General features: G+C 39.8%; 2 protein-coding genes across 3 annotated transcripts in view; both read right to left on the bottom strand.

Annotated features, from left to right (window-relative positions):
* The window catches only part of LOC127634044 (uncharacterized), a 9,628-nt gene extending 3,794 nt beyond the window's left edge, over positions 1–5,834 (bottom strand). For both annotated transcript variants that reach the window (XM_052113441.1, XM_052113442.1), the window contains exons 1-3: positions 5,783–5,834; positions 4,920–5,017; positions 1,041–1,187 (exon numbers count right to left, since the gene is read on the bottom strand). In XM_052113441.1, the coding sequence (XP_051969401.1) occupies positions 1,041–1,187; positions 4,920–5,017 (245 nt within the window). In that variant the 5' untranslated portion in view covers positions 5,783–5,834. The remainder of the gene's footprint in view (positions 1–1,040; positions 1,188–4,919; positions 5,018–5,782) is intronic.
* A 29,477-nt stretch (positions 5,835–35,311) lies between these two features.
* Positions 35,312–50,417, bottom strand: LOC127634043 (annexin A13-like). Its single transcript, XM_052113440.1, has 11 exons — positions 50,276–50,417; positions 48,677–48,752; positions 43,926–44,020; positions 43,649–43,819; positions 43,459–43,492; positions 43,248–43,327; positions 42,888–42,956; positions 40,359–40,460; positions 40,167–40,242; positions 39,568–39,680; positions 35,312–37,763 (listed from the first exon to the last, which is right to left on the bottom strand). The coding sequence occupies exons 1-11, from the start codon at positions 50,288–50,290 to the stop codon at positions 37,644–37,646; spliced, it is 951 nt and encodes a 316-aa protein (XP_051969400.1). The 5' UTR covers positions 50,291–50,417; the 3' UTR covers positions 35,312–37,643.
* Positions 50,418–72,089: the final 21,672 nt, after the last annotated feature.

Genomic DNA, 72,089 nt, shown 5'->3' with positions numbered 1-72,089 from the left:
ATGTCACTCAATGACAGTGTACGTCACCTTTAAAAATAGGTTTCTATGGATTTTCAAACCACTAATATGGCTGAGCTTGGTACTATATGAGTTTCCTTTTTAACCCTTGCAGAGTATGTTGCTGTCAGGAGTTTGTGCAGGGAAGAGATGAGAGAAATTGTAGAACTTTAATAATAAACAAAAGAAGACGATTCAATGAAGGTGGTAAACATACGAAGGCAACTCAAACTCTACAGCGTTGTGCTGTCTAATCACACTACATACATATTAACAAGAACCAACAACGGACAAGAGAAACATGAGGGTATAAATACACACGGACGAATGGGCTTAACTAGATACAGCTAAAAACAATTAAGGAAACCAGATGAAGGTAAAAATACATTTCAAAATAAGAGTCCACTGAGAATGTCAACATAAAAGTCTTTATAAACATAAGGACGAGGACGACAAGGGTGATGTGACAGTTGCCAACAAAAAACATTGACATTTACTTCATTTAAAGCTGATATGTGAAAATGATGCACCACTAGCACCACAAAACGGAATTGCAAATTGTTTACAAAACAGCTTTCTGAATACACCCCCCCTTCTGTCATTGATCGGACCAACAGATAGTCCTGCCCCAACCCACGCCATTGGTCGAGTCAATGCTATTGTCTCTCAAAACAGAGGAATTTTCATAGCACCACAGAGACACAGTGTTTACAGTTGTCAAGAAAATTAATCGATGAATGGCTTACTTACTGTACAGTTGTCTCTGCATATTAGGCTGGGATACAAGTATTTTAACACTGAATAAATACACACTTCAGCTTTAACCCATACACAATATATAAGACAAATGTTATATGAAATAAATGCAGTACATGACAGTAACATTAGCTTAGGTGTTCTTAACAGCACTGAGAAACATGTTTGACTGAAAAATGCCATTATGGAAAGTCATTAAGTAAAAGGGTGTCCAACATTGAAAGGTAAAACCTGCTATCATTAAGTGACGTGCCGATAGCTGGAACCCTGAAATGCAGAACACTTACCAGAATTGCGGTGTTGAATTACGCATCTTCTCTCTGTGATTTCTCTGGTACTGTCTCCATTTCTGCCTCAATTGCTGCTGTCTTGCTGTAGAGAGTTCAGCTACTGGAGGAGTTTTTGTCTTTCCCTCTCTTTTTCTTTGTTGATAACTAAGAACATTAAACAAACAGATTTTTAATGAATATCACGCTTTCTATGTGCACCTTCCCCACTCATTTATAGTAGCATGACATTTTGAGAACAGTTGAATGTAATTAAATATAATAATCAAATATTTGTGTAATAACGAGGGTTGCGTACCAACCAGATCTTGTTCAGAACCGGTTCTATTCTTTAAAAAATACCAGAACGGTATGATATTGATGACTTTTGGTTCTGTAAACAGTTCCTCTATGTGTGATTTTCCGCCGATGCAGATAGCAGTTGTACTAAAATACACTGACAGTGTATCCAGCAGCACATTTCAGCAACAGCGCTGCCTTCTACTGGATCTACAGTAGGGCTGGGCAATATGTAAAAACTATTTTAGCAATAATTGCCTTAAAAATTATCGCAATATCAGATTACATCGTCAGCCCCCCTGCCAAGAGTCGGTGAATTTTTTTACTATATTGATTTTGTTTTAAAATGTAATTCATTGAAACACGAAATACACAAAGTTTGTTTCTTCAAGTGTGTGTCTTTTTGTCTAACCGTATTTCTTGTCATGTGTCACTCGAGACGTCTTACAGGTCACTCACCTGTTGTGGGTAGATGAGCAACATTAATCGCGCATGAAATACATTTGGACAAGGAGCTCGAACTGGATTCAGCCTTGTCTCATTTTGAAGGTGGCGTGTGCTAGTTTCACACCCTGGTCACTGTTTAATATACATTTGGTGACTTCCCAGATATTGTCATGATCTGTTCGCAATCGGCATCTTTCTAAGACATCATCGTTATCAGATTAAATTGTGCTATCACCCAGCCCTCATCTACAGCGTAAAATCCACAGTGCTACCAGAGTTTTTTGATTCACAAATGAATGACTCTAATGAACCGGTTCTTTTGAATCTACAGCGCAAAACATACGGCGCTTCCGGTGTAGTCTGATTTTAGTGAATCAAAAACACTTAAATATATCAATCAGAGTAGCTACTGAATTAATCTTATACTGATGCGCAAGTTATGAATATCCAACTTAAAATGAAATTAGAACTGTTGAAATCTCACAAGTCTGAACTACAACATTAGACAACATAACACAGTCTAAACTGTCTCTGGAACTGTTACTGTACATTTAATGTTGTACTTCAGACCTGTGAGACTTTAATCAAGCAGTGCATTTACCTACTGTTATTTATATGGCAATGTGTAGTTAAAGATACACAACTTTAATTTATATATATATATAAACTAATGTATATATATATATATATATATATATATATATATATATAAAATTTGGATCAATTATTGGATTGCACTTATGCCTCAAAGCTTTTACAAGAATAATATTTATTATCATTTGTTTCTGATTTGTTATATCTGCTTTGTGGAAATCTGAAATTATCTTATCATTTGGCAGCAGGCAGCTGGGGGCATTAAATGCATATTTCCAAATAACTCTCTCAAAAGTACTTAAAGATTTAATACTGGAACCGTTAAGGAACCAGAATAGTTTAATTCCTTATGATTCCTGTCCCTAGTAATAGAGGTTGACCGATATTGGTTTTTTCAGGCCGATGCCGATCTTTTGAAATTCGGGTCGGCCGATGGCCGATTAATGCTGCCGATTTATTTTGGCCGATATGTGCTTGTTTTTAACCTCTTATTTGAAAGATAAAATGTAACACAAATAATTACTTAAGATAGACAACATTTCTCAACAAATACATTTATTGAACACTTGACCAATCCGCACTTGTACACTTAAAATTAAAAATGTATAATGTAAAAACATATTGTATAAATAATTAAATAATTTTTTTTGTTTATTATAATATATAACAAATATATTAAATAAACAAAGCAGGTGTTACAAACTGCTCCGAGACACGAAGGTTGAGATCCAAATGCAGCTTTAATTAAGAGGCAATCCAGACACGTAATCCAATATTCAGAGCATCCAAGAGAAGCACAGGCATAACTAGGGGTGGGTATCGTTAAGGTTTTAATGGTATTACTACTCTTACCGATACTACTTATCGATCCGGTACTTTAGCGGTATTCTTAACAGTTCTTTTTGTTATATATATATAAACACAAAGATAAACGTTATATAGGCACAGTGATTTAATTTCAGGAAGGTCTACTAACATTACTGTTCAGGTGTGGTCTAAAAAGAAATCTAATAAAGTAATCAATTGTAAAATAACACTGCATAGTTTATCATAGATAGATTAATGCTTATTAATGCAGAAGTTATTCATTCAAGAGCTGTAAGTGATTTTCTCTTTGCCTTTTGTTGTTTGATTCGCAGTAATGGCTCAATCGTCAGCATGTTTATTAGGATGCTTCCCCTTTAAGACCGAGTGCAGATCTAATAGCATATGGAACCGTTAGGATGCAGCATATTTTCTCCCCTACTATTTCCATAACTACATCCATTTAAGACATAAACTGTGTTTAAGTGAATCTCCAAGCCAGTCGTTTTGACATATTTTTGTGTATATTTGATCGTTTAGATGCACATGAAACCCAAAGTAGCCTATACTTTGCTTGTCTCGTTGCGGTGTGTTTCGGAGCGCGCGCCACCTTGGGAACGGAATCTCTTGCGCTCTTTTTATTATTAAACGCGTCCCGCAATTTAGCAACAGTAGCTAGACTGCATTTTACAACAATCACCGATCGTGCTGATTCTGACGTTAAGTTTGAGTTTTAGGGAGAAATGTCAGTGCACCGCTGTGAAGGGAAGGAAGTTGTGCTAGACAGAATGCGGCTTATGTATAAATATTCTTTTTATAATCTTTGGAAGGCGAAATCTAAAATAAAATCAGACTAATATCACAGATCTAAACCAGGCTACGTTTGAATGTTTGGTTCTGTCACTCATTAAGCAGGGCTCGTTTTGTGCTCGCTGTAGCACCGCGTGAGCGAGTTCTCTCTCTCTCTCTCTCTGACTGCGAATAGCTAAATTGCATCACAGACAAATGGTTTCATATTATTATACGTAGAAATGGCTGGCGATATAAAATAACTTTCTCTTTATAGCAATAAAGAATGTATTTTCTTAATTTCTCCAGTACCGACAGCAGAAGATAACGTCCAAGCTTACCAAAGCCAGTCCTTCACTAGCCTATAGCGCGTTAGGATCTTTTTTATTACTTATTTCTCTGCATTGAGTGACAACCCTCTCAAATATAAGACACACAAACAGAACAAATAAAAGTCTCAGATTCACTGTCTGTAATTGCAAAATTCTTGCTTACTTATTGTGACATGATAGCGACCCTTCTGCTGTGATAATGCAACTTCAACTACGCTATCAATATCCAAAGTAGCCGAAAGTCATGTCAACTATCGCGTTTGTCACGTTTTTTTCTTGAAGTTGGCAGTAACATATCAAAAGTTTTTAATTAATTCTAAAGAAGTTATACAAATTGTACCCTTACTGTTTTCTCCAAGGAACTTAGCTCCTTCCTTAGGCACTGGATGTGATCTGCTCACTCTATGGAAAATGACTCTAGGGGCAGTGTGCGTCGAACACGTGTTCCACAACAACACTAGGCTGCCCACAGATGCGCCTGCCAAATAATCGGCTTGATATGTGTGGATACTTAAAAAAATCGGCCGGCCGATTAATCGGTCGACCTCTACCTAGTAATAACAGTTGTTTCGAGTAATATTTAAAATAGTCATTCTAAAAGTTAATTATTTGAAATAGATCTCAAGAATCTTACCTCTCTCTTCTTTTTGCAAGATATTTGGCCCTTGCAAGAGGATCGGCGTTCACCTTAGCTCTGTGTCGGGCTGATTTTTCATTGTTTGACAGTGGCATCTATGAATGAAAACATTAATCTTTATTAAAATCAGTTATATGTAACACTACAATAATCATTTTGAGTAAAGAATAATTTACATTGTCACAAAGGGCACCTTGTATCTTTTTCTTAATTGTTAACATCTGTAATGGTCACATCTGTTACTAAACTATTATACTAAACATTACTTATGACTGAAGTCTAGTATAAATATATCTGTGTCAAGTGAGTTCTCTAATCAGAGTTGATAATTGACTGTAACAGTATGAGGATGCAGTTAAACCTCACTGCGCAGTACAACGGTAATTTACAGTCAATTATAAACTTGCTAAAATCATTCTTGTTCAATAGAGTTGCACCTCCAATCTAAGCTAACAAGCTAATAACTCCAATCTCAGAACAACTAGACTACAAACATACTGAAGTCATGCTCACCACATTGGATGACTATACAGAATCTATTATATGCAGTAAAGAGAGTTTTTGATAGAAATGTCATATATAACAAAGCATAAGGTATGATTATATGTAAAACAGTATGAATAAAATTCCTTAAATAGTATTATGCTTTATGAAATCAACATAGTTTAATAAATTCTATCTCGCAACGAGTGTCAAATTGAGTGACTGGTTACACTGCCTGACATTTCACTCTCCTTATTTTTCCTATTTCATTTATTTTTTTAACAAATATTAAAACATTTCTTTTTTACACGCGAACCTTAAGTAACCCTGCATTTTAATAAAAAAGCTCAAATGATCTGATATTTTAAAACACCAACCTTCTAACACAGCCATGACAGTTTGCTTTTTTCTTTTGTGACGTAATTTCCTGTTTCGCGGTTTTCTGTCACATGATAACAGAACGGCTACTCTTTCTTTTTCTTTTCTTTCTTTTTTCTTTTTTGTTTGAATTGTTTTATTTAAACAATGTTTATAGCTTAGGTTAATAGCATGGTCAAAATACAGAGCATAAAATAATAAATTACATTGTTCAACATTTCAGAAAGTGCGGAATACAATAAATAAAATAATAATAAAAATAATAATAAAGAACACATAAATAAAAATGTATGTTTGGGCAGTTACATGAATTTGAAAAGCTTTAGAATTTGTATTGCTTTCATACGTTTCTGGTTTTGTGTTCTCATGTTTGAAAGTGTTTCTAAATACATCTGTGGATCAGTGTTACAGAGGTAATGTATGAGGGAGTTACTCTTGTCTTGTGAATGTAAAACTCTGCTAAAATAATTAAAAGATTAATGATGTAATTTAGATTTTCAAAAAACAAAAACGCGTTTAAAATTAAGTAAAATATCATATGGTTTTAAATTTAAAGACTTGTTCAGGTTTTTTGTTAGGATGTCCATTTTAAAGTCAATCCGAAACGAAATAGATAAACAGTAAATTCTTCACATACAGCATGGATATATACTAATAGCTGCATTTACGGGATAACATAGATTAATAATTGTATAAATCTTTTCTTTATTTTGTTAGAAATAACATACATACTTTTTTATTCTAAATGTGAATTCAATGAAAATCAGAGTTTATAATCAGTGTGTTAGTGCATTATTTGTCCAGCTGGAGTCGTCAGCGCGCACACACACACACACACTAAAACAGTGCGTACGTACATTCCAATGCCAATTGTGTGCGTACGTAAAGTTTAAACATCAGCCCCCCGGAGAGAGCTATCAGTTAGTATCCTCATCCATCTCTAGGACTGTGCTCAGCTAGCGCAAGATTCCCAGAAAGCGAGTGAATGGAGGCTGACATCTTTGCCCGTGCGCGCTCTGTTCCGGGATCAGGTGTCACGTGACTGATCACTTGTCAACGGGAATAGATAAGGAAAAATATAAATACATTTTACCCTAAGAGCCCATCAAAAATAATCCATCACCGGATAAATATGTTCTAAAATGTAATGAAATAATTGGAATTGAAATGCTTCTTGTAAAAAAAAAATATATTCGTCATAAAACAAGGATACTTGTGATTGGCTGTCTAAAGAGAAACGTCTCGGGTTACATGTGTAACCCTTGTTCCCTGAAAAAAGTGGAACGAGATGCTGCGCTTTGCTAAGCGCTTTTGGGAACATTCCTGCATTGTGACCAGCTGTGAATATGTGTGTAACACTTCAATGAACATTGACCGGAATTTATAGCCTCGGCTGTTGAGATCATTAGATGCCTGAGGCCAGGCTATAAATAGACGCGTCACCAGCGTGTCATCATATCTTTTTCTGAAGAGCAGTCCTGGGATGTCCCAGTGCGGAAAGCATCTCGTTCCTCTTTTTTCAGGGAACATGTAACCCGAGACATTCCCTTTACAAAAAGCTTCACTATGATGCTGCGATTTGCTAAGCACTTTTGGGAACGCAATACCCACGCCGCCACACCACCCCTACGGTTGTGAAGTGTGCTCACAAGAACGCGAGAGGTTTCAGACATGAGCTTGAGATGTCGACTCGAGGACGTAAGAGCCCAGAGTAGCATAAACATCTAAACCATAAAATTTGACAAATGTGTGCGGAGAGGACCAGCCTGCCGCATCACAAACTTGTTCAGACGTGAGCTTGAGATGTCGACTCAAGAACGTTGGAGTCCTGAGTAACAAAAACATCTAACCCATAAAGTTCGATGTACGTAAGCGGAGAGGACCAGCCTGCTGCATCACGAACTTCTTCAGGCATGAGCCTGCCATAAAAACTGATGACTGTGCGCTGAGAGGACCAGCCTGCCGCGTCACAAACTTGTTCAGGCATGAGTTTGAGATTTCGACTCAAGGACGTAAGAGCCCGGAATAGCATGAACATCCAAACTATAAAATCTGATGAATGTGTGCGGAGAGGACCAGCCAGCCGCATCACAAACCTGCTGCAGAGGGAGACCTCTAGCCAAGGCTTTAGAGGAGGCAATAATATATATATATAGAAAGAGGGAAAGGAGAAAAGGTTCACTGCGCACTGCCAAACAAATTCTAAATCCTAGCAGAGGAAAGAAAGTTTCTGACAGGCTTGTGAAACACACAGCACAGTATGCTCTGAAGAAAACGGATCTGACGACACACTGGTGATGCATATATTTATAGCCTGGCCACAGGTGCATCTAATGATCTCACCAGCCGAGGCTATAATTTCCGGTCAATGTCCATTGACGTGTTACACACATTATTCACAGCTGGTCACAATGCAGGATTGTTCCCAAAAGCGCTTAGCAAAGCGCAGCATCATAGTGAAGCTTTTTGTAAAGGGAACATTCTTTTTGCCGTCGGGTGGTGTAGTTCCAGCATCTACCAGCAGGTGCTAACAGGGACTGTTTAGAAGGGATCCCTCTCTTGTCAACCTCGTGAGATTCTTACACGGCTTTCATTCGAAGTCACACAGCAATGAGGAGCACTCGTAAAATATTATTTTAAATGGTCTGTTTTGATGAACAGTCAGTTCTGATCAATTCAAGCTCTAAAATAAATATTTCACATTATAAATTTGATAACTTTAGCTCTACGTCTGCTACATTCGGTCATGAGATATTGTTGGTCACTGGAGAAGTTTATTTTTTATATTTTAATTTTTTTATTGCTTGAATGAAAATACAAAGAAGCCACAGTAAACATAAAACTTAATACATAACGTCAAAGCTAAATAGCAGCACAAACAAAAAATACACATAATAAACAGAGGTAAATGACCAAGGGATAACAACAATAAATACATAATAAAACAAAATAACTAAATAAAAATTAAAAAGACTAAAAGAATATTGTACAAAGGGGTTAATTATCAAAGTATGTCTCCAAAAGTTTACACAATTTAAAGGCTTTTTTATTATGCATACATTTTAAGGATTTGAGGAAGATCGCCAATTCCTTCTGAAAATTCATGAGGATGGGAGGATTCTTAAAAAATCTAGATTTATGTACAAATTAATTGGCCAAAACCACAATATTATTAACCAAAACTTCAACATCACCATTGAGAAAAAAGACCCCATATTTTATAGATTTAAAATCAAAGTCAGGTATTACATATTTCAAAATTAACCAAACATGAAGGTCATCCCAGAATGTTTTTGAATATTTGCACCAGTAAAATAAATGTTCCAATGCTGACTCTTCCTCTGTCTTTTGTGTGGCCTGGACTCTGACAACAGCAATGCGCTAGCTGTAGGAACTGAGCATAGAGGTAAACGAGCAATGAGCATGTACCAATGTAAAGGTATATTATATATAAATCAGACTTTTGCTAACTATATGAAAAAACCTTGTGATATTCTGGTCCCTACTTTAACTTCAGATAAAACATTTATAGATCTTATAATAAAGGAAACGGCACCATTTGGGACATGAATCACACAAGCTCTGGTGAGGTTCTCGATATGTGTGCGGAGGAACTTGCGATCCTCCTGTAGATGCTGCACCTGTTTCTCCAGAGCTTCAATCCTCTCTTGTTTGCTCTCCAGCAGACACTGAAGTCTGGTGATGGTCTGCATCACGCTATATGATACACCTTCATTAGGAATCATATCTGCTGAAAAAAGAGAGACAGTCAATGAATCCATATTTGTTTGTATATTTGGTAAAATAAATATTGAGCTTCCTTTAATCAAATATCCAAACAATCTACAGCTCACCATTCAAAAAAAATTAAATAATTGTATCCCCTTTTCTCCCAATTTCCACTACCTAGTAGGTCATCCTGGTGGCGCAGTTACTTACCTCAATCCGGGTGGCGGAGGACAAGTCTCAGATGCCTCCACTTCTGAGACAATCAATCCACACACTTTTTGTGCATGACACCGCAGAGACTCACAGCATGTGGAGGTTCATGCTACTCTCTGTGATCCACACACAACTCACCACACGCCCCATTGAGAGCGAGAACCCCTAATCGCAACCATGAGGAGGTTTCCCCATGTGACTCTACCCTCCCTAGCAAGCGGACCAATTTGGTTGCTTAGGAGACCTGGCTGGCTCAGCACACCCTGGATTCAAACTTGCAACTAATGTGGAGATGCTAATGAGCTCATTTACACTGAATATCAGTAAATTAGGCAAGGCAAGGCAAGTTTATTTATATAGCACATTTCATACACAATGGTAATTCAAAGTGCTTTACATAGAAGAGATTAAAATAAGAATAAAAAAAATAAAAATAAAAATAAGAATAATTGAAACAGTTTAGAATAAAATAAAATAAAATACAGTACAAACAGTCGGACACACAGTGGCACAGTGCTCATTCAGTAAATGCACAGCTAAACAGATGTGTTTTGAGTCTGGATTTGAATGTGACTACTGTAGGAGCACATCTGATCTCTTCTGGAAGCTGGTTCCAGCTGCGGCTGGCATAATAGCTAAAAGCAGACTCTCCTTGCTTAGAGTGAACCCTTGGTATTTCTAGCTGATGTGATACTAATGATCTGAGTGATCTGTTGGGTTTATATTTAGTGAGCATATCTGCAATATATTGAGGTCCTAGCCCATTGAGTGATTTATATACCAGTAATAATACTTTAAAATCAATCCTAAATGTAACTGGGAGCCAGTGTAAAGACCTGAGGACTGGTGTGATATGTTCATATTTTCTGGTTCTGCTCAGAATCCTGGCAGCAGCGTTCTGTATGAGCTGCAACTGTCTTATGGTCTTTTTGGGAAGGCCAGTGAGGAGTCCATTACAATAATCCACCCTGCTGGTGATGAAAGCATGCACAAGTTTCTCTAGGTCTTGACTGGAAACAAAGCATCTAATTCTTGCAATATTTTTCAGATGATAGTATGCTGATTTAGTTATTGCTTTGACATGACTACTGAAATTGAGGTCTGACTCTAGAGACACACCAAGATTCCTGACTTGATTTTTAGTTGTTTGACCCCTAGCGTCAAGGTATGCATTCACCTTGAGAACGTCATCTTTGTTTCCAAACACAATGACTTCAGTTTTGTCTTTGTTTAACTGAAGAAAGTTTTGGCACATCCAACTGTTAACTTCATCAATGCATTGGCACTGGGGCTGTAATCGTTAGGTGATAGGGCTAAGTAGATCTGTGTGTCATCTGCATAGCTGTGGTAAGCAATTTGGTTCTTTTTCATTATTTGGCTCATTGGGAGCATATACAGGTTGAACAGGAGTGGCGCAAGAATTGAGCCTTGAGGGACTCTGCATGTCATGGACGTCCACTCAGACTTATGGTCTCCTGTACTCACATAATAACCTCTCCCTTCTAAGTATGACCTGAACCATTTTAGGACATCCCAGAAAGCCCCACCCAGTTTTACAGCCTGTCAAGAAGTATGTTGTGATCGACAGTGTCAAATGCAGCACTGAGGTCGAGTAGTACCAGTACTGATAATTTGCCTGTATCAGTATTTAAGCGAATATCGTTTATTATCTTTGAGCGCTGTCTCTGTGCTGTGATGCGATCGGAAACCAGATTGAAAATTGTCAAAGTATCCATTTGAGTTCAAGAATTTGTTCAGCTGATTGAAGACAACTTTTTCAATGATCTTGACTATGAAAGGAAGATTTGAGATCGGTCTATAGTTGCTTAATATGGTCTTATCCAGATTGCTCTTTTTCAAGAGGGGCTTGACAACTGCAGTTTTCAGGGAGTTTGGAAACCTCCCAGAGAGAAGTGAAGAGTTTATCACTTCTAGGAGATCTGCTTCTAAACAGTTGAACACACTTTTGAAAAAAGATGTGGGAAGTGCATCAAGGGCGCAGGTTGATGTTTTAATGTGCTGTACGGTTTCTTCCAGAATTTTGCCATCAATTTCTTTGAAATCAGACATAGTAACTACTTTCTCAGGTTGTGGTTTGATTTGTCTGACCCCAGCACAACTCAAGGATGTGCTGATCACCTTTCTGATATTATTGATTTTTTCAGAGAAGAAAGAAGCAAACTCACTGCACTTGCTGTCTGAGAGCAATTCACTGGGAATCTGGCTTGGTGGGTCTGTCAGTCTCTCTACAGTCGCAAAAAGAGTGCGTGTGTTGTTTAAGTTGCTGTTTATAATATTCGAGAAGTCTGTCTAGCTTTGCCTAGTTCCATATTAAAAGCATGGATGTTGTCTTTGTAGATGTTATAATGGACTACAAGTTTTGTCTTCCGCCACATGCACTCTGCTTTTCTGCATTGTCTTTTCAAATTTTGCACTACTGTTGAGTTTCTCCAAGGTGCTTTTTGTCTTCCACTCTTCTTCCTGACTTTCACAGGAGCAATATCATCAATTACACTTTTAACTTTTGAGTTAAAAGAATCAAGGAGAAAATCAACAGAGTCAGCAGATATACTTGGTGTTAAAGATATAGACTTCATAAATAGTACACTAGTGTTCTCATTTATGAATCTCTTCTTGACAGACACAGATCTAGCTTCAATGGCAGGAGAGATCAATATATCAAAGAAAATACATAAATGATCAGACAGTGCTACATCCTTAATAATAACAGTCGATGAAATGTTTAGACCCTTACTGATAAGTAAATCTAGAGTGTGTCCATGATTGTGTGTGGGTCCATGTACATGCTGAGTCAGATCAAAAGTTTTTAAAACAGTTATGATTTCTTTTGTTATATTGGTTTCTGCATTATCTATGTGAATGTTAAAGTCTCCAGCAATGGCAAAACAGTCAAACTCTGAGGTAATTGTTGATAACAGTTCTGTAAAGTCCTCAGCAAAGGCTGGAGAGTATTTTGGAGGCCTGTAAATAATGATAAGTAAAATGCGTGGAGCACCTTTCAACACACTACCCAGATATTCGAAAGACGGGTAATTCCCAAATGATATTTGCTTACATTGATAGACATCTTTAAAAAGAGCAGCTAAACCCCCACCTCTCCTACCTTCTCTGCAGACACTCAAATAAGTAAAGTTAGGAGGGGATGTTTCATTAAGGACTGTTGCACTACAGCTGTCTTCTAGCCAAGTTTCATTTAGAAACATAAAATCCAGGTTGTATGTGCTTATTAAGTCATTGACTAGAAGTGATTTATTTTTAAGTGAGCGGGTGTTTAAAAGTGCTAACTTAACAGTCTTTGTCCCCACAGCAATCTTAGGTTGGCGTGTAATAGGCACCAGATTAGATGGGTTTGCTGAATGGCTTTTGAAGGCCTTAGACTTTCTATGATGTAATCAAAAAGCAATAGAGAAAGATACAGGCACACTGGGTTCCCGCTTGTTTTGTAAACATTTGAGAAAGTTACTGTTATCATAGCGGGGACCCGACACATATCACTGAGAGCTGGTATCAGTTGTTTTTGGTTCACCTCGAGCAGATGGAGGAGGGTGTGAGCCCTGGCATTGTGGCAGAGGTCGAAGAGCTCTCACAGGAGGAGGGGGAGGGCGAGCTGGGCCCGCAGGTGGTTGAGGGGCCTGACGTTTTTTGCTTGATATCTGGGGGCTTGCAGCAAAAGAGTGGGATAGTTTGGTTCCAGCATACACCAGATCTTCCATTTTCTCTGAGAAACACAGATGTGGAGATTCTGGAGAGAGGGATAACGTGTCTGGTGAGAGGGGCTGTTGCTCTGGTGTTATCGGAGGCTGTAATATGCTGTCCTGGTTTCCCTGGATGTTTTCCAGAAAGTCGTCCTTGGGTGCTGAATCTTGGAGCAGTTCTAATATGTCACAGTCTGTCTGTGGTGAACTTTGTGGGCAGGGCTCAGATGAGATTGTGTCCATGAGCAGAAATTGTTGTGGCTGAGTGGTGTTATCATTGTCCTTGTGTGATTTGTCAACTGCATGTCCATTCAGGTGCTGAAGTGAAGTCCTGTGGTCATTCATACTGTGTCCAGGTGTGTGTGTGCCATTCACATTGAGTGGATTGGCACACACTGCAGAAGGGTGACTGAACCAAGTTTGTTTGGGTGGTGGCCATCCTGTCGAAACAGTTGCCTCTGACTCCAGAAAAGATTGAAGTTGTCAATGAAGTTAACTCCTTTTATATTGCAGGTTTTTTTGCAGCCATGTATTAAGCCCAAGCAACCGTGAAAACCTGTTTGTTCCTCTTGCTGGAAGTGGTCCACTGATGAATGTTTGGACTTTCAGTCTTTTAAGTGTTTCAAAAAGTTCATTGAAATCCTTTTTAAGGAGTTCTGACTGCTCTTTATGAATATCATTCTTCCCCACATGAATGATGAGTCGATTTGCAGTCTTATGTTTCATCAGAATGTTCTGAAGTTCCCTGTTTACATCCGAGGTTGTTGCTTGTGGAAGGCAGCATGTAGTTGTATCCCTGCTGCTAATGTTTCTGATTATGGAGTCACCCACTATCAGAGTCCTGGGCCCGGCTGCGCTCTGAGCTGAATGCCGCTGTCTGCTCGACCTTGAGCGCCAGTTCACATCAGTGTTAGCTACTGGCTGATTCAGTCTGTGTTCGATCACATTCATCACGTTTGGGGATTCCTCACTCATTAATACTTCAAATCTGTTCTCAAGATGTATAGGCGGTGGTAGGAAACCAGTGTTTGCAATCCTTGTCAGAGCCGTATCTGGGGTAGAGGATGCTACTGCGGCGATATGAGATGCTTGTGACAATCTGATGTCTTGAGTGCCTTTTGGTCTCGCTCCCTGTTTTTGCCATCGATTTGTAAGTCGATCGGCTTGTTTCTCTACACTCAGTATGGCCTGTCGAGAAGCACTAGATTCATGGGACTCACCGGCTGTATGCTGAGGGCGTCCATGACGAAGCTCTGTTGTGTGTTCCGTCTGGTTTGGTGGTCCTGTAAATAACTTTGTTTCAAGAACTGCAATCATTTGTAAAAGTCTGTGGCAGTTAGCGCAGCAAGTAGATTCCAGAAGAGGCATTTTCTCTTATCCTTTTGAATGTAGGCAGTTGTATTTTCCCTTCCCTGGAATGAAAACTTTCAGTGGGAGGCTGGTCGGAAAAAAGAATTCTGCTTTTCTTTTGTAGTAGTCCAAGATTTTGAGCACTGTGCTGATTTGTTTAAGTTAAAATGAGTTAATAAAAAGAGATAAAATATGAAAATATAAAAGTGATAGAGCAAAGCGAGGAGCAGTAAGCAAGAGCGTCCGAACAGAAGCTGAGCAGGAAGTGAAATTAATACTCACATACAGGAAATGTCACTGCTCTGAGTGTTGTCTTGCTCTTGATCACAGACAGCCACTGATTTTGTATATTTTTACACTTGATAGCTTCAGTATCTGCCTCCTGTTTTATCCAGCTGTGGCTGTTCATAGGTGTCTCACAGGTGTCCTGTCTCGTAGAGCTGGAGTCCATCTCACTGCTGGCTATGTTTGGACCAGATTCATGCAGCCTTTGAAAGATTATCCCAACCAGATAATAATGCTAATAATACAACCATTTAATATTATAATATTTTTTTAATTATTGCTATGTTTTGAATATAAATTTTTTATACAATAGTTACATTTGTCTGTGTTCAATTTCACGCATCCAGATGAATGGAGCTTTCATTCTAGCGGATAAGTTATATCAAGCTTCCCATTAATGCTGGAATACTCCTGTCACAACTTGCGAGCTGAAATCTCTGAGCTGCTCCCCACCAGAGAAGGATATTTGAGTGTTTCACAGCCGTTTATACACTAAACCACAGCATGAAAATTAAGCACCAGTAGTGTGTTTGTGTGTGTGTGTGTGCATGTGCACACGTGTGTTAATTAGATGAAAGAGCAGAGCAGCACATCTTGTTCATTCTGTATCATGCAGCGAATGTGACTGTATATTATTAATTATATTACATCCTTCTGCTGTTAAATTATCACACTTGGTCATACGGAGTCATTTTTAAACTGTATTGATTTCATCTCAAAACTGTCACATCACATGACATTTAGCTAATGGCAACATTCTGTAATATGGTACCAAAATTAGCAACAAGATGATATTGTACCATTTACATTTTTATGGTAAGTACCAGTATAAATAAAAAAAAGAAAAATAAATAAAAAAAAAAAATATATATATATATATATATATATATATATACACAAACACATACCCTCACTGGCCACTTTATTAGGTACACCTGTACATCAACTTATTCATGCGATTATCTAATCAACCAATTGTGTGGAAGCAGTGTAATGTATAAAATCAAGCAGATATGGGTCAGGAGCTTCAGTTAATGTTCACATCAACCATCAGAATGGGGACAAATTCTGATACAGTATCTGTGATTTAGACCGTGGCATGATTGTTGGTGCCAGATGGGCTGGTTGTTTTTATTTATTTATTTATTATACCCTTTTCTCCCCAATACCCAATTCCCACTACTTAGTAGGTCCTCGTGGTGGCGTGGTTACTCACCTCAATCCGGGTGGCGGAGGACAAGTCTCAGTTGCCTCTGCTTCTGAGACAGTCAATCCACGCATCTTCTCACGGGGCTTGTTGTGCATGACATCGCGGAGACTCACATGTGGAGGCTCAAGCTATTCTCTGCGATCCTCACACAACTTTCCACGTGTCCCATTGAGAGTGAGAACCACTAATCGTGACCATGAGTAGGTTACCCCATGTGAATCTACCCTTCCTAGCAACTGGGCCAATTTGGTTGCTTAGAAGACCTGGCTGGAGTCACTTGACACCTTGGATTCTAACCCGCAACTGCAGGGGTGGTATCAGTGTCAATACTTGCTGAGCATTATTATTACATTTTAGTTTTATAATGAAATAAATTAATATGGTGGCACAATTATATTTTTGTCTACAAAACTAATTTCATTTATTTATTGAATATTCAGATCAAAAGATTTTCAAGATCATGAGAAACATTTCAGTCAAGTGTTTAAAACTTTTGACCAGTAGTGTATATCAACAGTAAAATGAATCCTAGATCAACATAACCTGAAAGGCTGCTCAGCTAGGAAGAAGCCACTGCTCCATAACCACCATAACAAAGCCAAATTACAGTTGTAAGTGCACATGGGGACAAAGATCTTACTTTTGGAGAAATGTCCTCTGGTCTGATGAAATTAAATTGGAACTGTTTGGCCATAATGACCATTGTTATGTTTGGAGGGAAAAAGGGTGATGCTTGCAAGCTGAAGAACACCAACCCAACTGTGAATCATTGGGGTGGCAGCATCATGTTCAGGGGGGGCTTTGCTGCAGGAGGGACTGGTGCACTTCACAAAATAGATGGCATCATGAGCAGGGAAAAAGATTTGGATATATTGAAGCAAAATCTCAAGACATCAGCCAGGAAGTTAAAGCTTGGTTGCAAATGGGTCTACATGGACAAATGGACAATGACCCCAGCATACCTCCAAATATGTGGCAAAATGGCTTAATGACAACAAAGTCAAAGTTTTGGAGTGACCATCACAAAGCTCTGACCTCAATCCAACACAAAATTTGTGAGCAGATCTGAAAAAGCATGTGCAAGCAACGAGGCCTACAAACATGACACAGTTACACTAGTTCTGTCTGGAGGAATGTGACAAAATTCCAGCAACTTATTGTGAGAAGCTTGTGGAAGAATACCCAACATGTTGACCCAAGTTAAAGGGGTCATGACATGGTTTTTTTTATTGTATTATTATGTTCCCTTAGGTGCAATTATAGTATTAATATATTTTTTTTTAAGAAAAACTTTTAAAATCTAGTGATTTATGACCTTTTCCCACCCTGTTTCTCATCCTCTGATTCAAACAGTCTGTTTTGGGGGCGTTTTCCATTTAAGACTTCAGTGTTAACGCCCACTGTTATGATTGGCTAACGTCAGTGCCTATGCATCAATTATTGACGCTCCCAGCCAGAACAATATGCAAGTAAACTAAGTAAAAACACTGTGATTATTCATAATGAATGAAATTGCGCTTTAAAAAGTAGTTTAAAGTTTAAAATAGATTACTTACAGTTTGCGTCGTCGTTGTTCCCAGAATAGTCGGCACGGACTTATCTTTGAGCAACAGTTTTCTGGCAAAGCCAGCATCATATTGAGATTTGTTCTCAAAACAGTCATCCTTAAAATGTACAGAACAAACGCTTAAGTTAACACTGCCGTGACTGGGTCGTCCACAAAAAATAAACTGCATCCATTTTTCCCTGACGTCTGGATCTTTCGGCAGCTTATTCAGAGGTTTTGTTTGACCACAGCCAGGAACAGCACATCTGTGTGGCATCGTAATTTTCCTGTGCACAAGTAGTCTCTGTCAGAGCTCGCTGTCCATCGACTGAACACTTGTGAGGCGACGGCGATACTGAAATGAGCGTAGTTGTCTTGCGCTTATAGCGTAGTTATGTTGTGCTGGAGGCGGTCATATGCAAACGCTGTTACGTCACTTCTAACCGACACGTCACTTCTAACCATGAATCCAGAACGAGCTGTATTTTGAGCTTGATTAAATAAATGATTCGTTTAGAATGGGGAGGACGTCTTAAAATATTAAACTTGCAGGACGTTTTAATGATACAAAGACCTCTTATATACCAAAAGATCAAGGCAAATTTGGTTTCTCATGTCATGACCCCTTTAAACAATTTAAAGGGAATGCTGCCAAATACTAACAAAGTGTATGTAAACTTCTGACCCACTGGGCATGTGATGAAAGAAATAAAAGCTGAAATAAATAATTCTCTCTACTATTATTCTGACATTTCACTTTCTTAAAATAAATTAGTGATCCTAACTGACCTAAAACAGGGAATGTTTTCTACGATTAAAACATTCACTGGACGCAGAGCCATTATACAAGCATATGGAGCGTATAAATCTCAAAAGATAATAAATCTCAATATCAGGCTAAACAGAGCATCATTATCACATTGACAGAATGGACGCAGAGCCAGCAGCTTCATTAATGCAAGAGATGGATTTGAAGGACGTAGTTAAATCATACTTTAGGATAGGTTTTAGCAATAAAGAATTTTTATTGTTATTAATATCTGGACACTGCAGCGGTTATGTAGGAAATTTAATTTATTCAGGAGAATGAACCAGACAGATACGAGCAGTTCCCCTCATTGTTGTTGTTGTTGTTGTTGGGTTTTCCTCTCTAAACAATACTGTAACTGAAGGGATGTTATCACATACAATATCTTCATATGGACTTATATATTAACAGCAGTTCCAAACAAGTTGGTTCATCATGTAACAGGGACAGACATTCAGAGAGGGGCAGCCGGTGATTTGGACAGCAGAGAAAGGGGCAGTAAGTCAGAGTATTTTCAGTTCAGTTTTTGAAATGCGTTAAACTCCGTCTCGTTTATGCTTTGTGGGTGTGAATTTTTTGTTAAATAAGTCTAGCCTCTTAATTTTGCTCTCAAAATGCACCAGATTGATGCATTTAACTTTAAAATACACAACATTGTCTTATGGGGGAGCATGTCCACCCACCACAGTCTCACAAAACCCTGTGGGAAACAATGCACATGACAACACAAGAAAAAACTGGTGTGAAAGGGCGGAACCTTTGTAATGCATCCACCTGGAGTCATTACACTGACGGACACTTCACAAACAGACACAGCACCAGAGCCCTTCTACCAAGAGAAGTCTAAAAGCTTAGCATAAAATAGCATAAGGCAGAAGTTCCATAGACATTCTATGGCCGGAACTGTCGTAACATACTAGTTGGCTATGATAGAGCCGCGGAGGTTATCTCAGTAAATAAAAGAATCTCTGACAGCACTTTCCTGACAGTGATAAGATGATGGAGATAGGAGCTCTTAGCAATTGCTGATGTACAAAATAAGCCCAGATGGGAATTGTAAGGTGCATTTTAATTACCACAAAACACACCAAATTTCAACAAAATGCAGAATGAGACATTTTTGTCTGCAAGCCCTTTTCATGATGAGTTTGAAGCGACGTTGACGCGCTGATGCGAATCATGAATGCGGCTTCACGATTGCTGTGATAAAGCGGATAGCCACGGTCTACCGGCAGATTAATATTGTGGATGATAAGAGTTTAAGAGATTTAATCCCCATTGCAATAAATAAGAGCAAGTTGGTGCCAAGTTGTGTGTCAGCAAGCTGTTGCTCCTTAAATGTTGTATGTGTATTCTTGTCCTGTGTATATGTTTTATGACCTCTACGACTTGCTCACAGTTGGTATATAATCGTCCCCCTCAAAATCCGTGCATCGGTTATGGAGCGATGAAGTCGGGATTCTGAATGAGAGTGGTTTTCTCATTTGCCATCCATGCTTCTGTACTGGAAGATGTGTGGCGACCGGCCGGCCGCCAGAGAAAGAAACGCCATAGCAGGAGGCGGCATGGGAAATGAGCTGGAATCTGCATCTGAGTAAGGAGAGGCCTTGACACTTTCATTTTTACTCATTTTACTTTTATGGAGAACAGTACTGGAATAGAACTAAGGAGTTCTAGTCTACAGTATGATTATCCAGTTCAGTGTACGGTGACGCTGTGGCCTGTTACGATTTATAATAGCAGATACCGGACAAAGGAATAAACTGTAATAATTTACACTATGTGGAGTACAGATCGTCATCGGTAAGGACTGAAGATAATCATTATATCACTGAATTTACTTCAGTGAGAGCAGCATTAGTCAATGCTAAAGGTAACAAATAAGTCTTTTTATCACGCGATCTGGATTTCTTATTTATTACGGAGACTTGGCATAACGTTGGCGATTTAAGCCCTTTTTCTGAACTTTCGCCAACAGACTGTACATTTTTTTGCACCCCTAGGACTGTTGCTAGAGGCCTACTGTGGCCTAGCTGTGGTTTTTAAAAATCAACATAAATGTCAATTATTACCAACTGAAGGGCATCAAAGTTTTGAGGTGCAACGGTTTATGACTGAGACTAGACTTATTTTATGTATTCTTGTATATAGACCTCCAAATTATAATGCATGTTTTTATAAAAGAGATTTTTTTATCTTTGATTGTACCTTTTTAAGACAAAATTTTAGTTATTGGAGATTTTTACATGCATGCTTGCTGTCCCTCTAACCCCTTAGCTAGAGAATTTATATTGTATGGATTCATTTAATCTTACTCAGTGCGTCACTGGCCCCAATCATCAGTATGGCCATACTCTTGATCAATTTTATGTATGGGTGTTCCTGTCTGTAATGTACAGGTTGCAGATAACCATTTTTCTGATCATAACACAATTGTGTTTAATATTATATTGCCATGCAATCCCCCAAATCAACAAACTCATGTACACTGCTCACAAGTTGTTACATAATCTACTGCCAGGGATTTCTCAGCTGGTTTTAGTGCTCATGTTTTAACTGGCACTATTGAGTGCCCGTCTTCTATTATTGGACCAGAAGAATTGACTACTTTATATTGTATTTTAGATTGCATTGCACCTTATAAAATAAAAAATCATAAAACTACACCTCAGCCTTGGTTAAATGATAATACATGGTCTCTAAGACAAGAGTGTAGAAGAGCCGAGCACAAATGATAAAAGATAAGCTGCAGGTATCTCATGAGAGATCTAAGAATCAAAAAGCAGTAAAAACTGCCAGAGCTAATTATTTCTCTCATGTGATTGCACAAAATGTTCACAGTCCTTGTGTATTATTCAATACTATAAACTCAATTTTAAAATTTAAATGCACAGGTTGTCTTGAACCATCTATTGATCCCTGTGAAAGGTTTTTGCTATCTTTTATTGCTAAGATTAATGGTATTAGATATTCTATTACGCCTTTGAAGTCTGATCCATCTGTATTGGGTGCTTTATCTGGTTCATTTAGTGAATTTGAACCAGTATCACTTTCCCATATTAAAGATGTTGTTACCAACATGAAAATACTTCCTCTTACAGTGATATGGTTCCTCCCTAGTTGTTTATTGAGCTGATGAATGTCATCGGTCTGAGTGTTTTTTTTTCTCGATATTACATTGTAGTCTGACAAATGGCTGTGTTTCGTCAGGTTTTAAGAATGCAGTGGTTCAGCCCCTGATTAAAAAGCCGAATCTAGACCCTGTGGACCTAAACAATTTTCAGCCCATTTCTAAACAGCCATTTCTATCCAAGATAATGGAAAAGATAGTTTTTAGTCAGCTTATTTCATTTTTAAAGACAAATACGGTCTTGGATAGAGTTCAGTCAGGTATCAGAGCTTGTCATGGTACAGAATCGGCTCTTCCAAGGTAGTAAATTATCTGTTATTAGGAGTGGACCCTGGTAATTGTGTTGGCTTAGTCGTGTTTGACCTCAGTGCCGCTTTCGATACGATTAATCAAAATATTCTTATTGAGCATCCTACCTCTCCTCCCTCAGTGGTGACTCTCCAGTCGCCCATGGTACTTCCTGTCACACCAGCCCCATCTGTCAGCGAGCTCACCCCCACGTCAGTCACTTCCCTTGAGCCAGTGCGGTCAACCTCGTCCGCCCGGAGGAGGAGGAGAAGACGGGCTTCCGCCTCCCAGCCCACGCCAGCCCCGGTCTGCGAGCCAGAGCCCACGCCTGCCCCGGTCTGCGAGCCAGAGCCCACGCCTGCCACGGTCAGCGAACCAGAGCCTACGCCAGCCCCGGTCAGCGAGCAGAGCCCACGCCAGCCCCGGTCAGCGAGCCAGAGCCCACGCCTGCCCCGATCAGCGAGCCAGAGCCCACGGCAGCCACGGTCAGCGAGCCTGACGCCACGCCAACCACGCACAGCGTTCCAGCGTCGCCAGTCTCACCCACCCAGAGGAAGAGGAGAAGGGGAAAGTCCTCAGCTATCCGACCTCCGCCTTCCGCAGCTCTGTCCCCAGAACCCCCCGTGGCTCGGCCCTCAGTGTCCAGCAGACCCAAGCTCCTGCATACCATGGCTATCCAGCCAGAGCCTGAAGCCTCAAACGTCAGTGAGCCAGTGCCTGTAGCCTCGACCATCCCTGAGCCAGCGCCTGTAGCCTCGATCGTCCCTGAGCCAGCACCTGTAGCCTCGACCGTCCCTGAGCCAGCACCTGTAGCCTCGACCGTCCCAGAGCCAGCGCCTATAGCCTCGACCGTCCCAGAGCCAGCGCCAGTAGCCATGACCGTCCCAGAGCCAGCGCCTGTAGCCTTGACCGTCCAAGAGCCAGCGCCAGTAGCCATGACCGTCCAAGAGCCAGCGCCTCTCGAGCCTCCCAGGGCTCCTCCTCTCAAGTCTCTCGAGCCTCCCAGGGCTCCTCTCAGGCCTCCCAGGGCTCCGCCTCTCAAGTCTCTCGAGCCTCCCAGGGCTCCGCCTTCCGAGCCTCCCAAGGCTCCTCCTCTCAAGTCTCTCGAGCCTTCCAGGGCTCCGCCTCTCGAGCCTCCCAGGGCTCCTCCTCTCGAGCTTTCTAGGGCTCCGCCTCCCGAGCCTCCTAGGGCTCTGCCTCTCAAGTCTCTCGAGCCTCCCAGGGCTCCTCCTCCCGAGCCTCCCAGGGCTCCGCCCCCCGAGCCTTCTAGGGCTCCACCTCCCGAGCCTCCTAGGGCTCCGCCTCTCAAATCTCTCGAGCCTCCCAGGGCTCCGCCACCAGAGCCTTCCAGGCCTCCGCCTCTAGAGCCGCCTACGGGGCCATCTCCCTCGGCTCCGTCTCCTGAGCTTCCCATGGCTCCGCCTCCTGAGCCCCCAGGGCTTTACATGGTTCCGCCTCCCTTGGCTCCGCCTCCTGAGTCTCCCTCGGCTCCGCCTCCTGGGTCTCCCACAGCTCCGCCTCCTGAGCCTCCAGAGCCTCCCTCAGCTCCGCCTCCCTCTGCTCTGCCTCCTGAGCCTCCCACGGCCCCGCCCCCTGAGCTTCCCAAGGCTTCGCCTACCACGGCTCCGCCTCCGGAGTCTACCAAGCCTCTCCCGGTTCTGCCTCCAAAGCCTCCGCCGGTTCCGCCTCCGAAGCCTCCCTCGGCTCCGCCTCCGAAGCCTCCCTCGGCACAGCCTAAGCCTTCCACGGCGCCGCCACCCAAGTCTTCGACTGCTCCGCCTCAGAAGTCCTCCTTGGATCCACCAGCTCCCCCAGTGGCCACTCCACCTCCTAGGCCTCCTAAACCTGTCCCTGCCCGGTCGACGCCTCCCAGACCACCTAAACCTATCCCTACCTGGTGGTCGCCCCCCAGGCCACCTGACCCGTTCCCCTTCTCATACCCCCATGGACTGCCTGTCGGCCCTCTCGGCCTCCCTGGTCTGCCTGTCCGCCCCTTGTGCCCCCGTGGACTGTCTAATTGCTCCTTGTGCCCCCATGGACTGCCTAATTGCCCCTTGTGCCTCCTTGGTCTGTCTCTGTGTCCCTTGTGCCTCCTTGGTCTGTCTCTGTGTCCCTTGTGCCCCCTTTGGTCTGTCCGTTTTCCCCCTTTTCTAGCCCCTCTCTCCTTGAACATTTGTTTATTTTTGCTATTTTTTTGTTTCTTAGGACCGTCTGGAATCCGGTCCTTTTGAGGGGGGGTTATGTCACGATCCCTTGTTGTCTGTCCCGTGTTTCACTTGTCTATTATCATGCACTACATTTCCCAGAGTTCCTTGCCTTCATCACTGCCCATGCACTTCATTGTTCTCACCTGTATGTCGTTTAGTCATTAGTGTGTCTGTATATATAATCCTGTTTGTTCTCCATTCCCTTGTCTATCGTTGATGTTTGTGGACGCCTGTTTCCTTGGTCTTTATATGTTTATCCTAGTTGTTAAAACTCCTCGTGTATGTTTTCCGTGTTTTTGGTTTATTTCCCCATTGCGGGTATTTCCTTTGTTTTGGTTTTGTCTGTTTAAGTTTTCTCCCTGTTAATAAAGTTGCACTGCGATTAGATCCTGTCTCCACGTCTGCCTTCATCTGCAAGAGTAACACACACAAAAGAATATTATGAAAGTCAAAAGATGTATGCTGCATTAATTAAATCATGTTTGTTTGTTTTTTCTGCAAGTGTTTATTTTTGTTGGATTTTTTTTAACTTTATGTATTATTTTCTTTGTTGCATTGCTTTGAGAAGATCTTGAGTTCTTAAAATATTGCTTAACATATCAGACTGAAATGTGTAATCATTTAGAATTTTGGTAAGGTTGATTTTATATATATATATATATATATATAAACTTTTACTTTTAACTTGTGATTTATTTTTACTTTTAAATGGATTGGCTCCATTTTATTTAACGGAGCTTCTTCATGTTTACTCCAGCTAGAGCGCTGAGATCCTCCAATCTCCTCCTCCTGGATGTACCTAGAAGCAGACTAAAAACCAGAGGTGATCGAGCCTTTAGTGTAGCTGCCCCTAACCTGTGGAACAAACTTCCAGTCCATATCAGAACCTGCCCAACTCTCGAATGTTTTAAATCATTGTTAAAAACACATCTATTTTCTTTGGCATTTCCTTCGAGTTAAGTCTGTTATTTTCCTGGTAACTTTAATTTTAATATCACTACATATCGTATACTGTATATTACAAATGTAATATTGATGTACTTTTATTGTGTGAGTAGTGTCATGTTGTTGTATTTAACCTGTGAAGCACCTTGGTCAACTTTGGTTGTTTTAAGTGTGCTATATATAAATAAAATTGATTGATTGATTGATTGATTGATTGATTGATATACAGTATATACACATGTCGCCCAACCCCTAGTTGGCAGCCATTGGACTATGTTGACCATTACTTTGTTACAGGATTAAGTTCATTTCTGATTATCAAATGCTACAGCACTGGCTATTCCTTGTAGCAATGCAGAGAAAGAAAATTTTCCAATTTTCCAAAAAAAATCCTACAGTCCCCCTATGAGGATATTATTTGGAAAATTATTTGTTGTACAATGAAATTGTTTTGAAAATGCACACAGCATTATTGCCCGGGTCTCAGGAGGTGACTAAAAACCTTTATACATTTCCTACGTTTTCCATCTGAAGACACATGCATACAAGATTTAGATTTGATGAGTTTATGACCCCATAACAAAAAAAACTAAAAAAAAGACGCATGTTGTTTGCAGTCATATGGAGAGACTATAATGGTGAGACTATAACGCAGAGCTTTTTTTTTATTATTTGGCAAATAAAATCTATAATTCAGCCACAATGCAGAACACACACAGACAGAAATGAAGGGGTGAGACTCATACACAATGCAGTACACAAGCAAGTTTATTAAGTATGGCTGATACGGATTAATTGTCAAACAAATATTTCCTCTAAGGCTTTAAAAACTTATGCATGTAAATATAATTATTTCAGATGACTTAAAATATCTCTCTTTTTGGTCAACTTTAGTCTTGGTCCAGTTTGCATTTACTGTACACTGTTGTTGTTTGAACCTATCCAACCAGAATAACTATTAGGCCTCCAACATTCTTATTTTAAGGTACTCCGAAGAAACACGCGAATCCTTATTTCACATGAAGACAGACCTTTGAAATTCTGTGTTTCTACATTCTATCATCTTGGCCGTGACACAGGGCTCCTCTGTGTTATAGCGTGACATTAACACTGCATGTATGAACCAACAACGTTTGTCATTACACAACTGTTAAATTAAAGTGAGACCGGAGCACTTTGCATTCGCTTTTTATCCACTTTTTGATTTATTTTTTGCTGGAGTTTAGCAAGAACGTCCGCAAACGCAGCAGTCATCACAGTGCTTCAAGTCCGGTTCAGACGCAGTTAATCATCGCATGCTCTTCAGAGCTTGAGATGTGGAGATGGTCGGAGATCAATTTAGTCATGCAAATTGACATATTTCTTAAGGTGCATGTGTGCTTCACACCTTTAGTCATGTATACATATTTTACATCAAATATATACAACAAATAATAAAATAGGGATATATGATTTCCTTTTAAGACAGACACACACACACATCTGGTTACAACCAGAGATGAATTATTGGATCTCTGCTGCCATCTACTGGTTATACTTGTCATTCCATGTCAATTTTGGCAGCAATCTGTCCCCCAATACATGACACATTCTCATATTTTCTTAATGTTTCTACTTATAGAAGTCTAGGTTTTTACTGTTGATAAATGAATAGAAATTTGCTTGTTTGCATTTGCAAATGAATGGTGTAATTGAAAAATGTAAAGGTAGATAATATCTAAATAGCATTTAGATATTAATAGCCATCATAGCCAAAAACGTACAACTTTAGTAATTTTACTTTATTGAAGTTAGTGTTATCAGCCAACATTTCGTGATTTATTTATTTTAATTATTATTTTTAATTCGTTTTAGGTCAAATTTGGTCTACGAACAGTGCACATTGCACTGTGCAAATACATCTACTGATGCTACTGGACACATCTTCAGTGATGTTCCTGGAATCATTGGGTGTTTCGGGTCTCTCAACATCATACACCCTCATCCAGGCGACCCAGCTGTGGCTGATCAGACCCCAGCTTGTCTCCAGTTGGCAAATCTAGCTACCCTGCCCCCATGGATCTCCTCTCTTGAGCCATAGCCATCTTGAGGCTTTCTCTGCCGCTTCAGTGGTATTGCGGATGGCTCTTCTCCTCCGCACTCCATCAATGCCTAACAGACTAAAGGCTCTGGACAGGGATCGGGCTATAAAGCCCCTGCATCCTACCTCTATTGGAAGACACCTTGCTCTCCATCCGGCTTGTCGACACTCGCTGACTAGTCCTTCGTACTTGGTAAGCTTCCTCTCAAAGGCCTCCTCCAAGCGATCTTCCCAAGGGACTGTAAGCTCCAACAGAACCACTTGTTTGGTGGACTCAGACAAGAGAACGACATCTGGTCTTAAGGAGGTGGTCACAACGTGGTTGGGGAACTTGAGTTGCCGCTCCAAGTCCACCAACAGCTGCCAGTCCCTCGCAGTGGCCAGGATGCCTGCAGATGTATTTGCGGCTGGTTTTGGCTGCTCTCCAGCTCTGACGAAGGTGATGGCTTGTTTGGAGGGGCGGGGCGCTTTGCCCACTCGACTCCTGTAGCAATGGCTTCAGCAATGGCCTTCAGTACCTGGTCATGCCTCCACCTGTACCTTCCCTCTCCCAGTGCCTTTGAGCAGCAACTCAGAATGTGCTCTAGGGTTCCACGCTTGGAGCACAGTGGGCATGCTGGAGACTCCACTTTGCCCCATATGTGAAGGTTTGATGGGCTGGGAAGCACATCGTATACTGCCTGGATAAGAAACTTGATCCGATGTGGCTCTGCCTTCCACAGCTCCGCCCATGTCACCTTCCTCTCGATCGCGTTCTCCCATCGTGTCCAGGCGCCCTGTTGCCTCATTCCTACTGTCCTGCAGGTTCTCTCCTCCTCGACCACTGCTCTCACCTCCTCCTGGACAAGGCAGCGCCTTTCCTTCCCTTTGGTGGTGTCAATGTGGGGAGTTGAAAAGGAACCCAGTCCAGCCCTGCCTCTTGTAACCACCCCCACCAGTCTTTTGTGGTGTAATCTTGCCTCTGCTTGTCGAACAGCCTCCTCAGCCTTCCACTTCCGACCAGTCCTCACTTCAACCCCAGCCGTTGCCACCTTTGGATCACTTGAGTCTCTGTATATCAACACTTCCCTAGCTCTTGTTACCTTGAACTCCTCCTCCAAGGACTTGAGCGGCAGTTGCAGTTTGTTGCGGTGCCCGTAAAGTGCGATGCTACTTAGACTTTTTGGAAGCCCCAGCCATCTTCTGAGGTGGCTGCTGACCTTCCTCTCTAGGGTTTCCACAGTTGAGATTGGCACTTCGTAGACGAGTAGTGGCCACAGGATCCTGGGAAGAATGCCATGCTGGTATAGCCAAGCTTTAAACTTCCCTGGCAATCCAGACCGGTCCACTGACTTCAGCCACATGTCCAGCTCAATGCAGGTTGACTGGATTGATGCAAAGTCCCTCAGGGTGCTGTCAAACACCTTGCCTAAGCTCTTGACAGGCTTCTCAGTGATGGTCGGGATTATTACACCTGCAACACTAAACCGGGATTTCTCATCCACCTTTCCTCTTCTCAGCACCATCGATCTTGACTTGGCTGGTTTAAAATGCATCCGTGCCCACTCCATTAGCTTTTCGAGACCCTTTATAATCCACCGGCAGCCTGGAACTGATTCTGTGGTGACCGTGAGGTCGTCCATAAATGCTCTGATCGGTAGCTGACGTTGAGCTGACTTCGTCTTTGGCCCTCTGCACTCTGGTTCAGCAGACTTTGTGAGCATATTCATGGCCAGGGAGAACAGAATAATGGAGATGGTACAACCCGTGATGATTCCGATCTCGACCTTGTGCCAGCCTGATGTCACTGCTCCTGAAGAGGTTCTCATCCTGAAATTGTTGTAATAGTCAGCGATGAGGTCTCTGACTCTGCTGGGGACGTGATATTTTGTCAGAGTGAGCTGCACCAACTCGTGTGGTATTGAGCCATAAGCATTTGCCATATCGAGCCACAGCACTGACAGATTGCCCTTGTTCTCTCTGGCCTCTCTGATGAGCTGTGTTACCACTCCTGTGTGTTCCAAACATCCAGACATTCCTGCTATTCCACCCTTCTGAACTGATGTATCAATAAACCTGTTCTTTGAGAGGAAGGTGCTCAGCTGGTTAGAGACAGCACTGAAGAAGATCTTAGCTTCAATACACAACAGGGAGATGATGCGGAACTGGTCTATCTTCTTGGAGTTCTCCTCCTTCGGAATCCAGACCCCTTCGGCAACTCTCCACTGTTCAGGAATCCTGCCCCTCCTCCAGATGACACGCAGGATTTTCCACAGGCGCAGCAGGAGTTTAGGACAGTTCTTGTACACTTTGTATAAAGTACCGCTTGGTCCTGGAGCAGAGCTTGCTCGCGCTTTCTCGACAACCTCTCGAACCTCCTTTAGCTGCAACTCTGGCATGTTGAACTGCACACTTGGCCCAGGAGGATCTATCAGAGTGCTGCACTCCCCCAACTCTTGCTCTCTTGCTGGGTCGCTGTATGTTTCCTTCAGGTGATGCTCAATCTCCTCCTGAGAGCAGATCAGCTGGCCGCTACGCTTCTGCCCTAGCAGCTCCTTATTGAACTTAAAGGGGTTGGCAATGAATGCAGCTCGCTTTCGGGCTCTTTGGCGGCGGCGCCTTCGGTGCCACTCTGCCCGACGGAGGATCCTGATCTTTTTTCGTAGGATGCTCATCAGCTGTGCCAAGCCAATTCGCTCCTCCTTTCCTGCCTGCCTGTACTGCCGCTTCAGGATCTTCATCTCCTGTCTGATGTTATGGATTCTCTCCTCACGTTGGTTATTTGAGTGAGATCCTTTGGAGCCTCCTTTTTTCACCTCTTCTCCGAACCGTTCATATGCAATGCTGATGATAATCGTTGTCATGGCTTGCAGTTTCCTGTTGACGTCTCCCCTGATGGTGGTCTCCAGAATCTGGTCGACATCAATGTCAAACTGGTTCCACAGTGAGGTCATGTTAGCTGCTGGCCACTTGATCCGCCTCCTCTCAGACTTGATGCTAGTTGGAGTCATTTGCAACACTTGGAGGTTCCGGGCACTGTGGGGTGACTCCGGGCCCGGTTCCTCCTGCGTCTCACCAGGTTGAACACCTGTGCGTTGTGTTGGTCCTGTCCCCACCAGACACTTCATCCTCCCTTGGTGGATCTTTAGGCCTCGCTTGTTCTTACAGATTTTGCCACATGTACACTGCTGTCTCGTAGTCGTTTCTCCGTTGCCTTGTTCTAATGCCGTTGTGTCCGTCCAGTTGGGGTGCTCATCCTCCCCCCCTCTCGGGCATCCCTGGGGGTATTTTTCCATTAGGTTCATCGTAGCTTGTTGTGGGAGTCCCCCTCACAGAAGACACAGATTGGGTTGCCAGCCCGTTCTGCCCCGGTTGCCGTCTCTCCGAGCTGTCACCGACTCTCCGGTAGTCACCACACTTTTCGTGGTTGTCAACCAGTCTTTCCTGGTTGTCACTGATTAGATCAGGTTAAAGCTGTGCAAATACATCTACTGATGCTACTGGACACATCTTCAGTGATGTTCCTGGAATCATTGGGTGTTTCGGGTCTCTCAACATCATACACCCTCATCCAGGCGACCCAGCTGTGGCTGATCAGACCCCAGCTTGTGTCCAGTTGTGTCCACAAGAGTTAAGAGCTTGTGTCCACAAGAGTTAAGAGAATGAGAAAATATGTTTTTAAAAATCTGAAAGCTTTTAGCCCAATATACACTAAACTAACTGGTTAACACACCTGTTCCAACTCAATAGCATGATTCCCGTCGTCTGCAGCACTGGATCAGTCTTTGAACCTTGTCTTTGAATCGCAGTCACTCTCATACTGTGGTAAGTGTAGATCGATCACGTCCCGTCCTCTTTGCATTTGTTGGGCAGCATTTGGGGTAAGAGATTTGCTCCTAAAGGAACAGCTGTATACCAGATGTCATCGGTGACAAGAGACCTCTATTTTGCAATAGCATCCAGCTGCAGACCCGCAGCACCACCAGTTTCAGAACCCCAGCGCCAGAACCTGAAGTGAGGGGCGGAGCTTACGTTCTAAACCGAGTAGCGCCACCTAACGTTTCGGAGAGTAGGCTACACCACCAGTTTCAGAACCCCAGCGCCAGAACCTGAAGTGAGGGGCGGAGCTTACGTTCGAAACCGAGTAGCGCCACCTAACGTTTTGGAGAGTACTTTGCTTTTATTACAAACGAAACATCATACTTTATACGTATGTTATAATGATACATTAAGGTACAGTACAATAAGCATTTTAAAACATTGATCTTGTGTAATATAATTGTATATAGTTATCCGTTTCATTGTATTATGAGAGTTTCTTCCTGATCATGATGGTGAAAAAAATGCTTGAAACTTATGGGCATTTTATATAAAATATACTTTATTTCACAAGAACATGTGCAGCATGCATTTTTCTTTGTGTAAAATAAAACATGTCAAAAAACTAAAAAAGAGAGAAAATTCAGCATAATTTTAAAAGAAACAATAAAAATATATACAACAAATGACCAATTCACCCCTAGGCCCATTTTATCATGACAATCCTGTATAAATTAAACTTAAAATGTATCAAATGAGGAATTCACTCTCAGGCCCATTTTGTCCTTACATTCTTGCTAAAATAACTCCATGTCATCCCTGAACACAAAATGAAATAGAAAGGGCTCTCTGGAAGCTTCTGACTGTTCCAGGAGATTGTTGCAGGCCTTTTCCTTGTGGTCTTCATTCATTCGAAATGTCTCTATAAGAGATGAAAGTACCACACAATAATCTCAACGTAAAAAAAACCCTCAACTATAAGGTAACATTAACTTACAAACAATACATATAACAGAGGAACGTGGAACAAACACTTTAACACCTTCACAAGATGTCTTCAAAACGTCACCACAAGGCTCATTTACAACACGCAAAAATGTATCGAACCATCCGTAGATTTTTTTTTTAATACAATAAAGTATGACAACATATTCAAGCTTCATTAAGATGATAAAGTTATGCACAAATTAAATATTTAGCAGATAAAGGCTGAACTTAATATATGCGATAATTTTTCACAACATGATGTCAAAAACGTTAGACAACGTTACACAACTCTCCATGCTCTCCGCCATGCTTGTCTCATTGTCAATAACTCCGCCCCTCACTTCAGGTTCTGGCGCTGGGGTTCTGAAACTGGTGGTGCTGCGGCTCTGCAGCTGGATATGTCTCCTATTTTGGGCTGCAGATAGAGCGCTTTTGCATCAGAAGGGATTTTGCGAAGATATTCCTCCAAAGAGGCGACTGGACACAACGGGTTTCCAGACTCTTGAATCATATTAGCACCCTTCCGATTTTTCCTGGCCATTTTAATTGGATTGTTTGCCTCCTCGTTGAACGTCATTGTAAAATATTTTCATCCGGTTAAGTCTTGATTCAGATCAAACGAGTCTGGTTGCAGGTGTCGGTTGCCCTACTTGACCGTGTCCAAAATGTAGTTGAATGTCATACAAGATTTGGTTTAATTACCCTTTGGGGTTGCAGGTGAGTGTTTCAGTATGTGCTGGTCTTCAGCAGAGATTGGGGAAAGTGTGTTGTTTTACCCCTACCTGAGTGTCGGATCTGTTTGACAACTCCTTTAAAAACATTGTTGCGGGCATGAATTCAGCGTCCATCATCAGATTCCACTCTTGAATCAGGGGAGGTTCATTGATGAAGCGGTACAGTTCAGCTCAAAGACCAATATAGTTGCTGACACCATACAGTTCACCCTTGCTTGTCCGAAAGGAGCCGTATAATCCCCGCAGTACTGGGCTTAACTCTGACGTTTCGGCAGATTTCAGGTCAATGGTTATCTCTTTTTCACGTAACCACATTTTAAAACCGCTCATAGAACATACTGTTTGCCTTATAGTATTCAATTCACTTCTCTAGCTCCTCCAAATCTACAGATGAATTGTTTGCACACCTGGATATTTGTGTTGTTAACATGGGCTCCTCTCCCTCCATTTCTTCCTCATCGCTTTCACACTTTAGGTCAAACATTGTATTCATGAGAAAAATTATCTGCGGACCAAGTATATTTGTGCTATTGAAGTTTTACTGGAGTCAAATTAACCTTTTTTAATATAATATTAAATTATAAAATTATATAATACATTTATTATAATTATGTGATCAGGAGTGTTTTCATCATGATTCATCAATTCTCTCATTATTTACTCACCCTCATGCCATGACAGACGTGAAGTTTGACTTTCTTTCTTTTGCAGAACACAACAAAGATTTTTAGAAGAATATTTCAGCTCTGTAGGTCCATACAATGCCAGTGAATGGTGACCAAAACTTTGAAGCTCCAGAAAGCACATTCAAGCAGGAAAAGTAATCCACAAGAATCCAGTGGTTAAATTAATGTCTTCTCAAGCGATCTAATCGATTTTTGATGAGAAAAAAACTAAATATAACAATTTTTATTCACTGTAGCTTGCCATTTGCTTCTTGTTCTTTTGGCATTTAATGGCGGTTACTAAACAAACGATAGGTGCATTCCCGCCACCTACTGGGCTGGAGTGTGGCCCAATGATGGAATGCCAGTAGTACCCACCTTCTAAATCCCAGTTCTACCTTTCTTACGTATCTCATTAATGCAGTATACATTTTCTGATGATTCAAGCCATTATGCAGCAGTGTTTTAAGTGTAAGATTTCCTATCTCCATTTCTCTTATTTCTTCCAGAAATACTCTTTCATTTTCATTAGCACTACAATCTATTAGTATGCTCTACAGTTTCTGTAATCTACAATTCCCAGACTCATGTTTGTTCATTCTATATAGGGAATCATTTAGAGCTGAGTGCCCAAGGCGAAGTGTTATTGTGTCTTCTCTTCTACTATCAAAATTCCCTCTTTCACCTCATACTTGATTTTGAATATGGTAAAGATGTCTTCCTCTTCCCTCCTCATTCCAAAATTCTTGCCAATTCCCTTTTATAGCTGTTCTGATTTTGGCCTTATCTTCTTTACTTAGTGGGATATTAATTTCTATATGTGATCATTTCAGCACCTGCTTTGCTAAATGTTCAACTTCCTCATTTCCATCCACTCCCACGTGTGCTGGAACCAACAGGAAACACATCTTAATTCCTAACATATTTACTCTATACATACTTTAAAGAATATCATATAAAATGTCTTGTCTTGAGGATCTCCCGTGAATAAAGTTTGATAAAGCAGAGAATGAGTCTGAGCATATAACCACGTTCACTGGCCAAGTGTCCTCCATCCACCTGATAGCTAATAATATTGCTTCCATCTCTGTTGAATAAACTCCTACTTGGTCAGATACTCTTTTACCAATTTTAACTTGAAAATGTGGGACATATACAGCTGCTGAAGCTCGACCTGTTTCAGGATCTTTAGAACCATCAGTGAAAATTGTAAGCATGGAGTCGTAATTCTGTTCTAGATACTGATTTATTATTGCATACTTTACTATTGCTCTATTTTTTATCATTAATCATTTCTTGCAGATTAAAATCTACTAATGGTAAAGGGAATAGCCAAGGTGAAATAGGTGACACTACTACTGTGGGGCTCACTTCTACATTTGTTATTCCACATGATTGGACTTCTTCTGCAATCCATCCAAAACTTCTTAACTTGGCTGACTCATATTCCCAGCATTTTACCAATACTTTTTAAATAGAGTCCCTTTAATCTTATCCAGTAAGCTTGCCATTGCAGTCTCTAGGCACAACCATGATTTCAAGTTTGATTACACTTCCTAATGCTTGACGCATGCGTGCAGACCATAAGCCCATGTAAGACTCAACTCCCACAGAATGACTCAAGGGACATAAAGACATCACCTTTCAACCAACCTTTGACTTTTGCTTATTCATTAATTTTTTTGTTGTTGTTGAAGAGTGTGATTAATGTGATTTCAATAGCTAATCACACATAAAAATAAAGAAGAGAAGATACTGGCACACACTGCATTACATACAGAACAACATCAGCCTACATGTCATCCAATAATGTGTAGAATACCCCAGGGTCATTTTGAACTACTTTATTTTATTCAGTTAAATCTAAATGATTATTTATTGTTAATACAGAAGAAAACACTGGTCCAAACTCCAGGGTCTATGTTCACTCAATTGTGTTTTATCACAAATACAGTTAATGTTCTTGTATGTCTATTCATGAATTAAAACTAGCCAAATAGATTAAACAATTTGTTAATAAAGGGCATTTTGTTAAGAGAACAATAGCAGAATTCCAATTTTGCTTGTGCTATTGTTAACTTAACAAATGTACCTTAGTCTAAAATACCCTACTTGTAGACCATTCTCTTGTATTAAAATATACTGCAAGTTTACTATACTTTATCATGTAAATAATATAAATACATATGCTTTGTGTTAGTCTCAACAACATTACAGATCAGGTTAGTAAAACTGTCAATTCAATTTTGACCACAAATATCAGCTGCCTAGAAGTCTGAAATGTTGCATTTAAGTGTTTCTTCACATGCATCTTGAAGTAATTCACAATTATTCAGATTTCACATACACAGAACTGAAATATTTTGGTATAGTCAGAAAAAGGTACACTACAGAATAATGGGCCCTCTATCGCCTTCTGTGGTTGAAACTTAAAATTGCAAGTTACTTATGAAGGAACTTTTCTTTTTATTATTATTAAAAAAATTTTACATCAGTTGTGCACTGCTCTTCCATGTGGATAACCGATGGTTTGAGGTATTTATGGTCTGTGATCTCCATATCAGTGCAGATCTGACTAACTACACAAAGAGTCACTGATAGTAAGAAGAAAGTCCTATATGATTAGATCCAAATACACTCAACTGGCTGGGTAGCTAACTTTCCTAAAATAACAGGCACAAGCTATGCAATTTCTCACAAACTACTGAGATAACTATCAACCCACTGAAATATCTTTCTGCAAGAAAAAAAGCCATCTCTGGGTCAGTCTTAAATCCATTCAGATCTTGCACTTGTCACCACTTTTGAAAAGCCAAGCCAATATTTATCCTTGTTTTAGCACGCACTCTGTCATCTTTCCCTTTTGCCTGCAGGCTTTCCACAGTTTGATGTTTCTTGGGGTTGACCACAGATGATTTTCCAGAGGTCAACAAGGGTTGCTGTTTAAGACTATCCATGTTCAGTGCTAGCTAGCTAACTAGCTTCAAGTTCTATGCATCTACTCTATTTACTGTACTATCACTCCCCCTCCATTCCTCACACTGAATTTCATTGCCACCCACCTACCACCGACCCTCCCTTTCCCTTGCCCCTACACATGTGCCATAGTAGCCCAACTGTTTCTTTGTGTATAGACATGACGTAAACACTCAAGGATTTCCCGCCAAACAAAACCTGACAGCTTAGAATGTTAAATCATTGTTGTAGGCTTGCTGTAGTAACTCTGGGTTTGGCAAGAACACTGTTTTGAACACAGATTTATTTTTTTATGAACTTGGTCAATTAAGGTATTTTGTTCATTACTGATTCAATATTTAATTAGAAATCTTTTCTAGTGTAACCTTAAACGGTTGAGGTTTCAGTGTAAAATACTTGAGGGAAAACATTGCTATTGGGAAGAAAATAATAATGCAGGTCTTACATCATTTATGTTCGATCTTCATCTCATCTCATGAGAACATTATAGTGTAACAATTTTCTTGCTATCTAGAACCACAAGACACCACTTAAGGAAATTAAACTGGCCATTTTGCCTCTAGAGCAAGTAATGTCAAAGAAACTGTTTACAGGACATACATACAGACATATTCATGTTTGTGAGGACAGTTGCTCTTGAAACATAAGAGTGGTTTTATGAATCTACATAATACATAATACAATAGTGAAATAAAAATAAGAATGCTGGATAAGAATAATGGATTTTTTAGGTACTGCATCACTATAAAGTCAATAAAAATGACCCTGCTTACTTTCCAAATACATGTTCCTGGTCTTAATGAACATGATTCATCTGTGGACATTATTTTAAAGAAATAAATATTTGTCAGAATGTAATATAGCACTCTGCTTCTAAAGTGACTTTCCTTTTCAAATAACTTCCCCAAGCCCTCTTATTTTTCAACCCCTCTTCCCCAACTGTCTGGCTCAATTCTAATACCAAGATCCAAACAATTTCTGGTAGATATAATCAATCTCATTGTTCTCATTGAATGTCCTGTTTCACTCACACTGCATAAGTAAAATGTGTTGCGAATGCCATTTCATGTTGAGTTTAAGTGTTTGCATACAATATGACTGAATGTAAGTCATGTTAGTTTGCCTTGTTTGTGACTACAATAAAAGCACCCTTGATCCACGGTGAGCACTCTAGGGGTCTGCTGGTGTGTCTCTCAGTGTAGGATGGCCAGCAGAAGGCGCTTGAAATCTCCACCGCATTCTGAGCGGATTGCGTCTTTCAGAGACACATCATATTTCTCCAGGTACATGTCTTTGATGGTCTCCAGATCAATCTATTCAAACAGAATAGTGTCCATTAAAGGTGGTGATCATCTAACAAGTAAATCTCATATCATTGGCTAATTTCAGATAATCATACTATGCTACACTTTCTATTTCTACAGTATGCATTATGTACAGTGTGCACAGTACTGTATGTGAACATTATGTTTGCATGAAATATCCATATTTATTAATATCCAAGGGGCAGTGGTGGCTTGGTGGTCAAGGCCACTGGCATCTTGGCAAGGCCCTTTACCCCACCTGCTCCAGGGGCGCCTTACCATGGCTGACCCTGTGCCCTGACCCCAGCTTAGTTGGGATATGCGAAAACTAGCAGCCAGTGGTAGCTCAGCGGTTAAGGCTCTGGGTTACTGACTGAAAGGTTGGCACCGCAAGGCCCTTGACCCTATCTGCTCCAGTGGTGCTGACCCTGCACTCTGACCCCAGCTTAGTTGGGATATGTGAAAACAACTGCATTTCATTGGCTCTGTACCTGTACTCTGCACAATGACAATAAAAAAGTTGAATCTGAATATGTTTAATTTTTACATTTATGCATTTGGCAGACGCTTTTATCCAAAGCAACTTACAGTGCCCTTACTACAGGGACAATCCCCCCGGAGCAACCTGGAGTTAATGTCTTGCTCAAGGACACAATGGTGGTGGCTGTGGGGATCGAACCAGCGACCTTCTGATCAACAGTTATGTGCTTTAGCCCATTAATATGGCCTATTAAATGTGTCAAAATGTGCAGTATACAATCAAAGCAATACTGTAACCCCCCATTGCAATTCTCTCAACTTGACCTTCCATTTCCAGTGTGATGAATGACCCAGAAGAAATATTAGCCACAATTGTAGATTTTGTATTTATTCATTAATTTATATTTAAACTCGTAACTACAATTTTATCAGAGCCCCAAAATTCAAAATTACCTTTTTTTATTTCTGAGATGATAACGACACCCCACTCGGTGAACTGGACATGCATATCATGTCACAAATGAAGCGTACTATTTTAAACATTTCTCATTGGCTACAGCAGGGGTCGGCAACCTTTTACAAGTTTCCTGGCAAAAAATATTATCAGCATAATAGTTTGAGTGAAAAGTCTGTGCAACACATGATGATCAATGTTGTCCAGCATGATTCATGAAAATTCCACTGAGCATCTTGTGTGCTTCAGTGGGAGCAAGAAACCCCGTTAACACGGTTCAATTTGATTAGTGACCTAGAAATTGTGTGGGATCCTAAACATTTCTTTTTTTCTGTCATAAAATTGTCAAAGTCCTGAAATATTGTTTATTGCCAGGTTTAATATAGATTTTTGTTTTGTTTTTAGTTAGTTAAGACTTTTGTGTTTATGTTTACTCTTCTAGTGAGAGTCACCTTCATCATGGTATATGGAGCGTACAGTATATGCTGGACAATAAATCTCAAACATTGATAGTGTATAATGTGGTAACTCAAAAACAAACACAAAGACAATGTTAAGCTTCATTTAATGAACCAATTTGTTGTACATCAGTAATGTCCTGACTATACTTTGTGATCAGTTGAATGCCACTTTGGTGAATTAATGTACCAATTTCCTTCCGAAACAGCAAAATCTGTACATTATTCCAAACTTTTGTCTGCTAGTGAATAAATATTTTTATGTTTTTATTATTTAAGTAAGCAGTAAACAGTGTTTACAGTACAGTCCACATTTAGCAGTATGCAATTATTCCATTCTGAACATAATCACAATCATTGCTTATACAATTAAACAACCTAACATTACTCGAAACACACAGAATGAGAATTGGTATCATACCTCAGAGCGACACACAATGATGCGGATGAGAGTGTCTTCATCAGTTCCAGCACCTTTCATTGCAGCGTTCAGCCTCCGAGCGAAGAACAGCTGAGGGTTCTTAGCACACCGCACTGTGGGTTAGAGAGTGTTAGCCGCTTAGCCATTCTTATTTTCCTCTTTTCATTCTTTATTGTTTACATTAGAAAGTATTTTTATTAACTTTACACCTTATTTGGTTGATTTGCCATTTAAATCAATGAAAACTGCATGCATATATTATTGTAGTATTTGTATATGAAAGTATGTTTGTAAAAGTAATGTTTTTGGACTTTATATTGACACCTATTGTTGCAGATGCAGTGTCATACAAAAGCAAAAGTTTCAGTTACTGATGCCATTGTAGAAATGCACTGTTTGCAAGCTTTTTATTTCATTTTCTTAACCCATGATTAATTCATTCTGCAGCCAAAGGTGTCTGATAATAGTGATTTTATAGAGATAAAGGAAGGATTTTTGTATATAATTTTACACATTTGTTAAAAATACTATACATTTTTCAAATGTGGAAAATCTTCCTTAGAGCTAATTTAAATGAAACAGTATGTTTTAATACAAACCAAGTGTGGTGTAGCAGTCATTCAGGGTTCCAGAGGTTTCCTTATCAATTACATCCAAAATCTCTGTTCCAGAAATCTGAAGGAAACAAAGGTGAAATCTAACAGTGATTCAGTGCTAGAGGGAATCTGAGACAACTGTGGACTTATTGTACTACGCCACTACCAGGAGCTTAAATAAAAGCACAAACTCACGGCTTCATAGGCTTTGAATGTGGCCTGCAGTTGCATGTAGTTTCTGTTGGCCAGAATGTAGCTGAAGGTGGACTCATCTGTGCCAAAACAGCCCTCTCCAGCCTGACAGACAACAACAAACATTAACGAACTGAAAGAGGCCTGGAAATGTGACTAAATATTTATGTAATTATTTGTCATTAAATATTCCAGAGTCATTTAATTCATATCCATAGGTATTCATACATACAGTGTGCACATATCTTATTTTTCTTTAAGACAGACAATGAATGGTACAATATCAATGTATTCATAGCTTTTAAAATGTGAACCCATGTATGTACATCTTTAGAGATACAAATCCTCATTTGTATCCTCATCCTATAGTCATATCTTGGAATTTCTGAAGGCAAACAAAACCAGTTACATTTTGCTACAATCAGTAAAGCAATAGAAGAGTACAAATTTTAAACAGAGGGAAAACTGATAGCTTGTCCATAGAAATTATGAAAATGTATAATAGTTCTTCCAACTTTAACAATGGTATTTGAATTAAGACTTTGACCACATGAAGAACCATGCATGACTCCAACCATGATAAGTAACTATGGTTCCTATATAAAAAAACAGCATCCCCTTCCCACTGTGCCCTTCAAGGGGCGCAAAAATATAATTTGGAAAATGCCTATAATGGTCTGAGCGGCTGCAAGGTCGAGACCAATCCATGAATGAACGCATCTGCTTTAAATTCACACAACTCTTTCCATTCTGTACGGATAATTAATCCAGGTAAGGACTAGCTCTGTTGATAATGATCTGTGCTGCGCAGTTGAGACCGGTCCACGAGTAAATGCACCTGCTCTGCATGCGGTCACGCCGCTCTAACCATTGAGCCATGCTGACATTTGGTGCAGAAAGCGTTGTTTTGTTCCACTTTTGGAGCGAGCAAAATGCGCTCCAAAAATAAAGTTTGAATGACAAGGGAAGGCTCATTAAAATTCACGAGGAACGCGCTAACTGATTGGTCAGTGAGACGTTCAGTGCACCTGCCATCCAACGTTTCTGAAATTAGTTTGCGGGCCTGATGAAATGAAGTGGCAGGCCAGATTCGGCCAGCAAGCCTTGAGTTTGACACCTGTGGCAGACTGCTGATTTGTCCAAAAACTCAAATCTGTAGGATTTGTAATGCAGGGACACATGGCAAACGCTACAGATTTTAGCTTTAGACAGATCAGCAGTCTGTCAATCAGGAGAACAATCATTCAAACAGAGTTTCCAATAAAAATGACTTAAAAAGTGAGTTCAGAATAAACTTAATTTTTTAGCCCCACACATTTCAGCCCTCCAAAGCTCTCACAGTGAATGTTAAAGTCTCCGATAGGGCATATTCGCACCCTGTGTTGTTGCTTGTTGCTGTTCTTCTTCTATGCTTTGTTTTGTGTTCTAATTCCAAGTTAAATAAACATCGTGCGGCAGCTCTGTTTATTGGAGCATGCGCATAACAGTGAGGCCTATTGCGGTCCGATTGACGCGTATACATGCTGGACGGAACCAATCTACAATTACATTATCTAGGTCTGTTAGTTTGATTTAGCAAAAACTGGACACAAACGCATAATACAATAAACAACTCCCCAAACAAGCAGAAATCTTGTGTATTACGTGCCTAGGCCTGCTTGGCTGAAAGGCTTAAATGGCTCGATATCTGACTCATAATGTCTATATGTACCAGGAAAGCCCTTAGCTTATTTAACTAGTGACTTAGCCTAGCTATGTGTAGATGTATTTAAACTACTGACCAAAGAAAGCAATGTGTGCCAGTGCCTGATTTGTCAACAGCTTATCTTGATGAAGACGCACTTCTATTGGCTTGACATATCATATGTGGGCTAGCTGACTGGATAACACATAACAAGTTCATGACTGAACAAAGTCATTTGAACTACTTTGAGTTATGCGTAGCTTATAGCTTGGGATGCAAAAGAGTTTCAAAGTAGCTTCCCTAACACTAATAAATACAACAAAATCAACCACATGAAATCAATATTCTAAAGTCTCTAAAGTTGTACATCCATAAAAGAGTTAACGGGTTAGGGCACCTAGACACTAAAGAAAGTTCTGATGTAGTGTTTGATGAAAATTAATCCATAAGAACCATTTTGAGGGTGTGGAAAGTTAAAGAGATCATTTTGAAACCAAGCGGAAAAACAACTAATTGGATTTCCAAAAACACAACAGGTCACAACAGGTCTGTAAGAAATTCTCAATGGCCAAAAAATGGTTTAAACTTTTGGTTGCATGATGGAACGGCACTTTCGCGAACTCTTGCATTTCCTCTATGATCTTGCCATGCATCATCTCCACTGAAATCAATGTCTTCACAGTGTTCTCTAACACAACGTAAACTCTAGTCAGTGTGCAGGTGCCCTTATAAGCTATTCTATACATGTTGAAAATGTACATTTTTGTGTCTATCTAAAGGTGTACTAGAGCTCACTTTACGTATGAATATGTACAAATAGTAATGAGATCGCACTGAAAGTCTCCTACTTCAAACAGTGAGACGGCATCTTGCTCTGCCAGCGTTTCGTCCACATTGTAGCTCTCATCTCTGTTACCCTACGAGAGAGAGAGAGAGAGAGAGAGAGAGAGAGAGAGAGAGAGAGAGAGAGAGAGAGACAGTATTAACTGACAGTCCTAACTGAGGAGAGTGAAATCCAGTCTGAGTCACGTAACTGAACCTTGCCTGTGCTTAAAGGCGGATCTAAACCACTGCCAAACAGCAGAGCTATCATGACAAGAGGAAGAGGGAGGAGTACTAAACACAGGCATTATTTCACTCATGTCTGCAGAGGAGTCATTTTGTAAGATGTAAGCAACTATTTTGAGAAAATATTAAGAGGTATTTACCTGGAGAAGCAATGTCAGGAGTCTCCTCACATCCCCACTCGTGTCTCCTTCAATGTCTGACTCCAAATCCCTGTCATGCACTGTAGAAGATATATATGAGTGCTATGCAAATAAAAATGACTTGACTTGTTGGAAGATTTTTCATCCAGGAAACTGTAAACTTTGAGTTCAAGTGTGAAAGTAGAGTGGTATTAAAATGAATCACTGTTACCTTGGGTGTAGGTCTCTTTGTAAGTTGCGATCTCCTAATAGAAAACATGTAGTGTGTGACTCATTTTACATTCTAAACACTCATTAATACAAAACACAGTTGCAATGGAAAACATTTGCCTCTTCTTTGGCAACTGTGACAAATACAGGAACTAGCTCAGAGCCTTTTGATTCAAAACAGAGTAACATACAGCATTAGTGGCAGTGCACAGTATCTCAACAAGGACATCCTCGTCTGTGCCCGCACCCTTCATGGCCTTCCTGAGCTCTTTCACTGCAAACACATGAGGAGGATCCAACATGGCGATGATGGCCTTCTCAAAGTTACCAGACAGCTCACTCTTCAACACCTCCACCAACTCCTGCACGGAAAATAGTAATCTGTGATCGTCCGCTCTTCGTTTTTAAAGATGTCAGAATGTAAACTAGTTTAAACAATTTAAAGAATACAGTTTTTAAAGTACTCACATCATCATATTTCTCAAAGTATGCATGTTTGATTTCCAATCTTTGAGCTGCACAGCGATTGGCCAGTATATCTATGATGGCTTGCTCATCAGTGCCTTTAAAAATAAAAATGATAAATTAATCAATCTAATTCATCTAAACTGGCTCCACCGGTGTGAAAATTGTCATAAGTTTAAAACATTGCAAAAAACAATGCAAACATAGTGTGACAGAAATAATAATAGTTAGGTATATTGAAACATTATTATTTATGCATAACATACTTTAAGATAGAAAATGCAGTATGAGAGCAGCCCTATATTGTGCTTATGAGTTGAAATGGATGACCATTCTGTTTTTTAAGCAAAAGACAATATCTCCTTGTACAATGAACATACTGCTGAAGTCCGATCATATGACAACTTGTTTGCTCACGGCAATATACAATATATACATTACATCCCTAACAAACATTTTGCTGAGTTCATATCACGTGAGAAATGTGCTGAGGTCAAATGGCATGTAACTTGTTAACAAACAAGCAACTATACATAAGTATATCCTATATAAGTGTAAGGGGGGTTAGACGACACCCAAGCTTCTGCCCCCGGCCGGGTGGTAAGAATAAAGCTGAGGAAAAGACTGCGCTGTGTCCTTTGTGTGTTTGGAACACTCTCACTCATGTGAATTTCAGGTGGAGAACTTCCATGACAATGAGTAGATTTAAAAACAATAGAAAGCACTAAATATATAAGGTAAATAACATGTCCAAAAACTGAACAACGTGAAGATGTTTGGTTTAAATGTACAAAGTGTGTATTTGAGGTGCTGTTACAAGTCAGCAATTCTTCATTTCAGATTATTAAGTGCTGTAAAAGTATTGTTCATTGTCAGTTCTTGTTAACTATTTACAGTAGTTACAATATTACAGTATAACTGCACAATAAGAAAATGTAGTTTTAGATGAAGAAATTATCACAACACAAGACACTGCTGACAATGCTTGAAATGTCCTGTTAACTACAAACTCAATGAGCCAAAAGTTGGCCAGAATATGTGCAAAAGTGAATACAAGAAAACATTACAAAAATCATGTAGCTACAGCAATGTGGTGGAAAATGTAAAAAAAAATCAAACTACATATTTTAAATATGGCCTAAACACATCTTGAATATATATATATATATATATATATATATATATATATATATATATATATATATATATATATATTGTCATGTTTAAATGTGCTGTTTTTCATGTTTTGATTTCATGTCTTGTGTTTTGTACAGATCTCATTTTTCCTGTTCCCGCCGTGTTTCATAAGTTTTGTTCTTATTGGTTCCTTTGTTTATTAGTCTTGTCTTGTTATTGGTTCATTGACTTGTTATCTTGTTATCAGTCTTGTATTTTCATTGGTGTTCTTGTTTACTTGATACCATGTCAGAGTATTTATAGCCCTCATGTCATGGATCATTCCCCAGCCGCTGCCAGTGCTCATGAGGTCAGAGGTTGTTCCCTTATCACAGTTACTGTACACTTTATCAGTTCAAACCAGTCTGGCCATTCTCTGTTGACCTCTGTCATCAACAAGGTATTTCCATCCACAGAACTGCCACTCACTGGATGTTTTTTGTTTTTGGCTCCATTCAGAGTCAATTCTAGAGACTGTTGTGTGTGAAAATCCCAGAAGATCAACAGTTACAGAAATACTCAAACCAGCCTGTCTTGCACTAACAGAGAGGTCAACAGAGAATGGTCAGACTGGTTTGAACTGATAATGTCTACTGTAACTCAGATAACCACTCTGTACAATTGTAGTGAGAAGAATATCATATATTCTTCTCACTCAATATCAGTGCTATTCTGAGATGTGAGTTGGTGCTGTTTTGGTGGCATGAGGGGGATATTAGGCAGGTGATTATAATGTCATGGTGACATTATACAAACACTTGTTCATATATTTTGGAATTGTCCCTACTCGACTTGTTTTTGGTCTGATTTCTGCAAGATTGTTAGAGATCATATAATTCCCAGCTTTCAACTTTGTTTTGAAAATGTTTTTATTCGGGTTTTTTAGCTATGACATGTCTCTTCATAAGGAATATTATTTGATTAATGTTCTGCTTTTCTTGGCAAAGTTTAGTATTCATAAATGTAAGTATGGTGGTTATAAACCATTCGTTTTAATTTTTAAGGTTCAGCAATACCTAAGAACAATTTCTAATTTGAGTAACAAGAAAGCTGTAAAGTGTATTGAAATATGTAAACAATTTGATATTTTTATTTAAACTGTTTATTTATTTTCCTTTTTGTTGTTGTTTGTTTTAATATACCTCTTGGCTCTAGATGTAAAAGTTTAGTAAGCATTAATTTAAAAAAATGTCTGACGTAGGTGTAAATTGACGGGTCCTTAAACAAGCCCTCATAATAAATCTCCAACTGATTGACAAATTCACTTGTGAAATGGATTAATGTGAACTGTGTGCCAATGATTAACTTATGATCAATAATATGGTAATAAACAATACATTGTATTCTAAAGCTGCTTTTTGAATGGTCTTATCAATGATTAACTCTTCTGCTACAGGAATGTAATGCATTTTAATTATCTGAATATTTTATGTATATATATATAATATATATATCATTTATAAATATTTAAAGATAACTATATATAATTATATATTGATATAAATATGTATAATCATTATATATTGAATTATTGTTATATGAGGGGCTTTCTTAGCAAATATTTGTTTATGTGATTAATCGCGATTAATTAATCGGGACATCATGTAATTAATTTGATTAAACATTTTTAATCGATTGACAGCCCTAATATATATATATATATAATGTATGTATAATCAGTTGAAGTCAGAAGTTTACATACAGCTTAGCCAAATACATTTAAACTCAGTTTTTCACAATTTCTGACATTTAATCGTAGAAAACATTCCCTGTTTTAGGACAGTTAGGATCACTAATTTGTTTTAAGAATGTGAGAGATTTATTTCAGCTTTTATTTCTTTCATCACATTCCCAATGGGTCAGGAGTTTACATACACTTTGTTAGTATTTGGCAGCATTGCCTTTAAATTGTTTAACTTGGGTCAACATGTTGGGTATTCTTCCACAAGCTTCTCACAATAAGTTGCTGGAATTTTGTCCCATTCCTCCTGACAGAACTGGTGTAACTGTGTCATGTTTTTAGGCCTCCTTGCTTTTTTCCCACACACTTTATCAGTTCTGCCCACAAATGTTCTATCATAATGAGGTCAGGGCTTTGTGATGGTCACTCCAAAACCTTGACTGTGTTGTCCTTAAGCCATTTTGCCGCAACTTTGGGAGTATGCTTGGGGGTCATAGTCCATTTGGAAGACCCATTTGTGACTGAGCTTGAACTTCCTGGCTGATGTCTTGAAATGTTTTTTTCAATATATCCAAATAATTTTCCCTCCTCATGATGCCATCTATTCTGTGAAGTGCACCAGTCCCTCCTGCAGCAAAGCCCCCCCTGAACATGATGCTGCCCCCGAGGCTTGCCTCAGCTTGCAAGCCTCACCCTTTTTTCCCCCCAAACATAACAATGGTCATTATGGCCAAACTGTTCAATTTTTATTTCATCAGACCAGAGGACATTTCTCCAAAAGTAAAATATTTGTCCCCATGTGCACTTGCAAACTGTAATTTGGCTTTGTATGGTGGTTTTGGAGCAGTGGCTTCTTCCTAGCTGAGCAGCCTTTCAGTGTAAATTGTTAATAAACTCATTCTTGCATAAATTGCCCCATTTAGTACAATGGGAAATGTACATAAGAATGCATTTATACACACATTTTTTATACTCATGTTTTATGAATGAGCATCAATGAGTTGATTTAGTCACTACACTGCATGTTTTAGTTTGCATATCTATAAGAGTATCGCTATGTGGGTGCAAGCATTTCAATGAATATTTTATAAGCATAAAATATTTATAAGCATAAAATATAGTAGCGGTGCCATCTACACATTGCACGTTGCAGAGACTGCCGCTTTGCTCTTTAGATTTTAATTGTTTTGAATAGTTAGTGAAAAATATTTTAATACTGTAGCATTTATATGTATGTATATAAATATATATGCTACAGTCTACACTATATAGTATACTATTAGCATTTTTAAGGCATGATACAAGCATTTGTCCGCTTCCTTATTATCTAATAAAAACAAAAACAGATTGAAGTTTGATGCTTTTATTTCAAAGATCCTTATAAAGGTTTTGAAGTCATTGTGCTCTGATGTTGTTCTGGCAAACTTTTTCTCACAACTACTTCCTGCTGTTTCAGATGATATTTTCTCTGGGCTGCCCCGTCACTTCACAGAATAGTACAACGGCATGCACGTCAAGTATAATCGCCTCTAGAGTTTGGGGAGGTGCCAGGCAAAAGTATAAATAAGGCTTAAGTCTCCATGTGGTTCCAATGAGTAGGACAGGTCAGTTCCAATCCTAATGTTCTCAACTTAATAAGTTTGGCCAATTAACCAGATAAAAAAAATGAACAAAAAACAGGGGGAAACAGTACTCCTCTAAAATGTCCCTTGTTAAATATTTGTTTGACTCACAAAAGTGAGTATATATGTATTTATGATACACAGAGTACACTTCTGGCCTAGAACAAGTTGTAACAACTAATTGTGAAAAATGGACAAAATGAACACATGCATTACAGTTGAACAAAGGATATACAGAATGTACAGTATATATACGAATGGCATGGGTATCTTACCTAAACCTTTGCAGGCTTTGCGGATGGCCTTTATGTCAGCGACGACATCGAAAGCGTCATAAGGAACAACCGTTGGCTGTCAAATAAAACCATAAAAGAAAATCATCATGCTTTCAGAATGAACAGTATCAATGGTCATCATAATTAAGTAATAATGTATTAGATGCCATGCAAAATCTGTCCTGACTATTTTTACAAAGGGTTACTACATAATACAAATATTAAGTTCACAAGTTTAATATTAGAACGAAGAACAGGTGATTTGTGCTGTGTTGACCAATTGGTCTCCTGGGCTCTCCATTTTATAATGTTGCAAGGAGGAGTTTTACAGGGGCGGTTATAGTGTAGATTCTTCGTTTAAAGTAACAAATGAAGATAATGCGTATTTCAGAAGAGGGTGCAGCATTTCCTGTTAATTACAATCGCATTTGGCATTTCATGACATCTCGAGTATTCTATAAACAAATGAATCTGCATTGTGATTTAATCAGTCACTCACTCTGAGCCAACTTTGAACATTTGCCAAATCTATTCCCTCACCTTTTACCTCAAATACCATCATTTCACATATTGGACAGTTATTGAAAAACTGTTGATTTAATTATCTTTAATAAAACTAAAAATGACAAATAAGTATTTTGTGTCAAAATAATTGTTTCAGGAATAATTAGCTAAACGTGCAACATTTTAAAAGTTATTAAATGTTAAATCCAGTGACTTAAAAATTAACCTCATTGATCAGGAAAATCTTGAAGTTAAAAGTGACAAACAGGTTTTAAGTGCAGTGATAGTTTTGTTGCTATTTAGTGTTCTGGGAGAAAGTTCAATCAAAAGTTATGTTAATGCTATAGTATAGTGCAATTCATGATAACTTTTAACCAATAACTCAGTGATAAAACTGATTGAAAGTTTAAAAGTAGCAAAACTTTAGACAGCATTAGAAAATCATCGGACATCCCCCAAAAAACAGTTTTTCTTTTGCTGAATATTTTAAAAAAGGGAAATGATCACACAATTTTTTCCAAGGCAGAAATATGTGCTGAATAAGTGTAATCTCTGTAGCCTGATTGTGACAGGAGAAATGTAGTACAATTGCCCCTCTGTCTTCCCCAGTATGAACAAAAGCCTTGCTCAGGAATGCTCAGAGGATCCACCCTGTCCAAACACAGACTGCTGGAGGCCTCCACTGACCGCTGAGAATGAAACTGCTCTCATGTCTCCTCCCAGAGCGTTTCCTCTGACTCACATAACGGGATTCAGACACATTCCTTTCCATTTACAATAACCTATACTATCGAAACAGTTGAATACTTATAAAGAAGCTCATCCAGAAATGAGTTTTACCATCTAATTATAAAAGCGATCACATGAAAATGTATAGTAATGCATCACTTTAAGATTCACTATTTAACCCAACACATCTTTCAAAGTAACATCGTAACTATCCTTATTCGTTCTTCTCTACATCATTTTTCATTGTTGTTATAAAAGAGCTTTGGGTTTTAGTTTAATGCGGAGAATGCTGCAGTAAATCTCTCTCTGGCGATCTCGCCGGTAAAAGATGGCCATTAAAGCGAAAAGCATAACTAAGATACGCACGTAACAGTTCCCCATGTCGATTGTTTCTGTCGCTCCGATGAAGGTGCTTGATGAAGATGAAGATGATGATCAGATGATCGCGAGTAGCTGCTGACCGCTGTCCGAACTCAAGGCCACAAGCGTTTCTGTAAGTGACGTCAGCACGTAGGCGAGTAACGGGATGGTTTATACGTGTATTTCCCGAGAGCCAGCAACAAAGGTTTTTGCATTAAAACAAAATACGAGTGATTTGTGCAAACGAAACATATAAAAGAAAAGAGTTAAAATGCATTTAAGATGTCCAAAATTTCAAATTTAGTGAATAAAAACGAATTGTTTTGTGTCGTGGGCTTAACGTGGTTTTTACATTCTATTATTTAGGTGTTTATTATTATTATTATTATTATTATTATTATTATTATTATTATTATTATTATTATTATTATATGACATTTTTGTCACTCTGTTGGCTGACATTTCGTATAAGCCTTGAGGAGCAATATGTAACATGGAGTGGTGGTGGTGTAGTGGTCTAAAGCACATAACTGGTAATCTAGAAATCAGAAGGATCGAGCCCCACAGTCACCACCATTGTGTCCTTGAGCAAGGCACTTAACTCCAGGTTGCTCCGGGGGGATTGTCCCTGTAATAAGTGCTCTGTAAGTCGCTTTGGATAAAACCGTCTGCCAAATGCATCAATGTAAATGTAAACATTTACATCAAGCGTTTAAAATGGGTACTGCAGTCCAAATTCTAAATATTGGAGAGAATTGTTTACAGGAAGCAATTTCTTAAAGTCAATAAAGTTTTAATTAGTGATTCGTTTTTCACGAAATTTGTATTGATTCACTTCAGAAGACATTACTTGATCAGCTGGAGTCACACTTGCTCGTGTGATACTGCTTTAGTAGCTTTAACTGAGGGCCAAAAGGTGATTAGACCAGCTCTGTCAGCAGATGTCCATCAATAGCCAGATTTACTACATGATAATTAGTGTTCTGACTTTGACATGATCTTTCAGGAAGGTTTGGGATCCATATGTGCAGGATTATTAGTAGTCAATCTACAGATCCAAATCAAGGTGAGTTGGCATGGACACTTTGAAGCATGAATTCTATATATACAAATAAAACAGGAAATAGGGAACATGTATTAGCAATGGAAATTTGAAGAGGCTCTGCAGAAAGTGAGAAATGTTAGTGCCCTTTCTATATGTTCAGTAGCATCAGTGTATTTTTCCCCCTCTCAAACCTTTTGTCTTTTATATATTGATAGAATTGCTCTTCGAGCTGTTGGTACGTAAGTATATTTACCATTTCAAATCATTTGAGTGGTCTGCATTGAATATATTACAAAAGTGCACTCTAGTGGCAAATAAAACAACAGCAGCAACTCAATCTGGAAACCGTTTGCTTGGCTTGCTCATGTGTGTAAATCGATACACGTTATAATATTAATAACATTTTCAGAAAATATACTATATCCTATTAGTTAAAATACACTGTAAATCATAAAATACTTAAAATAATAAAAGATATTATATAAAAATATAATAAAAAATATTATAGAATAAAACATATTATGTAATAAAATGTAATATTCATAACATTTTCATAAAATAAATTGTAATTAAATAATATAAAATAATATAATGGCATAGATAGACAGCAATACACTAAGTGGAAAAGAGTGATGTTATTTACATCCAGATAGTGGCAGATAATCTTAACACCCATCATTACATACTAACATTCTGTATAGTGACCTTGCAGCTTGTTTATTGTGTCTATTTAGAGTCCCACAGACACTCTACCCCAATCTATACCCCTAAACCTAACCCTAACCTTCCCTTACAAAAATGAAACATGGTTACGATATTAACACCATATTACTGTAGTAACACCATTTATTGCATTAAAACTATGACGTGGTTAAAACATGGTTACAACAGTATTAAAACTTTTTCTCAACTCCCTGACCATCACTGTCACCATGAGCAAATCCATCAATCCATCTTCATCATTTCAAATCAATAGTTTTCAGTTTCAGATGTAATTGTAGAAATTCACTGTACACAGACAGTCATGATTATTTTAATCAATGAGTGTGAAAGTGTCAAATAACAGGACGATTACTGAGATTAAAAGAGTAGTATTCAGCTGGTCATGTGATTCTAAGATGGCGCCCTCATGTGTGGACCCTCTCCATGTAGAATAAAAGGGCTTTTATAAGGTTACTGATATGACTGGAGTCTTCATGATTTCCTACATATATTGCAAAATTACAATTCATGTCTTTAGGAGTTAAACTTTTTTTAATGAGTGAAAAAATTCAGAGCGCACCTTTAAGTGTATGAGGATAAACACAATGTGGAACAACTGTGAAAGATGCTGCCCTGTATCCTTTAATACATTGCCAAACTAAGACCAGAGCAGATTGTTAAAATGACATATACAATGTTTTATACGGCCAGTGATCAGAGAATAATAGCAGTGTATGACACATGCTCTGACATTGAGTGAATCATCTTATTACTCACCACCCATTGACAAGAAAGTTATAACGTCTTTAACTATTAAAACAAAGTAATCTTTTCAATTCAGTTTGAGTGTTTGATCACAAAAGATATCTCTTACAAATTAAACTTAAAGTTCTAGGTGCATGAATTTTCCTGTATGGAATACATTTTGAAGACAAGCCACATAAGATCAGAGTGTTTTTGAAAAAGACGATGCAAGGCAGTGATGCAGCAATATAATTTGTATGTGAACAGAATCGATATGATAAATAAATAAATAAAAACAAAATCAGTTTTTAAAGCATTTGATGCAAATGAAATACACATCCTCACTGCTGCTTTTGGATTTCTTCCTCAAGTTACTTCAGTGTTTAATGTTGTGTTGGTGGTCATTACTTTCTTGTTTTATTGGTCAGGGCATTTAATCGGCGGGAGAAGGAAAATACATATTAACACACTCACCGTCATAAAAAACCCTCGTTTTGTTGGTACACAAATTGTCACTCCAGCTGTGAATTGGCTTCATATAAATCAGTCTTTTCTAGCGAGAATATTTGTGTTTGGTGTGCAAAGTGCTTAACACGGGAAGTAACACCAGCTTTTAAAAATAATGTTTTCACTCCGGAACAATTGAAAGGAGCTTCATAAAATTATTTAATTAAACCATTGCTAGTCCCTGGTTCCATGTGTGTGTGTGTGTGTGTGTGTGTGATTTATGAGGACATTTTTAAGGTTACAAACTGGTAATTACAAGGGTATTATGCTATAAATGTGGTGTTTGAGGACATTTCTGGTGTTTGAGGACATTTCTAGTGTCCCCATAATTCAGATCACTTAAACATACTAAACTATGTTTTATTGAAAATGTAAAACTGCAGAACATTTTTGATGTTTAGGGGATATAATCTATAGTTTGTACAGTATAAAAATCATTTTGTCTATGGAGAGTCCTCATTAGGATAACCGCACCAACATGTGTGTGTTTGTGAGCGTGTGAGTGTGTGTGTGTGTGTGTGTGTGTGTGTGTGTGTGTGTGTGTGTGTGTGAGTATGTGTGGATTTGGCTTTACTTTTTGTACTTTATTTCTTAAAATGTCTTATAGTGAAACATGATAAAATACAACTTTTGAGGATAAAATCATGCTTTGCTTTAAATCTTCTGATATTAACACGTTTGTGTGAGGATTAGGGTGAGGGTGTATAAAATATCATTAGGCTACCTCTGTATAAAAACCATTGTGTCTATAACCATCCAATTTTCGCGCTGTTCCCTTTACAAAAAGCTTCACTATGATGCTGCGCTGCTAAGCGCTACGGGGAACAACTCTAGCTGTGAACCGAGCTGAATAATGTGTGTAACACGTCAATGAACATTGACCGGAATTTATAGCCTCGGCTGATGTAATCATTAGATGCACCTGCGGCCAGGCTATAAATGGATACGTCACCAGAAACTCTTTTTTCAGAGCGATTCTGTTTCTGTGTGTTTCACAAACCCTGTCAAAACTTTCTTTCCTCTGTTAGGAGATAGAATCAGTTAGGCAGTGTGCAGTGAACGTTGTTCAATTTTCTCTTCTGTTTAGAAAATATTATATCTATATATATATATTTCAAAAAAAGAAAGAAAAAAAAGAGAGAATGACTGAAAGCCGCAAATGGTGCGTGTTCCCCTCTTCTTGCTCTATAGCTGAAGAGGACACACATCAGTTTTTGCTGTTTGTTTGGGGGTAAGAGCAAGCTGCTCTCACGTTGCAGCAGGGCGGGTGCGAGCACTGCGATTTGCTTTAACAGGCAGAGTGCTTCGTGCTCGCCTCGCTTGCTTCCGGGAGTTAGCACTCATGAAAAAGAAAAAAGAAAGATCGTTCATGGGGCTCTTGCATGGATTTGGCTGAGGAGCAAGAGACGGGTTGATCCCTTTCTCTCGCTCTCTCCCCAAACCCAGCTGGTCCTTCACATGATCTCGAAGCGCGTTCCGACGCTTCTTCGGATCATGAGGAGGATCGCGATTCTCTTCCCGCCTCTGAGCTTTCCGTCCGCGATAAAAAAATCCACGGAGGAATTGCTCGATGTTGTTACTCAAGCGGTTGCCAGATTGGACTGGCCACGCGAAAAAGAGACACCAAACTCTCCAAATTAGGGGATAGATTTTATCTTCCAGTCTAAGAAAGGGAACACCTCATGAGTCCCTTCCCTTCTTTGATAACCTCCATGAAGAGCTTTTTCGCTCATGGAGGAACCCCTAAAAAAAAAATAATAATAATAAATAAATAAATAATATATATATATATATATATTTTCTTCCCGTGTTCACATACCCTCGACGTCATTATATTCGACCATCGTGGGTGCTGAGGCACGGGGGTATTCAGTGATGCCGCCGGTCGAAGAGACGCTTGCGGGCTATCTCTCGCCGGGCTCGGCATCGTCACTTAAGAAGCCCTCTCTCCCCTCAAAGCCTTGTAGGACAACCTCCACTTTAGGGGGAAGGGCTTATCAAGCAGCAGGTCAGGCTGGTGCTGCTCTGCACACTATGCTGTTTTACAGGCGTACCAGAATGACCTCCCGGACGGCCTGAGTGTGGGTTCTGCGCTTGATGAGCAAGCCTCAGACCCGCTTCAGTCCTGTCTGAACGGAGGCTCAAAAGCAAAGCGTGGCGAGTCGTGCTCCTCCTCCCAGGGATTGGGGACAGTCTCGCCTCCCTCGCCAGCCCCCGAAGCAAGACCTTAGGGCTATCATTTCTAGTAAGAGAAAATCCTGACAGTCTTGCGCCTAGATTAGGGGGTAGCTCCCCTCGGGACGGGGCGCGTGCTTCACTTCACCCCTCCCGGTACCCCCTCGAAGCCCCTCCATTCCCGCCACCTCTTGGTGTTTCGGGTTGCAGAGGCTTCCGTCAAATTGGGTGTTTTCGCTGTTCCTGCATTTTATTCAGGACGCGAAACACTCGACAACCCCTCAACAGGAAGTGTTCAAATATAATACCCATCTCAGAGATCCTGGCAGCGTGGAAACTTCTGCCAGATATATTCTTTTCTGTAGGTCTTATAAGGGCGTCAGGATTTAATTCACTCGCCTCTTTTCCATGTTTCCACGGCGTGTTCTCACTACCGTAAACCGGATTTCTTTTTTATGTAAAAAAAAACAAAAAAAAAAAACTCAATCTCCTGGTTAAAGGGGCCATGATATGTGTTCCCCTTCCAGAGAGAGAGTTAGGTTATTACACTAAATACTTCCCGTTTCCCATGGAGGGTGAGGGGTGGCGTCTGCTTAGGTCTTAAAGCTTGAACTGTCCGTGGGTGTTCAAGTCCAAGATGATGCCTGTCAAGACGGTCGTGTCTCAAGCCCTACAACTTGTTTGGCTGGTCACCATCGATCTTATGACGCACTTCTATACTTCATTTAGAAGTTCTGCCACAACATGGAAAGTTCCTGAGGTTTGCTTCTGGGGCGAAGTCTTCCAGGATCAGGTTCTTTCACTCGGCCTAGCCCTTTTTACCCGCACATTCACAATGCATGATGTAGCGCTGGCTCCTTGCGACTCCGGGGCATCTGCATTCTGAATTATGTAGACGACTGGCTGATCCTAGCGCAGTTCCAGGAACTGGCAGTTCAGCACAGGGACATCGTCTTAGCTCATCTTTTTCTCTAGGGTTGAGGCTCAACGCCAAGAAAAGCGTCCTCTCTCCCACTCAGAACACTGTCTATCGGGGCATCGTATGGATTTCAATCACAATGCGGGCACAACTGTCTCCCGCTAGGATTGAGTCCATTCAGATCACCCTGAGCAAAGTCAGGCTAGGTCAAGGTTGCACTGCTATCAGTATCAACGATTTCCAGGTCTCAGGGCGACCGCGTCCACGGTGATCCCTCTGGACCTTCTGCTCATGAGACCGTTTTTGTTGTGGCCAAAAGCCAGGGGATTTCTTTCAAGGGCCAAAACCCCTAGGCTAAATAGGGTTACGTTCCTCAGGCTATGTTCCCTTCCTATGTGGTCCAGACCCCGGTTTTTTGCCTTGGGTCCCACTCTAGGTGCGTCTTGTTGTCGCAGGCTGCTAACGACAGACGCCTCCCTGACAGGCAGGGTAGCGGCCGTAAGTGGGCGTCCAGCTTAAGGGGATAGGAGGGTCGTCAGCTCGGTTGTCACAGTCACTGTCTCGGGTTGATGGCTGTATTTCTGGCCCTGAAATACCTCCTCCTGAGGCTGCCATGTCTTGGTGCGGGTGGACAATACAGCGGTAGCCTCTTACATAAATCATCAAGGAGACCCACGTTCCTGTCAGCTGTATTTCTGACACGTCGGATTCTCCTTAGGGCCCAGGGCAAGCTCCTGTCACTCAGGTCAGTTATATCCCTGGATGCCCGTATATGGGAGCAGATTTACTGTCCAGACAGAAAATACCAATGGGGGAGTTAAGAACTCCACCCTAAGGTAGTAGTTGCCCAGAGTTCACCAGCAAGGGTTTTTGCCTCTTACTGATAGCACCGCGCTGGCCGAACTGGGCTTGGTTCTCAGAGCTAATTTCTTCCCTCGACGGCTCGCCTTGGGCGATTCCGAAGAGGAAGGATCTTCTATCTCAGGCACAGGGCAATATTTCATCCCTGCTCCGAATTGTGGAATCTTTCATGTTTGGCCCCTAAGGGTACCAACTGAGGGACACAGGGCTCTCTCCTGAGGTTATCGAGACCTTTTTAAATGCCGGGCTTTTTCCACTAGGAACAAGTTTGGGTGAGATCTTAGGGCAGAAGAGGACCTCTTCACCTCTATGAATAGCGCAATGTCTCCTCTACTTCTCCCTGAAATCACCCAGCCCCCTTGGGTCTGGATGTTAAGACACATACATGACCCAGAGTGCGTCTGTATGCGTTTCTTTCCCCGGTTTCTCTGCTCCCGGGAGTCTTGGCAATGTTCACCAGCAAGGGTCTTGCCTCCTACTAATGACGCTGCGCTGGCCGAACAGGATATGTTTCTCGGAGTTAATTCCTCTCCTCGACGGCTCGCCTTGGGCGATTCCGAACAGGGAGGACCTTCTCATCCTTGGCCCGAATTGTGAAACCTTTCATGTCTGACCCCTAAGGGTAACAAATGAGGTTCACAGGGTTTTCTCTTGAGGTTATCGAGACCATTTCAAGTGCTAGGGCTCCTTCCACTTGGAACTGATCTGGGTAGATTTTACAGGGCAGAAGAGGACCTCTTCACCTCTGTTGATAGCGCAATGTCTCCTGTACTTCTCCCCGAGTCGCCCAGTCCCCCCCCTCCCCCTCGGGAGGGGCTGAACGTAGTAATGCAAATGCGCCTGCATGCGTTTCCTTCTACTAAAGTTCTTATTACAGAACCAGTTAACTGCCAGTTTGTTTCAGTTCTGGATTTTCTGTAGAAAGAACTGTCAGCGGGCACTTGCCTCACCACTGCCAGGTTCTATGTGGCCGCTGCGGTTTGCCACGGCTTGGTGGGCGGGGTGCCCTCAAAGAGGCATCCTCATTATTGCCCGGGCCTACGAGGCACGCGGTCAAGCTTCGCCAGTAGGTTTCAGGGCGCACTCTAGCAGAGGGCTCTCATCCTCTAAAACCTTGGCTAGAGGTCTCCCTCTGCAGCAAGTTTGTGATGCGGCAGGTTGTCCTTTCCGCACACATTCATTGGACTTTTTTAATTTGGATGTTCTGCACTCCGGGCTCTTATGCCCTTGAGTCGACATCTCAAGCTCATGTCTGGACAAGTTTGTGATGCGGCAGGCTGGTCCTCTCCGCTCACATTCATCAGTTTTTATGACAAGTTTGTGTTGCGATAGGGTTCTCTTCGCACACATTCATCGAACTTTATGGGCTAGATGCTTTGCTACTCCGGACTCTTATGTCCTTGAGTCGACATCTCAGCCCATGCCTAAACAAGTTTGTGATGCGGCAGGTTGTCCTCTCCGCACACATTCATTGGACTTTTTTAGTTTGGATGTTCTGCACTCCAGGCCCTTATGCCCTTGAGTCGACATCTCAGCTCATACCTGAACAAGTTTGTGATGCAGCAGGCTGGTCCTCTCCGCTCACATTCATCAGTTTTTATGACAAGTTTGTGTTGCGATAGGGTTATCTTCGCACACATTCATCGAACTTTATGGGTTAGATGCTTTGCTACTCCGGGCTCTTATGCCCTTGAGTCGACATCTCAAGATCATGTCTGAGACCTCTTGCGTTTTTGTGAGTACACTGCACAACCTTAGGGGTCCGGACAGCCCCAAGTGAGGCGGCGTGGGTATTGCGTTCCCCGTAGCGCTTAGCAGCACAGCATCAAAGTGAAGCTTTTTGTAAAGGGAACGTCTCGGGTTACATGTGTAACACTTGTTCCCTGAAAAAAGCGGAACGAGATGCTGCGCTGCTGTGCCACACTGGGACGTCCCAGGACTGCTCTTCAAAAAGAAGTATCTGACAACACCTGGTGACGTATCCATTTATAGCCTGGCCGCAGGTGCATCTAATGATTACATCAGCCGAGGCTATAAATTCCGGTCAATGTTCATTGACGTGTTACACACACTATTTCAGCTCAGTTCACAGCTAGAGTTGTTCCCCGTAGCGCTTAGCAGCGCAGCATCTCGTTCTGCTTTTTTCAGGGAACAAGGGTTACACATGTAACCCGAGACGTTTTGTTATCGACAAACGTGAAAATACATTAAAAAAATGTTTGCGAAATTTCATTCAATTGACCTTTTATCGATAAAATGGTGCACGTAAAGTCATGCTTAAAAAAAAAACTTGCATAAGTTTTGTTTTACCGTAAAAGAAATCTGCCCTTAAGCCATTTCCATACTGAAATGTGTGTTTATCGCTAATTGTGTAGCTTTTGCCTCCCAGATGTCCCTTATTGGGGAGAGTATTGAGACTTGAGAATTAATTGAAATTAGGCAGATTACTGCCATATAAATGCAATCAAAAGAGAGCTGTTGCCCTTCTGATAGGACTGTATTATTGGTTGTGATGTTGCACCAATCGCAGGTTGTCAGCAGTTACGACCCGAAAGTGAATCGTCATCAACCTGCACCAAGAAGTGTGGAAACTTTCTGTCTTAGTATAAGGACCATCAGTCGATGTGTATATGCTGTGTGCACAACTATTAAAGAATAATTGTTGCAGTGTAATATCAGGGTTTATATACGATACATTTCTGATATTCAATAGGCCATTTTGAACAATCATCTAATCTAAAGCATCGCCATCACAACAGCATTACGTCCCGAATATTTGTCCAGCAACTTTTAAATGAACAATTGAACTTGAATTAAATTTAGCGTTATAATGCAATTTACATTTTCTGAAGGTCAGCATGATAAACTGAGGATAGCGCCAGTGTGTATGGCGAGTTGTCTCTCATGTCCACTCGGGCTATTGTTTGCTCTTGCTTTGTTTCTATGTTGTCAGGATGTTTCTGCGTTATTACTTTATAATTGGCAAGCGCATTTTAACATCCGAGCATAGGCTCAGATATTGTCTAGGCACGATTTGGGTGGTAAGACTACAACCCTTCCTCCCATGTTGTCAGATATACCAGCATTCCTGTGCTATATCGTGTGACACTCTCCGTAAAAAGCGCCACAGAAGACGGGTTATGTGGGGAGGTAAACTGGTGAGATTAATATACATGATTGCTGTGAAAGCAGACCATTGTTCGAGGAATTTTTCAATCTTATTGACTCTTTTAATTTCACCCAGTCAGTGACTGGCTCGACTCATGAAAAGGGACATAAACTGGATCTTGTGTTGTCTTATGGACTATGTGTATACAGGTGAAACTCGAAAAATTAGAATATCGTGCAAAAGTTCATTAATTTCAGTAATTCAACTTAAAAGGTGAAACTAATATATTATATAGACTCATTACAAGCAAAGTAAGATATTTCAAGCCTTTATTTGATATAATTTTGATGATTATGGCTTACAGCTTATGAAAACCCCAAATTCAGAATCTCAGAAAATTAGAATATTGTGAAAAGGTTCAGTATTGTAGGCTCAAAGTGTCACACTCTAATCAGCTAAACACCTGCAAAGGGTTCCTGAGCCTTTAAATGGTCTCTCAGTCTGGTTCAGTTGAATTCACAATCATGGGGAAGACCGCTGACCTGACAGTTGTGCAGAAAACCATCATTGACACCCTCCACAAGGAGGGAAAGCCTCAAAAGGTAATTGCAAAAGAAGTTGGATGTTCTCAAAGTGCTGTATCAAAGCACATTAATAGAAAGTTAAGTGGAAGGGAAAAGTGTGGAAGAAAAAGGTGCACAAGCAGCAGGGATGACCGTAGCCTGGAGAGGATTGTCAGGAAAAGGCCATTCAAATGTGTGGGGAGCTTCACAAGGAGTGGACTGAGGCTGGAGTTACTGCATCAAGAGCCACCACACACAGGCGGGTCCTGGACATGGGCTTCAAATGTCAAACGTCTTACCTGGGCTAAAGAAAAAAAGAACTGGTCTGTTGCTCAGTGGTCCAAAGTCCTCTTTTCTGATGAGAGCAAATTTTGCATCTCATTTGGAAACCAAGGTCCCAGAGTCTGGAGGAAGAATGGAGAGGCACACAATCCAAGATGCTTGAAGTCCAGTGTGAAGTTTCCATAGTCTGTGTTGGTTTGGGGAGCCATGTCATCGGCTGGTGTTGGTCCACTGTGCTTTATTAAGTCCAGAGTCAACGCAGCCGTCTACCGGGACATTTTAGAGCACTTCATGCTTCCTTCAGCAGACAAGCTTTATGGAGATGCTGACTTCATTTTCCAGCAGGACTTGGCACCTGCCCACACTGCCAAAAGTACCAAAACCTGGTTCAAGGACCATGGTATTACTGTGCTTGATTGGCCAGCAAACTCGCCTGACCTGAACCCCATAGAGAATCTATGGGGCATTGTCATGAGAAAGATGAGAGACATGAGACCAAACAATGCAGAAGAGCTGAAGGCCGCTATTGAAGCATCTTGGTCTTTCATAACACCTCAGCAGTGCCGCAGGCTGATAGCATCCATGCCACGCCGCATTGAGGCAGTAATTAATGCAAAAGGGGCCCAAACCAAGTACTGAGTACATATGCATTATTATACTTTTCAGAGGGCCGACATTTCTGTATTTAAAATCCTTTTTTTTTATTGATTTCATGTAATATTCTAATTTTCTGAGATTCTGAATTTGGGGTTTTCATAAGCTGTAAGCCATAATCATAAAAATTATATCAAATAAAGGCTTGAAATATCTTACTTTGCATGTAATGAGTCTATATAATATATTAGTTTCACCTTTTAAGTTGAATTACTGAAATTAATGAACTTTTGCACGATATTCTAATTTTTCGAGTTTCACCTGTATATCAGTGAAATCTGTGACATATGTATTTCGGATCATTTGCCTGTTTTATTTACTGTTACAGTCCCTTGTTCCAGTGAAGATTGTGCTCCTGCGAACCACCTTCGTGTGATTGACCCTTTAACTACAGCGATGTTTTCTACTGCTTTCAAAGACACTATACTTTATACCATGGATGGATTTTTAGTATTAGTGGGCCAAGTGTTCTTGTATTGATAAATTCTTCTCTCACCTCAGGGTGCATTCCAGCTGCTTTTAAACATGCTCTGGTGCAGCCTCTTATCAAAAGGAACTTTCTAACTTCAGGCCCGTTTGTAAGCTAACGTTTCTGAGTAAAATTGTGGAGAAGGTAGTTCTTACTCAATTGGAAAAAATGTAGATAGCCATGGCATTTTCAAAAAGTTTCAGTCTGTTTTAAAACACGTCATACTGAAACAGCTCTCTTAAGAGTTGTTAATGATCTTCTCATAACTGTTGATTCAGGGAACTCTGTTATTCTGGTGCTCTTAGATTTGACTGATACATTTGACACTGTGGATCATAGGATCCTTATATCACATCTTGAACAGTGCGTAGGAATTAAAGGTACTGTCCTAGAGTGGTTTAAATCATTTCTGACAAATAGGAGTTTCTCAGTTCGTTTGGGCGATTATTCTTCAAGTATGTAACGATGTAGCTGGTAATGGCAATGACGATGACACAATGAATTTAAGAACCCAAGTGCAGTTTATTCCAAAATGTAATATACAAAAACCCTGAATAAAAATATGAATCAAAACAAAACATAACCAAGAACTTGACTAAACTTGAACAAAACATAAACTTGACTTGACTATGAACATGGCATGAACATTTAAACAAACATCAATACTAGACAAGAGACAATGGCAAACATGAGGGCTTAAATACATGGACATAGGGAAACATATGCCAGTGAACAAACAGAACTCTAAACAAGATAACAAGACAATAAACTAAATCCAATGACAAACTAGAACTGATAACAAAGTAATCAAACAATGAACCAATGAAAACAAGACACATGAACATGGAGGGAAACAGGAAGGTCACATGACAAGGAAACAGGAACAAAACATGGCATGGAACATGAACAAACTTTTCAAAATAATGGACATAAACAAAACATGAACAAAAACACATCTAGATATTACAAACTACAGCCCCGCTTAATTGTGGGGTTCCCCAAGGCTCCATTTTGGGCCCTGTTTTCTTTTCATTGTACATGTTGCCATTGCGGTCTGTCTTTAGACTATATAACCAAAGAGTCAATGCAGCCCTTGCTGATTCTGAATGAAAGTAAGACTGAGATTGTTATTTTTGGACGCCCAGGTCTTTTGGATGATCCTGATGGGACTCCAGGCCCTTTGGCTTCAAATAGTCTATCTGTTGTGAAAAACCTTGGAGTAATTTTTGACAGCTGTTTTAAATTTGATAAACAGATGAGCACAGCTGTCAAAACAAGCTTCTTTCGGTTTAGTCTTTTAGCCAAGGTAAAGGCTTATCTCTCTCGCAAATGCGATCCGAGGTAAAGAGGGTTATATTTAAAATATTAAAATGTGAGCAAAAGCTCGTTTTCTGAAATTGAACTCCACATTGGACAATAGTTCTGATAGTTTAGTCTTGAAAAAAGTGTAGAACATTCTGAGAATGTCATTCAGCTGACTTTATTCATCTACAGAACAGGGTACAGCTAATTTAAGATGAAGCTTAAAAGGTAGATCTTATTGTGGTACACAAGTAAAAACAAATGAAAATAAGAAAATGCAACCCACAACTGCCCGTATTTATAAGTGATGATAAAAAACAAGCCAAAATCACTTTCAAATATGCAGACATGGCAACACTGACTATAATGTTCCAACACATTTGAAATGGTCTTTTCTTCACTAGATGGCAGCACACTGCAACTGGTGTACAGTGAAAAGTCAAACAACTGGAGCAGGATTGATTGATTGTTTTTTAATACAGATATGATCTCACTGTATTATCAATTAAAGTATGTACTTTCCCCTCATCAGCCATTTATTTAGTACACACTAAGTGTTGAGTTGCAGTTTACGACATCCAACAAATTAAGAAAAATTTTACTTTAGTATAAGTAATGTGTAGAAAAGAATAGATTTTTTTTTTTTAAATCTAAGTGGTTGATGTCTTATGAATCTCAATTACTTAGTGATACTACAAACTGAGCAATAATATATAATTCTAAACATATGTCTTCTCTCTCTCTCTCTCTCTCTCTCTCTCTCTCTCTCACAAACTAACATACTACGCTTACTATTTCTAAAATATATATCTACTGTGTACAATATGTAAATATTCTGTTAGTACGGAATACCAGGATGACCGAGTGTGACAAATAAACCGTAAATAATCACAGATGTGATCATTATTTTGATTATTATTTGAATGGACTGCTAAAAAGGTTATTACACTTTATAAACAAGATAATGGACACCAGTCACAAGCAACATGATGAGATGAGGTCAGTGTGGCATACTACTGTTTGAAACATCAGTATATAGTCCTAACAAACAGTGTTCATTAAAAAATAACACATATTGCATTCTGAACAAATCCTGCGTGTGTGTGCGTGCGTGCGTACTTAGCTGAATTTGGGGACAATTTCATACCCAAAAGTGAGCCAAATTGGCCAAACCTCCCTTTGAGAACATTTTAAGATGTTCCAATTTGGGGAAAAAAAGATCCACACTTAAATAAAATTCATATAATGCAAAACATTTTCTGTCAGGGTAAGTTTATAATAAATATAGTTATAAAACACAATTTTATGGTATGTACTTATTTAGACAGCTGAGGAAACATGTGTATGTGTGTGTGTGTGTGTGTGTGTGTGTGTGCGCGCGCGCGCTGTGCCAAATCTTTGTGGGGGTGGGGGCCCTGTCAGTGTGTTCATAACCTCCAAAATGATCCCCCCACCACTTAAGCCTTTTTAGAAGAGCAGTTTTGTGGTAAACAAACAACATACAGCAAGTTAATTTATTATTTTTATACTGACAATAGAACAACTGTATAGGTATATTCCTTTCATGGCAAGTCAGTCCACTAGGCGGCCATTTTGGAATGCTCCAGTTTAGAATGGGCAGCTATATTTTATGTAAACAAGCGGCATAAATGTACAGTTCCTATGACCGAAATCTCCAAAATGGTTGGTCAGGATTACAAACAAAAAACATATTTCAAATCTGCAATAAAATCTGCAACAGTGGTATCATCATTTTTGCTTCTTTACCTCAGATCACGCAAACAGAAAACCCCAAACTATTTTTCAGTCTGGTTCAGCAAATGCACATGCGCGTTCTCCAATGGATTGACAGGCGATGTCTGGATCTAAAAGGTGACTGGCTCTTTTACCTTTAAGGCAGGACTTCCTTTCTACATCTGTTGGGTGTTCCAGTTTATCCCATTCATTTTAATATCAGAGGTCCATCTCTGCTAAACTGTCTCTGGTATAAGTTTCCAAATTTGAATAAATAAAAGGAAAAAGGAACATAAGGCCAGTCTGCAGGATCAGTTAATGGGGCACTTGCGGGCCGTACATTACCAGCGTCTCGCTGGGGCTGCTGGTCTTACTGATGAATTTTACAACTGTCCCAGAGGGCAGATAAAAGAACGGTTTGATTCTTCATTTTAAATGGTTTAACACAGTGCACAGTAATGATATCAGCTAAGTTTACTGCTTAGTTAATGTTTTCGCATTTTATTTTCAGTTATGTGTGTGTGTGTGTGTGTGTGTGTGTGTGTGTCTGTAACGTGGGTGGAACAGTGGAGCTGTACCGTTGGTGCTGACAGCCCGGCACAGAGGAATTTCTCATGGAAATGATGCCCGGTATAGAGAGGCCCTTTAATTGGGTGAATATGTCATAAGAGCTCACAGTTAATCATAGCAAATAGAGAAACAGAGGAAGGCAGAGAGGAAGTTACAGTCACTTGGGAAATGGTGAAGAACGTGGGCTGATGTAGTTGGGCTTTAGGAATGTGTGCTGTATGTAATTGGTGCCTGAATTTTGCAGATAACTGGATCTTCCTCATTTATGTGACTGAAGCAACAACTTTTTTTTTAAGCCATTATCCTTCAGTGCCTCTTAGATGATAAAGACAGATATTTATATTTACAAGCAGCGTAGACATGGCCCTGAAAGCCTGCACATAATGACTCACTGAAATGGCATTTGTTTTATTTATTTAAAAGAATAACGAAGAATTATGAAAGCATAACTGATGTGTACTGTGTGCTTGGGTCCTATTTCTAACATAAATAAACATACAGCGGCTGTAATAACAGCTCCTTGATGCTTCTGACAAAAAATGCTCAATATGTTCATATCATATTTTGAGATATGCTTTCTTTTCCCAGTAATAGACTTCAAAGCGTGACAAAGTAATTCAGCAAAGTAAAATACTTTAATTACAGCCTAGACAAATGTCATTACTCTTTATAGAGTTACATTTACAGTGGGGTCCAAAAGTGAGATAATAGTGAAAAGGTTTCTATTTTGCATTTTTCTAATTTAATTTAAATGATATTATCTGCATATAAATTTGAGTGAATGGTTGAATTTTAAAATAACATGCTTTTAGAATTTCTTAGGCCGAGTTTACACTACACGATTTTAAGCCGATTTTCGCTCACCGACAGTTTTGTGGAGATCACAGACAAAAGCCTAAAATCATAGGCAAATCAGAGCTCGCTCCCGTCAGCGACGAACGCAATGTATGAATTATCAAAGATGCATTCTGAGAGAAGCGTCGACACATTACTGGTGTCAGCGAGATATCTAGCATATTAAATATCTGGACCTGTCTGTGATTCCAAATCTCGCAATGTGAAATATGTTTTGACTGAATACAACTGCAGCGTTGACCTACAGCTAATGAGAGAGCAAGAAATAGGGCACGGGAAGTTTCAGTGGGAGGAGTCCTGATGCACCTGCAACAGAACATCATCTAGCATGGCTGCGGTGTCAAGAAAGTCTCATTGGACAGAGGAAATTGAATAAAATTAGTGGAACATTGGCAGGAGCACCAGTGCCTGTTTAATGTTTCATCTGAACTGCACCACAACCATGTGGAGAAAGAGAAGGGATGGAGAGAAACTGCCAATTCTCTTGGACTGTAAGCAAATAGGTAGATTTTTCAATAGGAGGTACTTTTTCATATTGTAACCAATAAAATATATGATTAAAACATACACATCATATTCTGAAATGCGTAACATATGATCATGCATTTGTTTTCGTATCTTGTATCACTTCTCGCGTGTACTCTGATGTGAAATGTCATTTGGAGTCGTCGGGGATTCATCAATAGTGAAATGTTTTGTAATGTGTTCACCCCTGTCGCCGATTCCTCGTGTAATGTGAAAACTGTCACGATTCACTGATCTCTCATGTCATCTGTTCCTAGACTACACTTCCCATAATTCCCTGCCCTCATCACTGCCAGCTGTGCTTGATTGTTTTCCACCTGTGTCTCATTCACCTCATTAGTCTTTGTATATTTAAATCCCTGTTGTCTGCTCATTCCTGGTCAGATGTTGTATGTGTTTAGACCACCCGTGTTTGCCCAGTCCCCTTTGTAGATGTTTCTTCCTGTTCTTGTTTTCCCATTGAGGATGTTTTTTTTTTTTTTTTTTTTTTTTGTACTTGTTTATTATTTTTTCATTAAATCCTTACCCGTACATAGATCCAGCTCTCGTGACTTCCTTCCCAGTGTCACAAAAACCCTACAACTTCCATGACAAGACAGACAGTTGTGTAATATGAACAGTACCACAATCCAAAGTCTTTGAAAGTTGTGTAGTGTGTAGGAGCCATTAGTGAATTAGAAATACAGTACCTCTAGAAATCATCATTCCTGGTCAAAATCCTTTTGTCACATATAACCCTGGCATGAGATTACTGGGTGAGTAAATGATGAGAGAATAAAAACTTTGGACTATCTCTTTAAAAGTGAGTCGATAATTTTTCTCTATTTTCATCTTGTTGTGGCAAAAAATTATTAACCAACCATTATCACTGCGTAAGAGACACTCTGACTCAAACAGTCTTTTAAAATTATTTATTCTTGCAAGAAGGACCCGGTCATTACACAGGAGTTAATCTGTGCCATGAGTGGGACCCAGAAAGGGAGGGCTGCATATTTTATACCTCTTATCCAAGGTCTCTGACAGAAGCAGATCCTCCCCCTCTGCCTTCCTCAGACACAGAGGCATTCCCTTGCAATGACTATCACTGATCAATGAGTATCAAAATTTCTACAACAATCTATATAATGTGTACTTTACAGCAGCCGTTTGCATGCCGTTGGTTGCTTGGTAACAGACATGATTATGGAACTCTATGGAGCGGTTTAGGGTTTCCTAACTTGAAGATAAGAATACTAAATCAAGTTAGGATGCTTCTGTAATATGCTAACCTAACCTAACTCATCAGATCTTGACTTAAAACTTATGATAGGAAGTTTCCTGTAATATTCCCCCAGTTAAGGAAGCCAGATCCCGCCACGTAATAAAAAAATAAAAGAGGTAATTTTGACTTTTTATTTCACAACTGTGATATAAACTCGGAATTTCGCCTTAATAGCTCGCAATTGTGATAAATAAAGTCACAATTACCTCTTTTATTTTTTTTATTATGTGGCGGATCCGGCTTCCATACCCAGGAGAATATTTTCATCAATACCAGCAATGCCTACCTCACACAAAGCTGTTGTATGCCTTCAGAGAGCACTTTCAATGCAGCACATCGTCGTTTAAACTTCTTTTGGCATCATATTCTGATTAAAATGAATGTGGTTAAATTTATGTTATGTTTTTTATAATTTAAAGAAATTGTTAGGGTTAGGTTCAGGGGTAGGTGTGGCGCCTCTATAAAATATATTTCTTTATTATAGGCCTATATTAACAGTATATAAATATTTAGTGACCAGCCAACTTTAGAAACGTATTGTACTGGTACAACATGATTTGCAAATGTGAAAACATCTCTGGGTGCAAATAGAGGCGGTACGATGTACCCCAGTCACGTTAACATCTTTGGTCTGTTCTCCTTTCCCTCCTACTCATCATATTTTCATTAAGAATCCAAATGTCTCTGAGGATTTGGACTCAGTTCCGCAGAGCTCTAGAGCTTAAGTGTCTTTCTTCAGCTGCACCCACTGTCAAACTGTGGTGGTGGGGTGGAGGAGGTTGCTGTGTTAGCACACTGAAACAGCAATGCGATAGATTGTGAGCAGACTTATAAAGCAACGGCTTACATGTGATTGGCTTGGAATTACCCAGCTAAGGGTGCGATGATGTACAGCTGCTAGTCTTCCTGCTAGAACTACGCTGCGCTTACATTTCTGTATACTGTATATTACTTTTTTCTATGTCTTATTGTGTATTTCTGTATATTTCTATATTTTGTTTTTATTTCTTTTATTATTCTGTCTTATGTTGTCATATATGTGGACTGAATTATTCCATCACTGAGAGAAAATGTCTTGGCAATACTTAAAAATAAAGCTTACATTCTGAAACGTTTACATGTGAATCATGAATAAGACTCACATACTGTTTTTAAAAATACAAGGCATTCAGTAAATACAGTGCAGCATACAGCATGCTAGTATTCTAACATAGTATGTCATAATAAAAAATAAAAAAAACCTTAAAATGTATTTGTTGAAAGGTTGATAAGGCTAGTGGCCATTTAGCTGTCCAATTAGCAAATACTACTGTGGTGAAAGCTGGAAGGTTACAAAGCAACGTCAGCATGACCTATTTAATATTCACAACCTTAGCCATGTAGGATTTGTAATATCGCCTCCAAAACCCCTTGATGAGTCATGAAATGTCCCAGTACAAACGCATGGCCTGCTGCATGCTGCCTGGGGGACTGAAAATCTGGTGTGGGTGTTTTGAGCTGGATTTATCTTCTCAGCACAGCTAGAGCTACGAGGGATTTGACGATACCCCTGAGCTCTGTGGGCATAAGCCCACCCACTGTGATGGTCAGAAACAAATTCAAAAGCCCTCCATGTTCATTTATGCAGATAAGACATGAAAACCTTTGGCTGTGCAATGCTTTTATATAATGAATGTGTGACTAATTGTTTTATTATGACTGAAAAACAGTCATGCATCTCTGAGTAATAGGCATTGAAGACTAAAGCTCAAAAAGAAATACAAAAAAGGAAAAGAAAAAAAATAAATCCTAAAGAATTAGCACCAGTATTTGATGAAACACTGCAGAGATTTTACAGTTTCACTACAGTAATGTATTTATTCATTAATTTATTGGCATTTATAGAAACAACCTGTTAGTATAAATCATGTAATAAAAGATCAAAATCTCGCCCCTACAAATCCTATCCTTACGGCCTCAGACACAAAATGACTGACTGTTATCTTATTATTGTGGAAGGATGAAAAAGTACACCGATCAGCCACAACATTAAAACAACCTGCCTAATATTGTGTGGGTCCCCCTCGTGCCGCCAAAACAGCCCCAACCCGCATCTCAGAATAACATTCTGAATATAATATTCTTCGCATTTCCATTGTACAGAGCTGTTACTATAGACTTTATCAGTTCAAACCAGTCTGACCATTCTCTGTTGACCTCAGACATTTCCATCCACAGAACTGCTGCTCACTGGATGTTTTTTTTTTGGCACCATTCTGAGTAAATTCTAGAGACTGTTGTGCGTGAAAATCCCAGAAATACTCAATCCAGCCCATCTGACAACTACAATCATCCATGTGATAATTTAATTAGTCAATCGTGTGGCAGCAGTGTAGTAAATAAAATCATGCAGATACAGGTCAGGAGCTTCTGTCAATGTTCACATTAACCATCAGAATGAAGAAAGATGTGATCTCAGTGATTTCGACTGTGGCATGATTGTTGGTGCCAGATGGGCTGGTTTGAGTATTTCTGTAACTGCTGATCTCCTGGGATTTTCACACACAACAGTCACTAGAATTTTCTCAGAATGGTGCCAAAAACAAAAAACATCCAGTGAGAGGCAGTTCTGTGAATGGAAACACCTTGTTGATGAGAGAGGTCAACAGAGAATGGTCAGACTGGTTTGAACTGACAAAGTCTACAGTAACTCAGATAAACACTCTGTACAATTGTGGTGAGAAGTATATCATATTCAGAATGTTATTCTGAGATGTGGGTTGGCGCTGTTTGGTGGCACGAGGGGGACCTACACAATATTAGAAGGTGCTTTTAATGTTGTGGCTGATCGGTGTATATTTAAACTAAGATACACCCACAGTGTGCCCTTAATCTGGAAACTCTTAAGAATCGTAGAGAAATAACACTTAAGTACATATAAAAGTAAATGAGTAAAAATGAATGAAAAATAAGATAAAACAAACAATAAAAAATACTCTCTAAACAGAGGGAAAGAGGATTAGAGCATGAGGGTATTATAATTTTTGGGTGAACCATCGCTTTAAGGCCCTGGCATACTCGTGGAGAAGAGCGAATGTGCACTTATAAGTATTTGAGTAGATTTGATTCCTTTTGAAGACCAACTCAACTAAGAAATCTCATGACATGTTCTTGGAAAATGTCTATGTGAACAATTGTACAGTAAGTTTGCACTAGTAACCGTGTTCATGTTGAATGATTTTAACTGACTGAATGGGGATTGGTTGTCAACCTAAAAGTAGGTAAAGCTCCAGGTCACGCCTACCGATGATGTGGACCAATGGCAGTAAGAAGGTGTTTAGCAGCCGCACAGGTGAACAATTACTAACCACTGAAACTAACTAAATGAAGTCAGATGCATTCATTTCTCAATTTCGTATGAAATGTGCCATAGGCCTTTATGAATGAAAACAGATAGTATAGAGAGGACTCAATTTGTCTTGAGCATGTGCGCTAACTGCTATGCCATGGCTCTGAATTCAAATTAAATATACAAAAATCAGGGTCTACTCATTCTTCAAAATT

This window comes from Xyrauchen texanus, chromosome 41, assembly GCF_025860055.1.
Source record: "Xyrauchen texanus isolate HMW12.3.18 chromosome 41, RBS_HiC_50CHRs, whole genome shotgun sequence".
Classification (NCBI taxonomy): domain Eukaryota; kingdom Metazoa; phylum Chordata; class Actinopteri; order Cypriniformes; family Catostomidae; genus Xyrauchen; species Xyrauchen texanus.
Note: the sequence above shows the minus strand (reverse complement) of the source record. Positions and strands in the feature narration are given on the sequence as shown.

Excerpts from the sequence above, each read along its gene's own strand:
- LOC127634043 (XM_052113440.1), bottom strand. Across the intron at positions 42,957-43,247 it reads TCCTGACATTGCTTCTCCAG|GGTAACAGAGATGAGAGCTA; the intron begins GTAAATACCTCT and ends TCTCTCTCGTAG. Across the intron at positions 37,764-39,567 it reads TCATTGTGTGTCGCTCTGAG|ATTGATCTGGAGACCATCAA; the intron begins GTATGATACCAA and ends CTGTTTGAATAG.